This window comes from Eschscholzia californica, unplaced genomic scaffold (genome assembly GCF_041429995.1).
Source record: "Eschscholzia californica isolate CP2 unplaced genomic scaffold, dmEscCali1.0.p SCAF_5, whole genome shotgun sequence".
Lineage (NCBI taxonomy): Eukaryota > Viridiplantae > Streptophyta > Magnoliopsida > Ranunculales > Papaveraceae > Eschscholzia > Eschscholzia californica.
In genome coordinates, this window is record NW_028238472.1 from 34428831 (window position 1) to 34479427 (window position 50597).

Genomic DNA, 50597 nt, shown 5'->3' on the forward strand with positions numbered 1-50597 from the left:
CATGCAGACCATTACGTAGTTTAGCACTGGTATAGAACATCTCACCTTTGTCTAAAGAACAACACTTGTCCTTTATTATAGCATGATATCCCTCTTTGTCTAGCACCGACACAGAGATGATGTTCCTTGAAATAGTGGGTACATAATAGCAATTATGCAGCACTAATATCAATCCAGTCTCTAAACTAAGCTCATAGGTTCCTACAGCCACAGCAGCAACTCTTGCCTTATTTGCGACTCGTAGAACCATCTCGCTCTTTGTCAGATACCTGACCTCCTTGAGCTCATCTAATTCCGAAATTATATGTGTTCCACATCCGGTATGAAATACCCATGAAGGAGAGTCAGCCATATCTGTCAAATTGACCTCTATAACATAGGCACCGACTTCCACTTCCCTTTCTGGTATCTCTATTTCGCTTTCTTTATTCGAAGCATCGAGAACTCTTCTCTGATCTTCCTCCCAATCTAGAAAGTCGTATAGATCTCTATCTAAACGTGAACTAATACTATATGCCATCTCTACTCTACAGAAATAAAATAAGGATTTTGCTAAGTACTACATTCAATGTTTACGCAAAAACACTTTTTGCCATATTATTCAATGAAAACCGTCCCCCATTGAATAATCGATTCCAAGATCCCATTCCTGTGGAGTTAAGCGTACTTTGGCACTGCCCTTAACTCCACCCTCCTGGGTGAGTAACTCCTTACTGATCATACTCCTATTACTCTTGGTTGATGAATAACACTTATGTGTTCAATTCATCCTTTTGCCTCGAAATCCAAAACCCTTTTGCTGACTCGTTGAGAATAACCATTTAGACATGTAGACCTCTTCATAGGTTTACCCGTATTGTCCCGAGGTAAAAGATGGCACCCTGCTTTGGCATGACCCACCATTGATGAACAAGGGCTCAACAGGTGTCTTAATCTGGGTAGGCATTACTCAGAATTCTTTTTGGGGACTTTTACGTTTTTGTTTGCATGCATTACTGTGAACTCTAACATAATCATACACCACATAAAACGTAAATAAGTAAATGCGCGCGAGAAAATAAATCAAGCAGACATGATCCTAGTATGGCCCTTAACCTAAAAGATCTAATCTTCTTAGGTTCTTGCTTGTTTTGCCTCTGTTCGCCTGGATCTCCATCCTCGAACATCCATTGAATTCTCCCACTCGAACCACGTTCTCATCCTTTGGATCTTCAATGGAATCTATTTGACCCTTAACTCTAATTACAAGACTCAACGATTCGCAGATCGTATAAAACTTGAAATTAAATTAATTACATCCGGCATCCATCCGTGCTTAAAAACAAGATAGAACAATTATATGGCCATACTAGAACCCGCATTCACATTCATACATACATAATAATATGACACTCATAAAACACCCAAGTATGTATGAGATTCGCTTCCTTAGGTCGAATCTAGGTTTGCTATGTTCGAGATAGCTATTCGGGAGATACTACCGACATCTCTATATCTAACGTGCCTTAAGTCTAATTTTCTCAAAATTCTGACTAATGGCTTGTTTTGGTTTTATCCTAAAAGATTATTAAATCGTTTTGGAAAACTCCGTTTTAGGCTTTTGATTGGCCCGGGTCGCTTTCAGAAAAAAAAAATATGGTCAAAGTCGGAAGAAGAAAATAGAAACCTCCCACTTAAGTCAAGGCCCAAAAGACCCGAGTCAAACTCCAAAGACTTAAGTCAAACTTGGTCAAGGACCCCTTTGACTAGACCAAGTCAAGTCACGGTCAAGGTCCGAGCCAAGGTCGGACCCGGATTGGCACGTACCAGAACGTGCCAAGTCCCTCGGGTGGACGCGTCCTGGCCCTAGGCCAGACGCTTCCCTAGCCCACAGACGCGTCCTAGACGCTCTGTCCAAGTTTATCCATCTCGGACTCCCAGTCCGAGACGGCTCCTGGTTTCACCAGACGCGTCTGGAATGAAGGGACAGTCCTGGTCGCGTCCGGATTCTCAATCCGAGACACGTCCGGACTTCTCTGGTCGCGTCCAGAAGACGCGACCTCACGTGATAGACGCGGATTTCTCGAGATCTCTGTCCGAGACGGTCTCGGACTCCCAGTTCGAGATAATCTCGGATGCGTCTTCCTGTCTGAGAGAAACTCGGACGCGTCTGTCCGAGACGGTCTCGGATTCCCAGTCCGGGAAGGACTAGGACTCGTCCTGATCAGTCCGGCGCACCTTCTCCCTTCCAATTTTTCGATTCCAACCAACTTTTCCTGCTGTTTTTAATGAAATTCATCCAAAAACCAGCAGATTTTGAAAACTCTTTTAAATAAACCATCTACTTTGAAACTTCCTTTTGAAAACTCTTTTCAAAAACTCGAAATTTTAAAGTTCTCCCATTGAAACACTTTCAATTTCTATCTGATTACGTCTAAATCTAATTTAAACTAATCAATTTCATGTTTAAATCCCTATTTAAACATAAAATCATCTAATCAATCAAGCTCGAATCTAATTCGACTAGTCAGAGATAGTTTCATGCAACCGGCTTGTGATGCCACTGTAGGGTTTTGTGTATCCTATACACTATCTAGTGTTCTAAGCGGAATCTCAAACATCATATGTTAACACTAGATTTCCCAGGATCATATGCATAAACTAATCAATGAACTAGAAGAGGGATAAATACCTTAACGCGTTTTTCCCTCGAACCATTCCAATCGCGTGTGAAGATCGAGAGCTCCAAGTGTACCTCCTCTACTTGAGACACCGAGTGAATAGACTTGATCTCCCTTCCTTTCAGATCTAGGACTTACTAGAAGGTTGAGAAGAACTCTTCTTCTTGACTAGATTGATAGAACGGGAGGTTTTTCTCTATATTCCTCTCTCTCCACTAACTGTATATTGAGAGAGAGAGCGAGCTGTATATTTTTCTACCAAAGAAAAATCCACACCTTTTCTGTTCTCAACTGACCCAATATATAGACAAACCCTAATTAGAATCTCATTCAGATTAGGTCTTTCTATTTTTGGGTCACAGAAAAGATAATTACCAAAATACCCTTTTGAGGTATTCTGACAATCCCTTAAGTGTGGCCGGCCAGAACAGCCCACCATGGGCTTTCTATAGCCGACCCACTTACTCTGGTCGGCCATCAGCCCATCACATGGCCGGCCTAATTAGCCTTCCTTCGGACTCCCCTTTTAAGGCCCAATTCTTTCTATCTTGTTCTGAATCTCCATTCGAACCCTTTCGGCCTTTCCAGTTGGATCCCATCCATCTTTAGCCTGTTCCCGTCTAGTCAAGTATCTCCAATCAAGTTACCACTCTTATGTGTAACCCGTTGTAGGATCCGGTCTATGTTAGCCGCGAATCGACTCCTTGATCCGACGATCGTAGTTGGCTTCTAGCAAAGCATTACGACCCCTAATTGGACCGGACTGGATGATCTTCATCGTGTGGTCATCGTTATCCTAACTGACAAATTGATCGCATTGCCACCTTGGTCGAAGGACACTCCTTCGGAAGGACATCTCCTCCAGACCGAACGGATATATCCTTCAATAGAGTCATACTCCTAAAAGATATTGACACTTCAAAAAGAATAAACTATATCGGATTAAACATGTTATGATCAATGAAAAAGAAACCTACAACTCCTATTTAATTAGATCACATTTAGATCATATTTAAATTAATGAAAAAGAGTCCTTCGACTCATTGCTGGTTGATATGCAATTTTATATCAAAAAATGATTGTTGGACCCAAAATAATATATTGTAGGGTTAATTTAGTATTGGTCCCCAATTTGTGACTAACTCACTGTTTCGGTCCCATAAGTGTGTGGCAGTTCAATTTTGTCTTAAAAGACCAAAAAAATTTTAACTTTTTCCAGAACTACCTTTGGGACCAAAGTAGAATTATTACAAAAAATTTAAAAACATAAAACTCACATCACCTATTTCTTTCTCCTACTCTTCACCTATTTGTAAAGTAAAACGAGGTACAACGAACTTCAATACCAAGTTAGACCAATATTTTTTTTTTTTGAGGTAGTCAGACCAATACTAAGTCAAACGCAATACGTGTGTTATCAACACTCGCAAGGTGAACGGGTTGATCCAATAGCGAGAGTTTGTTAAAGAGAATTTGATGTCGAGCTTTGACCCTTGGTAAATATGTCTACAATTTGCTTCTGCATAGGTATGTTGTTTTGACCATTTAGTTTCAAATTGTTAGAGGGAAACAATTCTTAGTGAAATTTTTTTGCTTTTTTCTTTTGTTCCTCCAACCCCGTCATCATTTTTTCTCCTCTCCGGTAATGGTCACCAGCAAATGACCAATGTCGGCAACCTTTAAATTTTTTTTCAAATCTTTCTCCTTCGTCCACCACTCTCGACAACCACCATTATTTATCTCTCTTTCTTCCTCCTCCTCTCTCTTTCTTCCCCCCTCCTTTTCTCTCTCTAGCTTTGTCGGCGTAAGGGAAGAACCAAAGTGTAGTTTCATGCTTAAAACTATTTTTATTTCAAATCTTAGTTTCATGCCTAAAACTTCTTTTATTCCAAACCCTAGTTTCATGCCTCTAATTTCAGGGGCGGAGCTACAGGTGGGCTTGGCCGGGTTGCAGCCCGCGTCTTCCTACGTGTAACTTCTATTTTACGTTGAGTTCCTTGACTGAGATTAACTGGCACCTCACATGGAAAAACGTTGAGAATCTTGGCATTAGGTCTTGTATTCAATTCCCTCTCCCGCCTTGTATTGTTTTTTTTTTTGCATTAGGTCTTGCTTTCAATTCCCTCTCCCACCAGGTATTGTTGGTTTTTAGTAAATGTTTTGACATCAGCCATAACATAAATATTATTATTTTCACTAATTTAACTTTTAATTTTTGTGTATTTTTATTTTTCTTCTAATACCAAAATATTAAAAAAAAAATTGTTCTAAGATTCTTATTAGTATTAAAGGAAAATAGTTTGCTTTTGTAAACAAGAGAGAGATATGGATCCAATATTACAGTAATTGTGAAGTTTGAGCCAAAAAATATATACTTTAATTAAGATTTGTTTCAACAATTTTTTCCAAATACAAACGTCAGCTAGCACTATGATTGTGATCATTTATATAAATCATTTTTACATGATATTTTTCGAGTAGCTATTAAATTCGATAGGTATTGTATAGAAATTAAAATTTTTTTTGAACCCTTCATATAAATTCAGCCATCCCCTACTTCTATTCCTGGCTCCCATCCCGCTTATATGCTCATGGATTTATGAGGACAAGATGACAAACCCGTTTCATGTTGGTCAATGGTCACCGATCAGCAGTTGCAGGTAGCGATGAAAGGGATTTTAGAGGGTCTCAAAGATGCTTCAAAGAAACCAAGAAATTAAGAGCATCTCTAATGGGACACTCTAACAAACACTCTAAAAGGCCTACTTGCCAAGTGTCAATGGAGATTCTCTTTGCTAAGTGTTAATATAGAGATACTGTTACGATAATTGGAGTTTAATATGACCGAAATCAAGTAATCAATAAAAGCAATAGGAAATAAAGAACAGAACACAGAGATTTACGTGGTTCGGTTGGTGAGACCTACGCCACGGCGACAACATCGCGATAGTTTCCACTATGATAAGGAAACAAGTTACACAAGAGACTCATGAGTACTAGACTACTGATATCTCCTAGGGTTTTAGTTTATATAGCCACTAAAACCCTAATTCCACTGCCTCACCGACTCTCTCTTTCTAAAATCGAAATACATATGGATATGCTAAAACTTATAACCGAGATAAGCCTAGCTGCGCATTCCAGCCATGTCTCGGAGATCAACTTTGCCTCAGAGTCCTGCTTCGCATACCAACATTGTCTCAGCAATCAGCTCCGCTAACGGGCCCAAAATTCGGCGCCGAGACCTTATAAGCGGGTTGGCGGGTCGTAAACCGGATTCAATATCAACACATATTCAAGACACTTTCAACAAATCTCCACCTTAACTTGAACCTCTTGACTTAAATCTGCCACCATCATAGCTCAGTGCCTCTGAGCTGTCATCGCTCCAGCACCCTGCTAAAGCTTACCATCTGCAAATCCCAATCAAGTCTAAGCAATGCTTAAACTTGAAAGTTGTAACTGCCTTGGTCAACATATCTGCTGGATTATCTTCCGTAGACCTTCTTCATTGTGATCTTCCCTACTTCAATCACGTCCTTGACAAAGTGATACCTGACGTCAATGTGTTTAGTTCTCTCGTGATACATTTGATTTTTGGTCAAATGAATCGCACTCTGATTTGTCACAGTAGACTTCCGTCACCTCATGCTTCAGGCCCAAATCACCAACTAAACCACTGAGCCATATTGCCTCCTTCACCGCCTATGTTGCTACCATGTAATCAGCTTCCACTGTAGACAGGCTACTACCAACTGTAGCACCGCTCTCCAACTAATGGAACTCCCACAGAGGTTTGAACGTATAGCCCGTCAACGATCTCTTCCTATCAGATCCTCTGAAAAATCTGAATCTACAAGTTCAACTACCGAACTAGAAGTGTCAGTCCTTCTTTCGTAAACCAGACCAACGTCTGCAGTTCCTCCCAGATACCGCAATATCAATTTCACAGCCCGCCAACGACCTCTCTCAGGTCTGCCTATATATCTGCTTACTACACTAACATTATGTGAAATATCGGCCTTGTGCACACCATAGCATACATATTGCTTACCTACTACACTTGCATAAGGCACCCAAGACATGTACTCTGTCTCTTCATCAGTTGTCGGTGACAGTTCGCCCGAAAGCTTGAAGTGTGCTGCGAATGGAGTACCGACAGGTGTTGCCTCAATCATACCAAAACGTTCCAACACCTTCTCGATGTACGTTTTCTGAGACAAGAACAGTTTCCCAGCAGATTTGTCTCTCCGTATCTCCGTAGCCAATATCTTCCTTGAGGCACCCAAGTCTTTCATTTCAAACTCACCCTTTAATTGATCTTTTAACATGTGGATTTCCGACATATCCTTGCAAGCTATCAGCATGTCATCCACATATAGAAGTAAATATACATAAGAACCATCTGATAGTTTCCTGTCATATACACAACTATCATATTTGCTTCTATCATAACCGTTTTAAACCATAAACGTATCAAAACACTTATACAACTTGCCTAGGAGAGACTGTTTCAATCCATACAAGGATTTCTTCAGCAAACACACCTGGTGTTCTTTCCCCGGAATCTTAAACCCCTCTAGTTGACGCATATAGATTTGTTCCTCCAACTCCCCATGTAAGAACGCAGTCTTAACATCAAGTTGCTCCAATTCCATATCATACAAAGTAACCACATCAAGTTGCGTTGTAAGCGGGTTGGCGGGTCGTAAACCGGGTTCGATATGAACCCATATTCAAGACACTTTCAACATACACTCTAATTTTTGTTTGTTTCTAATGGATATCTCTTAAATAACTTTACTTAATGCACATGTCACTCTTCAATTCAACAGATAAAAAGTAGTTAGAAAGCAAGAATTTCTACTGGTTAGAATTTTAAAGTGCCGCTTAGAGAGTCTCAAGGAGACACTATAAAATTTGAGAGTCTCTATTAATAAATTTTCCACATCATTAGAGAGTGTCTGGTAGAGTGTCCCATTAGAGCATCTCCAATGGGACACTCAAAACACTTCGAGTGCCACTTAGGATTTTTAGAGTTTTTGTTAAAAAACCTTCTCCGATGGAACACTCTATTTGACACCCCATGATGATGTGGGAGCATTTATTATAGAGACACTCAAGAGAGACTCTAAAACTAGAGTGTCTCTTTGAGACTCTCTAAGTGCCACTTTAAAATTTAAACCAATAGAAACCTTTTCTTTTTAACTACTTTTTCCTTATTCAATTTATAAGTGACATGTGTACTTAGTAGAGAGATTTTAGAGATCTCTATTGGAGATCAAAAAAATTTAGAGTGTATCTATATTAAGACTAGGAAAGAGAATCTTTATTTGACACTTGACAACTAGACTTTTAGAGTGTTTATTAGAGTGTCCCATTAGAGATGCTCTTAGAGAAGATTTTTGAACAAAATCTCTATAAATCCTAAGTGGCACTTTAAATTTTAAAAGTTTGAGTGTCCCATTGGAGATGCTCTAATACCCCCCAAGCCCCCCCACCACTCCCCACAACACACTTACTACAATTTTACTTGAGAGTGCAAAAAGATATGGTTGATTTAAACCGATAACTTTAACCGAACCACCATAAACTTTATTTCAACTGCAGTTTAATGAAGTGATGGGATTATAATAAACTGTGAAAAATCAAGTTGTCTTATTCTCCTTGTAGGTTATGTATTTATACAAATAAAACTACCAAAATAAAAGGATCATATCTTGGTCCAGAATAACAAGAAAATATACATGTATAACTATTTTCGTAAAAGCTAAGATATTCCTAAATGCATTCCTAAATACAATAGTTTCTAATATTCTCAATACTACATTCCTAAATGCAGTATTACCAAATATTCGCAATACCCCCCCCCCCCCCCCCCCAAGTTGGAGCATGGAGATCGCGAATGCCCGACTTGCTAAGAAGAAAATTGTACTGATGAGTCCCCATTGTCTAAGTAAAAATGTCAGCGAGCTGCAAGTTGGACGGAACAAAAGATGGAGCAATAGTACCAGCAAGCAGTTCATCGCGAACTGTGTGACAATCAACTTCAATATGTGTTCGTCCTCTCGTGAAAAACCGGACTTTGAGATAAATGTAGAGCCGCTAGACTATCACAGTGAAGAGATATAGGTTGTGGTTGTGACACGCCAACGTCTGTGAAAATGGCTTTTAACCGCTTCAATTCACAAGTGGTCATTGCCATGGACCGATATTCTGCTTCAGCGGAAGAGCAAGACACCATGTGTTGTTTCTTTGTCTTCCACGAAATGGGTGAATCACCAAGAAAAACCACCCAACCAGTAAGAGACCTTCGGGTGAGTGGGAAACCAACCCAATCTGCATCACACGATCCATGTAGCTGCAAATCACACTTGCTCTTCAAATGGATACCTTGACCTGGAGTACCCTTGAGATAAGGAACAACCCGTAATACCACCTCCCAATGATGTACTCGAGGTTGAGATAAGACGTGCACACTATATGATAAATTAGGTCGAGTAAAACACGGATATATCAACCGATCGACCCACCAATCGACGATAGGGTTCTGGATCATCAAGCTCTTAACTAGTAGATATGGCCAATTGATGATTTTGTTCCAAGGGGACACCAGCTGGTCGAGCTCCGAGCAGTCCGGCTTCAGAATTAATGTCAAGCTTATATTTGCGTTGACACAACACAAATCCATCTGGACCAAGAGCAACTTCTACCTCCAAATAATATTTCACAGTACCCAAATCTTTCATGTGAAAGAAATTACTGAGATAATCTTTGAATTTCTGAATATCGTTAGAGTGACTGTCTGAGATTATAAGATCGTAAACATATACTAAAACGTTAAGAAAAACTGAACCACGACGTAGAGTAAATAAGGAACAATCGGAATACGATTGAAAAAATCCGTATTTCTTCAAAGCAGCAGATAATTAAGCAAACCAACATCGTGGTGCTTGTTTCAGCCCGTAAAGAGATTTCTTGAGTTCACAGACTTTCGTCCCACTCTCCACCTGAAACCATTGAGACATCTTCATATATACATCTTTTGTGAGATCACCATGGAGAAACGCATTACGTACACCATTTGATGTACTTCCCAATTCCTTGCAGCTGCAACAACAAGAAATACCCTCACAGTAACCATTTTAGCCACATGAGCGAATGTTTCCCTGTAGTCAATTCCTTCAATTTGATGATTTCCAAAAATCACTAGCATGACTTTCAATCTCTTAATAGTGTCGACGAAGTTATGTTTCATCTTGTAGACCCACGTACACCCTAGAGCTTTCTTTCCCTCAGACAATTTTTTGATTTCTCACGTCTCATTGGAAACCAAAGCATCAACTTCATGACGCATGGCATCCCGCCACCGGCTATCTTTGACCGCCTCAGAATAGTGAGTAGGTTCTCACTCCACTTTCATAGCTGCAAGAAAATCTTTATTTCGTACAAAAAATTTATCGCAGTTCACATAATTAGTTATAGGATAAGGACTACCTAAAGGATGTCATGATACTAGTGAAGTAAAGGCAGATGGACTAAATTTCCTGGTTGCACTAGTTACATAATCACGAAGTCTAACTGAAGGCTCTCTTTTTCGTTTACCCCTGCCCAACTCTTCTTCATCTACTCTTAGATTGAAATCCGTTGGCGCATCTTTTGGGCCAATCGACTCCGTTAAATCTGCCTTTGCTTCGGTGCCCCTCAATATCGAAACTGAAGTCTCTTCTAAATCAACATCGACGGGTTCAACTATCAATATTTCTAGATTAAATGTGTCAGCAAAAGGAAAAGTTCCTTCAGAAAGCACCACATCTCTGGATACAAAGAAATCTTTTTTGTCCAAATCATATAAACACAAACATTTTTTTCCATACGGGTATCCTATAAAAACACACCGTCTACTTCTACTGGCAAATTTATCTCATGTCCTCACATGTGCATAACATAACGAACCAAATATTCTCAAGTGTTCATATGTGAGTTCCTTACTGTACGATATATTATAAGGTGTTTTCCCGTTCAACACTAAAGACGGAGTCCGATTTATCAAATAACCTGTAGTTAATATGCATTCCCCCAAAAATCAATGGGAAGCGATCCTTGAAACTTAAGATCTTTAGTCACATTTAAAATATGTTGACATTTCCTCCCAACTCTCCCATTTTTGTGAGGTGTTTCAGCATAGGATGTTTGAAATACAATTTCTTCATTTAGAAAGTATTGAAGTAGGCATATAAATTCCGTTCCATTATCACTTCGCAATATTTTTACAAGTTTCTCAAATTGTCGTTCAACCATTGAGAAAAACATTCTCTTTCTTATCCACAAGTAAGTAAATCCAAACAGCACGAGAAAAATCATCTACTATTGATAAGAAATATGACGCACCACGAGTTGATGTTTTCTTATAATGACACCACAAATCACAATGAATCAGTTCAAAATACTAGATGTTTTATTCTCACTAATAGGAAATTTATCTCTACTTTGTTTTGTTCTTTGACAAACATCACAATTCTGCTCAAGCTATTAATACTACTAATACTTTGTTCAAAGACAAGTTCAGGAACTAACTTTGTCAATTGAAGTAATGGATGAACCAAACGTTTGTGCCAAACATCAATATGCGTCGTTTTATTTATCTTCAAAGCTCGTGCCTTCTCGTGGTCTGCCTCAAAAAATAAAAGTCCTTTGCATCTTTCACCCGCACCAATCAGCATCCTCGAAGTGAGGTCTTGTATAACACACAATTTTTTAGTGGATCCGACAAAATAATCATAGCCACCGGTTAACTGTGAGACGGACATTAAATTACAATTCAAAATGGCACATATAAGACATTTTCCATAAAAAGTTTCTGTCAAGAATGATAGTTTCTTCTTTCTCGGCCATAGTCACACTTCCGTCCGGCAATTCCACGACACATGAGTTGATCTCTCTCACATCAAGAAGATCACCAAAGGTTACTGTCATGTGGTTAGAAGCACATGTGTCTATAATCCAACAAACATACTTACTTGTCATCTTCTCAGTTGTAGCAAGTTTTGCTTCGTCTAACATCCCAAGAAGTTGTTACCACTGTTCGGGGAAAATTCTGGTGGTATTATTGAGTCCTTTACCTTATTTATTGTGATGTTCGGTAGAGTCAGTCTGAACAACGTTAGCACGATGACCACCTCGATAACTTCGACCCCCTCGAGTACTCGATTTACTCATTCCTCGTTTATTTCCTTTGCCAGAGGTCGATCACCCCACCATTCTGAATATCCATTTAAGGCAAAATAACTCTTCGATTCATGTCCAACCATCTTGCAATATGAACATACCAAGCTGGATTTCTCGTATCCATCTGATCGTGTTTTGATCGAAAGTGCCATGATATCTGCTCGTTCATCCTTTCCTCGAGAGATTGTTTTGACTCGCTCTTATTGAATCAAAGTTGAGTAGATCTTTTTCAGATTAAGAAGTGGATCTTGAGCTAAGATGTTAGATCTGACTGTGTCATACACATTCTCGCCTAACCCCATAAGAAATGAATGCACTTTTTCTTCTTGTTTCTTGTCCAAAATTGACCTGATATCACATGTACACCTTCCACACTTGCACGTTGGCAGTTGTTTATAATTTCCGAGTTCATCCCAAATTTTCTTGAGTCGACCATAGTACTCTACAATAGTCATACCTCTATGCTTGCAACCAGCAAGTTCAGATTTCAATTGTTGAATTCGTAGTCCAGTCGTGATAGAAAACTGATCTCGAATGTCATTCCAACGAACTTATGCTAGTTCCACGTGTGAGATTGTAGATCGCAACATTGGTTCAATAGTATTACGAATCCAAGAAACCAATAATGAATTAATCGTCCACCAATCTTCATAGTCACCCGATTTTTCATCTGGTTTCCATTATCGTTCCGTCAATGAACCCAAACTTCTTTCGAGCTCTCAAGGCCGTTCTGAATGAACGAGTCCATTCATCATAGTTCTCTCCTTTAAGTTGAACTTGAGTGATCAATAAATTTGGAATATCAAGAGAAGTGATATCATATGGGTGATATCGTCCTCCTCATCTCACCAATAGGGTTACTCCTACAGTTGGCCATGTTTGAATTCTCAAACGACTATGGCTCTGATACCATAATAAATTACGAAAAATTAAGTTTTCTTATTCTCCTTTAAGGGTTATGTATATATACAAATAAAACTACCAAAATAAAAGGGTCTTATCTTGATCTAGAATAACAAGAAAGATGTACGTATAACTATTTTCCTAAAATCTAAGATACTCCTAAATACAATATTTTCCTCATATTCTCAATACTACATTCCTAAATACAGTGTTATCAAATATTCTCAATAGATTATATAGAGAGAAGATTGAGGGATAGAGAGAAGATGATAGGGAGGAAGAGAGTAAAGAAGGATAAATAGAGGTGGTAGTAGTGGAACGAGAAGAGAAGAAAATAAGAGGGAAAACATAGTTGTGGTGGTGGCAGGAGTTGGTGGTATAAGATGAGGAATATAAAGAAGATGTTTTGTTCCCTTTAAAAATTTTCACCCCAAAAAATTCACATTTTCTCTTTAAAAAATTTCATCTCGAATAGTTATCTATTTCCTTAAAGGGCCGACCTTAAAAAATAACCATCAATAAAAGTGTTACTTAAACTGAGTGGATTTAAAGGAACATTTTATTAAGTTGTCAAGATTAAACTCGAACTGGCGTAAGCTTAAAAAAATAAAACGAAATGTTTACAATATCTTTAGTTTTTTTTTTGTTGAAAGTACAATATCTTCAGTTTATAAATTAAAATTTTGTAGGATGAGGTGTATTTCTTTGCTTCAGTCACCCTATAATATATATATTATATATATATATATAATGCTTCAGTCACCCTATAATATATATATATATATATATATATATATATATATATATATATATATATATATATATATATATATATTTGTGTGTGTGATGTTAGAATCCACACTTCCACTCTATAAAAATAAATTTGAGTTCTTTGTTTATTATATAAGATAGACATTTAGCCACAATACGTTAGCTATTGGTTATTATTAATGACTGTAGTTTTGGGAAATAAAGAAAAATTATGGAGGATAAATAATTAGTCAATAAACATTGATTTATAGAATATATTATTCTTTCGGGGGATGGGTTTTAAGTCCAAAATCGCATGATCAATGAGTCTAGAGACCAAAGATAATTTGAAATAGAAAATAAATCCACTCAAAGTAAATTACATGTCTATCCTCTCATTCTCTTTTACTACCTAACCTATCCTAAGGTAAAAGAAATAACCTAAAATAAAATATACCACAATATTTAGAGATTCATTAAATGATTTCCTCAAAAACAAACTTTCCTTCTGGAAAAAGAGTTGCCTTTTCCATTTAGCATAATACTTTGTTTAGATTTCTCATTTATATTAGAGAGAGAGCATCGTCACTTTCTAATACACAAATTAGATTCTGATTTCATTCATCATCGACGCCCAAATCAAACCGAGGGAAAAGGTGAAAGCATTGAGTGAGAGAGATAGAGAATCGATTGTTGGTTTCATTCATCATCTACAGTAGTGAAGAGTAAGTAAATTGCATTTAGGTTTTCATCCTTTTGGTTGTTCCTTCAACTTTTCTTATGATTTAGATTGATTTTTACAACACAAAACGAATTAGGTTTTGATTTGTACAACTTTTCTATGATTTAGTTTTTTGAAATTGATCAGCTACTAAGAAATTTCTAGGGTTTAGTTGTTTCAAAGTGGATTAATGAAATTTATTTTTAAAACCCTAAATCAGTTCACAGTGAAGAGTAAGTTTCTCATGCAACAAGAAATTTCTAGGGCTTAACTCTGTTGTAAAATTTCTTTGAAAAAATAACATCTAGAGCTTAATCTCTTAATAAAGTTTAGTTACTACTACATCTTCTCTAAAAATTTTAATTTTAGTCCGACAATTTTAGGTTTCTATCAAATTTAGGTTTTTGTATTGTAGTTATAATGATTCTTTCAAGCATAGTTTTAGATTTAGAATATAGTAACTTTCAAAAAAAGTTAATATTTTGTCTAGCATTATGAAGTTTCTTATAAATTTTTTCAATGGTTACAACTCAAATCTGATTTTTTGACAACCATAGAACTTATATGGTGTAACATGGTTAATAGTTCCATAATATATCGGATTGCATAAACAATTTCCTTTTTTTCGTCTAGCATTTTTGAAGTTTATCATAGAACCTTTTAATGGTTACTACTCAAAACTAGTTTCATAAAAAAAAACTGACTTGTTTGACTAACATTTGTTAGTTTCTTATAGAAACACAAAAATTGTGGCTACCCAAACTTGTTTGTATGTTATTTTGGTTAACACACATTCGTGACTAGTATATATGTTTTTTGTTAGTCATTTTGCAAATTCAGACAAATGGTAAGATTCAAGCTTCAGACCGACAAGAAAGTCGATTGTCGAACTTCGGTGGCTGTAAAGGATGGTGCAACTCAAAAATCCGAGGTCAGATAATTATGGAGAATTAAGTGAAACTACATTGGGCAGTGTTTGAGCTTTTATGCTACTTCAACACTGATAAAAAGAAATTTATATTTGGAAGAGTGGAGTTAGAATTTACTCCTGTGGATGTCAAAAATGCTAGTAGAATGTAAAAAAATGCTAGTAGATTCATTCAACAGATGCTAGTAAAATGTAAAAAATGCTAGTAATATCAATAAGATGCTAGCAAAATAGTATTTGCTTTTTAAATATGCTCCTGTAACAAATTCATTCAAACAGATGCTAATAGAATGTAAAAAATTCTATTATAATCAATAAGATGCTAGCAAAATAGTATTTTTTTTTTTTAACCTACTGTAACAAATTCATTCAACAGATGCTAATAGAATGTAAAAAATGCTATTAGAATACAAAAAATGTAGCAAAAACAATTTCACTCTATATGATTTTTTTAGGAGATAAAGATTGTAGTAATAGGATTTCAACATTCACTTTTTACCAAAAAGTGATAAGAAAATATTACATTTAAGTTTTTGGTTAGGCTAAAATAATTTTTTTAAGAAGATTGTAGTAATAGAAATTCTGTTAATAGAGATTTATAGATTCTAACGATCAACTTAAGTTGGACATACATCACAAACGAATTTGTAGATGTCTAATTTGGTCGAGGTAGAGATAAAAAGCAAATCACAAATTCATACTTTCTTGAAGTTCAAAGAACATAAAGTTACAGAGAGAGAAACTCGTTTTTGGGAGAAAACATCTCGTTTTAGGTAAATATCCATTAATTTGGTAGGTTACATTAGACAAATACAAGTTTTGGAAATAATATATTTTCTTGAATTCAAAGAATATAGAGTTACAGAAAGAGAAAAACGAATTTTGGGAGAGAGAAACTAGTTTTAGGTAAATATATATCGATTTGTTAGGTTACTTTAGAAAACTATAAGTTTTGGAAATAAAGATTGACATTAAATATCCACCATAAATAATCTTTCATAAAATTTATGGAAAGAATAATTTTATTAACTCAACCATTAGAAACCTTTGGTTTACCAATGGTTAAAAAATATTTATGAAAGGGCAAAAATGAGAGAAAATTAAAGGATTAGTGCATGGGGCCCACCAAATAGTTAATTTTTGGACTTATTTTACATTTTCGGTTTATTTTGGTTTTATTTTATTTATTGATTTAGGAGTGGATATATGACTCATTACCCCCCCTATTTATGGACCTTAAACTCAAAAATCCTTATTCTTTCAATCCAAAAATTGACATAATCAAACATTCTCCCATAATCTTCATCTTCTCTTTCCCTCCTCTCTCTCATTCGTTTTCTTACTTATTATCCTTCTCTCTCTCCCACTGTCTCACATTATCTCTTTCTCTCTCTCTCACTATCTCTTTCGCGCTCACTAGCTATCTCGCTGTCGTTCTCACTCTGGATCTCTCTGTCGTTCTCCCTCTAGATATCTCTCTCTTTCATTGTAGATCGCTCTCATCTCTCTCGTTGTAGACATATCTCTTTGTAGATTAGTTTCTCGCATATTTATCTCTCTTTCTCGCATCCCCTATGCTCCCTCATCTCTCTTGCGATCTGTATAAATCTCTCTATGGAGATCACAGAGTTCGTGGCCACGAAAAGTTTTGTGGTCACGAAATGGTCAGGGCTACGAAATGTTTTGTGGCGACAAAATTCTCAGAGGGTTTCGCCTGAAACTTAGTGTCTGTGGGAGAGAGAGAGGGAGAGAAAAAAAGATAAAGAAAACAGAAACAATGAGAGATCGATCAAGAAACAATGAGAGATTGAAAAAGGACCAGTGAGAGGTCAAGAAACATAGATGGTGAGAGCAATAGAAAGAGATAGTGAGAAACAGAGAGGGAGAGAGGGGGAGACACCAAGAGAGAGGGTAATAGTGAGTGAGAAAGGAGAAGAGAGAAGAGGTGGCAATGGTGGTTAGAATGGTGGTAGTGGGAAGTTGTGGTGGTGAAGGTGATAGAGAAGATGAAGATTATGATACAATGTTTAATTAAGTTAATTTTTTAAGTTACAAAATAATATGTCCACGAAAATGTACAAAAAAAACATGGGTTTCCAATAGAATTTATTCCCCAGAGATTATTCTTTATGTCCGAAGCTGCGGCCTTATTAATTTACTGAATTATAGATTCGTAGACAATTTGCTTAATCTAGTAGGGAAAAGACGAGATTATGGAAGTAAACATTCTCGTATTTATTCCTACTGCACTCTTTAATCTAGTTTATACTGGTTTTTTTATTTGTTATTTACGTAAAAACAATCGGTCAAAATATTTAATTTGAATGGAACTTGACTCTTTAGTTCTTAGTTATTATTGAAGAAACGAAAGGCTTTGCATTCTGGGGCTTTAAATGAAATGAGCGGACTAGAATGAGCAGCATATGAGATTTGATAGGATGGTACTTTCAATAGAAATTTATATAACTATTCTTCAAATTAACTCATGAGCTAAACCTAATGTGGCTCTCCATATCTAGATCATCTTGTGAGAATAGTCGCACATGGGAGAAGGGTGATGTAGCAACCAAGAATACAGTGTTGAGGTCCTCTCCGCTATTGTCAATTGATTTTGAGTGGGATGATCACAAACTTAACTAGTATAAGACACACATGATAGGCTTAAAAGCCACATGTACGCCACATCACCTAAAAAGAAAAAAACACGTGTTATGCTAACGTTGCACGTAAGGGGGCGTGTGAGAATCGTCCTACATGGGAGAAGGGAAATTTAGCAACCTAGAATATTATGTCTAGACCCTCTCTAATCATTGTCAATTGGTTTTGAGTTAGATTACCACAAATTTAACGCATCTCAACTACAGTTTTTTTTCTTTTTTCTCGCTTGTTTATTTGAAGTGGTCGGTTGCTAATTTACTTCGGAGTAAAACTCATCCTAACCTAAAGAAAGACAAATTTGATTTCTTATGAAAAATATCTTTACCTACAAATTAAAAAATTAATTAAATTTGAACAAACAAATAAATAAGACAAAGGAAGAAAAGTGATAATGATAATGATGGAAACAACCAAATCTACAAAATCCCCATTTTGAGGGGTTATGGGGTGTTTATACGCTTAAATATGGTCTTTGGTAAAGGAAGAGCGATATCTGGTATAGGCAGTGCGTTATAAAGGTCAATTGATGTATTTGCTATTCTTTTACCAAATTAGTTTAAGGAGAGCGCTATAAGGATCATTTAACAAATAATACCAAAATATAAGGACTTGAATAAAAGTTAATAATAAATCTAATATTTCATTTACTTATCGTTTTGTCTCACATAAACAAACCAACTCTAATATTGATCACTACTATCAACATCACTATTAGTATTAAAAAGCTTGCAAGATACATAAGTTTATTGTCTTCGTTTACAAGCTTTTAATGATGCCTCAAGATCTCACGGATGAGGAACCACCTTTAATGAAAAAGGAGGCAACCTACATCAAGAAAGAAGAGTCATTTGACATAAACGAAGACATCGACTTAAACGAAAACATCGACTTAAACGAAGACGTCGACTTAAACGAAAACATCGACTTAAACGAGGACATCGACTGAAAGGAATATATCGACTTAAACAAAGACATATATAGTGAAGATAATATGTCTCACGTGAAGAAAAATCTTTTTCTTGTCTTCCTCTATGGTTGAACAAATATTTTTAGGATTTTAGGTCATTTTTGTTCTAGTAAAGGATTTTCGGTTGGGTCGAATAAAAAAGACAGCAAATTTCGGTCGGCTCGGCTGAAATTTGTCTGTTTTTCATCCACCCTGGATGAAATTTGTCTGTTTTTTCATCCTCTCTGGACAAAATTTGTTGAAATTTTCAATGGTTCTGGATGAAAATTTTCATTATCTCCTTGTTCGTATCGTTTGTTGCAATATTGATTCTTGAAATCTTCCAAAGTTACTGTAATCAATGTTAAAATCCTAAAAATCAATAGAGAAATCAAGCAATAAAAAAAGATACGAATCCTTCTAGGGAGATGAGTGTTGTGTTAGTTCTCTAGGATTAGGGTTTCCATCTCTATCTCTCTCTCTTTGATCCAAACAAACAGATTCAGGGGTTTCTATCACTTTTGCTCGAACAGGTTTCAAGGGCTTCTCTTTTGAATTTTGATCGGACATAGTTTTAGGAAAGGACTAATGTTTTATTTTAGGATACTTTGAAAAATAGTGGTTATCTCTCCCTAACTTAAAATGTCTGCTCTCCCTATCTAATGCACTGTCTTTACTAAACATTATTCTTCCTATAGTAAAGGCCTTAAATATAGATATCAAAATGAGAAACCATAACAAGAAACCCCACTAACATAAAGGTGTTGATGTGAGTGATAATAAGCCCACATCCAAGTTTCTTTAAGGCAATTAAAAAAAAATATATATATTTCTTTCAGCCTTATCAACAAAGAAAAAAAAAGTTTCTTTAAGGCTTGTAATACCTTTAATCGTATTTACCACAACAACAAATTTACCTAACTATAAAAACGAATAGGTACTATCTCTACTTTAAGAAAAAATCACTTTGTTAAAAATTAAAGTTTGAACAGGTGAAATGAGAATGATATTTCAAAATCTTCTAAACAAATATTTTTATCTTACTTATCTACTATCTATTTGTGAGTTCAGTGCAGATCTTATTCAACGATTGAGAGCACCCTGCTCTCGTATTAGATTTTTCTCTTTATATATACTTACATATGTCATTCTCTCCACAATTCTTTCTCCCCCGCCCAATATGACTAATATTCATTATTATTAAATAATGCATAGAAGAGATCAATGTAGTATTGGATAGACCACGATTAACACATGGAACGCAAAGACGATCATGCAAGGAAGATCATGATTTATCATGACGTTTGTCTCAATCAACACAAAATCCATCCGTCTTGTATAATAGATTATATTAATATAGTTCTATTTATTTACAAGTGTGATAAATTTTATAGGAATAACAAATATAACTACTAAGAAGTTTTTTTGTTGAAAGTACTAACTACTAAGAAGTTGCACTCATAAAGATGAAATCTAGAAGCTTATTTTTATATTTTTATTCTTTTCCTGATTAAATCTAACAATAATGAAGATGAAAATGGATTGCTATTTTTTTTGGTGCAAATTGGAATACAGTTCAACTGTGTCTTACGTTTTGATAATAGTCAACACTCGTAAACACTTTAACATAATTTAACTGTTGTCTTTTAGATGTCATACAGGCCCAAAAACTTAACATATGACTTGGACAATTAATATTGTTTTACAACCTAAAAGATGGAGTGCCTTTGACTCCTTACACATAAAAGAAATAATCATGAATTCTTACATCACTAGTATTAATACCAACTGTTAAGAATCCAAAAAATTGAAAAGTTCAATAGTTCAAACTAATTTTCTCAGCAGATCTCAATCTTAACAAAAACAAAAAATAATAATTTTTTAAACAAAAATAAATAACTTGATAGTTGGATGATGAAGTCATCTCCTGGGTCCCACTCTGAAAGCAAAGTTACAAAATCAACTTTATTTCAATGATTTATAGCCACTGGATTTAAGTACTTTCATTTTAACCATGAGATCCAAATGATATGACTTTATGTTCCAATTTTAACTTATGTGGGTCCACAGAATATTGAGTGCCAAAATATTGGATAGCTTACGTCATATTTACACGTGGCATTATGTCTTTAGCTGGAAAAGAGAATCTAACAGGTGACACCCCACTATTAAATAACCCAAATAGCTGGGTGGAAGTAGTAGAGAATCTTGTAACAGAGGAAGAACCACAATACCCATTACCCACCCTCCTCCAATTTCTCTCTCTAACTTGTGAGCTTTCTTTCTCTCTCTATCTCTGAGTTTTGGGTTTTGGTCTTCCAGTTTCTAGTGTTGCTTCAAATTGGGTGTTATTACAAACACATAAAGTTACCTCAGACAGTGTCAGAGGAACTACTGGAAAAAGAAGTTATGGAGGAATTAGAGAGATAGAGAGCTGAAATTCTTGAGAGAGAGAGCGAGTCAGAGAGGATAATAAGTGGAAGAAGAAGGTACATGCTTTAAATGGAATGAGATCTTTATGATGTTCTTACTTATAGGACAAAAATTGAGGTAAGTTTGAGTCAAATCATGAATTACCCATCTTCTATTGATTGAAGATTCTCTTTTTCTCTCTCTCTCTCTAACTGCTCTGGGTCCTGTCATTTATGAACTTTGTGTATTATGGAAGAGGGTCTTTTTTTTTTAATTTCAGTTAAGTGTAGTTTGGAGTTCTTGTTTTTCTGGTTTGCTATTCAGATCCTGAGGTTCTTTTGGACATGGGTACCCTTAACTCTGACATGGGTAACTAAATTCCTAGTTAATCATGAAGGGAGTTGTTAACTTTTAGGGTTCTTGTTGTTTTTTATGTTTGAAAATTTCCTTCACTTTCCATCTGAATAGTTTCTGATTGTTATTTTTGAATGTATCAGATTGGACTTCTCAAAACCAGAAAGGAAAAAGAACCCAAACTGGAAATCCTCGGTTTGTTCATCTTCTACTATATTTTGGTTTGGATCCAAAATAGTCCTAGTTATGATGGGATTTTTTTAAAGTAAAACCCATAAATAATGGAGGATGGGAGATTTCCATCGAATACCATGTCGGCCGATACCAATTCGAACGTTGATTTCGATCTCATGGATGAACTCTTAGCAGGAGGTTGCTGGTTAGAGACTATTTCAGATCAAGGATCAGATTTTCTGCAACCTCCTAGTTCTTCAAATTCCACCAATTTCTTCAATTCTTCAAATTTCATTTTGCCTACTATTTCAGAGTCTCTAAATCCAAACCCACCTCAAGATAACAAACAACAAGATACAGAAAGGTCAATTATCCCAAGAATTCCTACTTCCATTCAACCTCAGTCAGTTACTTCTATCGGTACTCGATATTCAAATCCAAACACCATTCAAGATGCAGAATTTTCTGGTCAATCCGAACGTAATCAGACAGAAGGAAGCTACGAGTTCTCAAGAAGGTTGTGGATTCCACCGGATTCAAACTCGACTTCTCTTTCTCCTGTGAAAGAAAGGTTGAATCTGGCTCTTGAACACATAAAAAATTCGATTAGAAATGGAGATGTTCTTATTCAGATATGGGTTCCTGTGAATAGAGGAGGCAAACAATTTCTTGTTACTAGTGACCAACCATTCACTTTAGGTCATAGTAGTCGTAGGCTTTCAAGTTATAGAAGTGCCTCTATGGAGTACCAATTCCCAGCCGATGAGGATTCAAGCGAGTCAGTAGGTTTACCTGGGCGTGTTTTCTTGGGGAAGGTACCTGAGTGGACTCCCGACGTTAGATTCTTCAGTAGTGACGAGTACCCACGAATTGATCATGCTCATAGATATGACGTTCGCGGAACTCTCGCCCTACCCATTTTTGAACGAGGTAGTAGATCGTGCTTGGGTGTTGTAGAGATCGTTATGACCACTCAAAAGATCAATTATCGTTCTGACCTCGAAAATGTTTGCAGGGCTCTAGAGGTTTGTGATTTCTCTTACTTCCGTTTTATGGAGACGATACTTAACTACGAAAGTAACTTTACGGATCACTCATAAAAGATCTGTCGACCCTTCGTTCATAAGGACGAAGAAAGAAGTCAATAGAGCCTTTATATTGCTTCACCACTTGGGCAAAGATACAGTCGATAAGGACTACCTACACATTGCTCTAGTATCGTACTTTAATTTCTCTAATGACCAAACACATTGTATTAGAATGTGAAATTCACTTCTCTTTATGTGTTTTCACCGAGACAAACTTGTTTCCTTGTTGCAGTCAGTTAATCTGAGGGGTTCTGAAGGTGCAAATCCTTCCATTATAAAGGTAAACAAAATCCAAACTAAATAAATCAAATTTATCAATTCCGAATTATATTCTTGAAGTCATTCATGGGAAGGATTGCTTCTTATCAGGCACCAAACATATCCTACCAAGCTGTTTTGCCCGAGATTCTAAACGTTATGAGAGCTGTCTGTGAAACACATAGATTGCCCTTAGCTCAGACTTGGGTCCCGTGCATTTTACAAGCCAAGGAGGGATGTCGACATTCAGATGAAAACTATGTTCGTTGTGTCTCAACGGTGGACTCTGCTTGCTGTATAACCGATCCTCAAATTTTGGGTTTCCACGAGGCTTGCTCCGAGCACCACCTTTTTAGAGGACAAGGTGTGACTGGAAGAGCATTCACAACAAATCAACCATGTTTCTCTAGTGATATAACCACCTTTAGTATGAAAGAATATCCTCTCTCTCACTATGCTAGGATGTTTGGTTTGCGAGCTGCAGTTGCTATCCGTCTACGAAGCATGTATACTGGGTCGACTGACTATGTTCTCGAGTTTTTCTTACCTGTAGATTGCCTTGAAACTGAAGATCAGAAAAAGATGCTTAGTTCTTTGTCTGTTATTATACAAAAGGTTTGCCAAAGTTTACGGGTCGTCACGGATAGTGAGCTTCAAGAAGATATTATATTGATTAACAATGAATTAACTAGCCCTTTAAATCATGAACCAAACAGAGAAACAGTGCCAAACTTGGGTCCTTCCGGATCGAAAGAATCTTCTCGTGACGGATCTTCATGGATAACACAATTGATGGAGGTCCAACGAAAAAATAAAACTGTCCTGAAAGAGGAACCAACTGAAGGATTCAAAGTAACAACTCAGTGGGATAGCCCTGACCCGGGCTTACAACAGGGGCAACCATTAGATTCGGGTATCAGAGACCCTGGAGAAAGCGGTGGAAATTCTTCTTTGGGTGAGCATAGATTCTCGAGAACAGGAGAAAAGAGACGGACCAAACTAGAGAAAACTATCAGCTTGCAAGTTCTTCGGCAATACTTCGCTGGGAGTCTAAAAGATGCAGCAAAAAGTATTGGTGGTAAGTCAAATCTCTCATGTACAAGATTTCTAAGTTCTTTATCTAGCTATTTAATTGTTGGAATGCATCTTACGTTGTGCTTAAGTCTGAATTGAGAGTCGATTGTACGAAATAATCTGAAAAGACTATTTTGTTTATTACTAAAACAAGCTAGACTTAGATTTAGACAAGTCAGACTCGACCTAGTCAGATTCAGACAATAAAAAAAGACTACCTTAGCTTGACTTTAGTGTCTTGGTAGTCAAAAGATATAAAAGCTACATCTTTGTTCTCATTCAATATTGTTTAACTTACATGGTTATTTCAATTCCAGTTTGCCCAACTACTCTAAAGAGAATATGCAGACAACACGGGATAACTCGATGGCCATCGCGAAAGATCAAGAAAGTAGGTCATTCTTTGAGGAAACTTCAAGTGGTCATGGACTCAGTTCAAGGTGCGGAAGGCGCTTTCCAAATCGGATCCATTTATGCAAATTTCCCCGAATTAACCTCTCCAAAACTAACTAAACCACAATCAAATGATCAATCAAATCTGTCTAACATACCAACTACGCAGGGTGGGTCAAGTCCTCAGGCTCCTGCATCAAAATCATCTTCCTCGTCCGGCAGTCAAAGTTCTAGTTCAAGTCTTTGTTGTACAAGTTCTAAACAACAAAATCCTCTACTATCCAATAACGAAGATCCTTCAATGGTGGAAAATACTTGTGGCCAAGAAGATTTCGGGCTTCTAGCAACATCCCATAGTCAAAGATACCTCTTCGAGCATCACAGTCTCGATGAGTGCCTCCCTCCTTTACCTAGTAGTAGTCGTGATAAAAGTGCTCTTAGAGTTAAAGTTACCTACGGGGAAGAGAAAGTTCGGTTTAGTATGCAATTTAGTTGGACACTTGGAGATCTGCAACTAGAGATTTCGAGGCGGTTTCTAATAGATGATATGAGCAAAATCGATCTTAAGTATTTGGACGATGACTCGGAGTGGGTTTTATTAACATGTGATGCTGATCTTGAAGAATGTATGGATATATATAAATCATCTCAGACCCAAACACTTAAACTCACTGTCCATCAAACTTCTCACCCAAATCTTGGAAGTTCATTTGGTAGTAATCTTCCATAACTTATTCCTACTGCAATCATAATGCACATGTAGTTCAACTTCAAGCTCGTCGGATTTTGGATTTAGACATCAGGAGTTGAGATTCTGGAGATGAACCCGAAACTCATGGATGTTTATAAACAGACACCAGAAGCAGGTTTGATGTTTATAGTTCCGGACGGAACTTATTATTATAGATAATTTGTGTTGTTGGCTTATAGTATCTTTTTTTCCTTGTTTAGTTTGAGAAGTTAGAGATATGAAGATGAGGAGAGGAATAGAGCATAAGTTTTGAAACGCTCTATTGGGTTTGGTGGATAAATCATCATCATCTTCATTTTCTGTACCTATAAACTATGTTAAGAACTCTGTAACTTTGGTGATTGGAGAGGACACAAATATATATATATATTTTAGTGAATACTTAATATCTTTTGGAAGTGTTACTTAACTTTAATCTCATATTTCACTAATCTTCATTGTCTAGTTTCTACTTCTTCTATTGATGTATCAATTGTTAGTCCTGCATATGGAATCCTGAGATGAAAGTAATAGTAAAAACAGGATGGTTGTATGCTGATTTCTTGTAATACATTTATACTAGTAGGTGTTATGACAATTGGGGTTTAATGTGATCAATAACGAGTAATCCAAGAAAAACAATAAGAAATAAAGAACAATCAAGAACAAAACACAGAGATTTACGTGGTTCGGTTGGTGAGACCTAATCCACAGCGACAACGGCACGATAATTTCCACTATGATAAGCAAACAAGTTACACAAGAGATTCGTGAGAATAAGACACAGATATTGCTGATGTCGAAAATTTGTCTTCCGTTAGATCAACATGAAAAAGGGAGTTGATGCATGACAACCTCTGTTATGTGTGATTACTCCGTTGTGTTGGGTGTTGTTCTGCCTAGTGTTCCTGCTTCCAGCTCTGCTTCCTGCTCTGCTTCCTGCTCTGCTTCCTGCTCTGCTTCTCTTTATTCCAGCTCCTTGTTCCTGCTCCTTGCTCCTGTTCCTTGCTCCTTGCTTCAGCTCCTTGCTCTTGCTCCTGTTCGTCTATTCCCGAGGGGGGGGGGGGGGGGGGGAACCTGCAAAGGGTTCAAAAACTGCTCCGACGCTCAAGCAAGTCAGGGTAATGAATATCGATTGATCATTTTGGGGGGCGAGTTATGAGAACTCTGAGTTTCTTGTGATCTTTTTGGGGTAAAGAGATCGTGTCCTGTGAAGGACGATGTGGGGGGCCTTTTATAGGTGATATTAGGCCGACTGTGATTAGTGGCGGTGGTGAGGCGGTTGCCGTCAAACCGAAGGAGAAGTTTCCTCTCTTGAGTATCTAGGGTTTCTCTTAGAGTCTATCTCGGATCTTTGATAAGTGGAAGTTCCTAAGTTCAAAGATTCTTCGTAGATATCTTGCCGATGTGATAGACTCTAAAGGAGAAGTTCCCTCCTTTAGATACGTGGAGTCCAAACAGGCTTAAACACTTCGAGATGTGTAGCCGACTGAGATCTTTCTAGAAGTTTCGGGATTAAGGCGGTAGGTCGCTTGGGCTGCTGCCTCCCCAGTTTTGGCGTGACACTGGCCGAACCTGTGCCGACTCCTCTTACTCCTTTGAAGACCCCAGGGCTGATATGTCCATGCCATGGGCGTTTTGCAGGGTTGGTTTCTTCTGGCCGACCTCCCAGTTAGGAGAGTATTCGGTGGACCATCAGGGGCTCAACTGTCCTGCTACCTTAAGCCGGGTTGACCCAATAGACTTCAGGTCTGATCTTGACTCTTCAGACGTTAGTCAACGTCTGGACATTTTGTGCGTCATCATGAGTCTCGCCACTCCTTAGTCGAAAGTAATGAGACTGGGGAGTAGAAGTAACTCGTGTGTTTTAAACATTGAAGACCCTGAAGTCAAGGATTTTACCTAGACCAGAGCTGTTTCGCGAAGCTTGGTCTTTCTTTTGGTTTTCCAAAGCGGCATGTTCCTGAGCTCATTTGTACCGAGCTGGTAGAGACTGTTGATGGTAAAACCTCTTTTCTCTAAGGTTGTATTCGCCAGAAATGATTCAAGTTGTGTTTGCCTTGGACGTGTGGTTTGTTCTCCCGAGACACGTTTCGACTTCTGCTCAAGCAATTAATTTCTTTTCCATGCGTGATTCCGTGACGTCACGTATTTGATCTTCTGATCACGAGTTTTCGGCGCTGATCTTTTGGGTTGTTGTACACGGCAGTTATTTCAGCATGCGCGGACACGTGGTGCCTTGTTAGTGGGAGGTCTGACGCGTCTCCTCGAAACCCACTAATATCGCCTCGAATCTGATCAGTCTTGAGCTATGCGAATCTTTTGGTCATTATTCCTTTAAGCGTTCTCGAGATGTGTTTGGTCTTCGCCTTAATGACCCTTCATCTGTTTTCAAGAAGTCTCTTGGTTATTTCTTTCCAGTATAAATAGCCTACTTTGGTTCTTTAACTCCTCATCACCAAAAGTTGATCAATAGTATCCTTTCTTTCACACTATTTTCCAACTCTTTTTCCTTATCTCCTATTTCTACCAAAGATCCGAGATGAGGCCTCTGTTCGATTTCATACTAGTTACCTGCTTGAAGGGTGTTTTTCTGACAATGGAGACAGTTAAGGGTAACTTTTCCGGTAATGGAGATAATTACCCAGGGTGCCACTCCGAGTCTGGCCCCAAAAAAGGTGGTTTGGTTAGGCACCGCTCTCGATTTGGCTTTTGGTTGAAGACTTCTTCTCTTCGGGCAAGGTTTCGGAGATCCCAACTCTTTAGAAAACGCTTCTTGCGCACAACCTTTCTCAGGATCTACAAGATATGGATGATCGCAGTGTAAGTTGAGGGGAGATTCCAAGAAGCGTTGAGCTCTGCCCATTCTCTTATATCGATTACTGCTGATTCCTCGCAAACCATTTTTGCAATGAATCTGAACGTCTTCGGCTACCTTAATTGTTCCAATTGTAATTTCTTCTATAATAGACCTTTATTAATAAGATCTTCTATCTCCGTTTTTGATTGCCGAATTGTTTTCGTATGTGGTCTTTTGGTTTCTGCTCATCCTACAAAATTAATTAGTTATCAACGTTAACACAAAACTTAGCTTACTGATGTATTTTCCCTAAACTTACTAAGCATACTCCGAATGATCGCTCCTTCACAAATTATAATTTAGACTTATTCTAGCATGACCTAGGCTTACTAATTCCCTCTGCGAAATAGAACCCAAATTAGCGTAACTGCATAGCTTAGAATGATTTTCGGGTCTAGACTTTGCCCCTGATCATGGTCGCTGCTCCCAGAGTTGTTTTTTGTTGTCTTGAACTCAACTAGTTTAGCTATGACTTCTCCTTGGACCCCTGGTCGTTGCTTTCGCTATCAGGGTTGGTTTCGTTGGCTTGAGCGCAACTAGTTTAGCTAGGACTTCTCCTTAGGCCCATGGTCGTCGCTTTCGCTACCAGGGCTGGTTTCGTTGGCTTGAGCACAACTAGTTTCACCGAGACTCGTCCCGTATCCCTGGTCGTTGCTTCCGCTATCAGGGCTGTTTTGTCTGCCTAAGCACGACTAGTTTCGCAAGGACTTCTCCTTATACCTTCGGTCACCTTTGCCAGTGCTGTAGGTTAACTAAGACTTCTCCTTGGGATCCTCAGTGGGGATCGCGTTTCACTCGAGTAAAGTCCCTTGTGGCTCAAGCCAACAAAACCAGGGGCCTAAGGAGAAGTCCTAGCTAAACTAGTTGCGTTCAAGCCAACAAAACCAGCCATGGTAGCGAAAGCGACGACCAGGGGTCCAAGGAGAAGTCCTAGCTAAACTGGTTAAGTTCAAGCCAACGAAAAACAACCCTCGGAGCAATGGGCATGATCAGGGACAAAGTCCAGACCTGAAAAACATTCAAAGCTATGCAATTACGCTAATTTGGGTTCTATTTTGCAGAAGGAATTAGTAAGCCTAGGTCATGTTAGAATAAGTCTAAGCCATTCTTTTTGCAGGGGCGATCATTCGGAGCATGCGTATTAAGATTAGGGAAACTGCATTAGTAAGCATAGGATTAATTACATTGACTGCTTGTTTTGGTTTATACATACATATATACTATAAAAAAAAGACAGGGAAACGCCATTCACGAACAACAATGGCACATCGGAAGAAGAGGAAGGAGCAGCAGGAGGACCGCCAACGACCACCGAGGCTTTGATAATCACGGCAAGTAACCGACCACCCCCACGACGGCGAACCAAAAATCCCACGGCCGAAAAAAGAGCCGGTTCAGAAGTGCTCGTAATACCAGTCAAGGAGTAGACCAAAGGGTAGAGGGGCCTAGCCATAAGCAAGGTAGAAAGACGATCCTCATTCAGCAAGTCTCGAGGACGAAGAATATCAACAAAGCCCTCACCGGCCACCTCCATACAGAAATTTTCGATAGAAGAGTCGTTGTCACTCAGAACCATGTAGAAAGCGACCCTCATGTCACCACAAGGAAGAGTCCCGCTAGCCATTAAAAGAGCCATAACAGGTATGAAGGAATCAACATTGCCCTCAAGCCTATTTATAGGATAGGTGGATCATCGTGAACTTGCGGGACCACCGAAGAGTCACAATAAATGGCCGCGAATAAGGAGTCGAGAATAGACAGACCTAAACACAGGGAAATAAAAAAGAAGCATAAAAGCCAAAAGGTAAATTTTCATTAATTCTTAAAAGGGGCCTATTACAGAAGAAATTGCAGAAAAGGACACCGGAGCTACAACAGGCATTCAGGTCTATTACAGAAGAAATTGCAAAAACTAAAATCCTCAAAAAGAAGCCGAGGGCAAGCAAAAAACCAAAGAACGTGAATGGCTAGAAGAGCAGTCAAGCAATTCGGCTGGAGAAAAACTGAGAAGTTAGCAGGTACCCCTTTCCAGAAGAGCTGCCAAGGCAAGAAAACAACCGAGGAAAAAATAACCCTTTTGTCATCATCACCTTGCCCTGAGCACCCCAGCAGAAGGCATCACCGGTAACCCTACTTCCTTGTGGAACCTACCAAAATGGTACATGGGGTCACCACGGCCATTATGGAGGAGTCCACCCTTAACTATCTCCATCGTCAGAAAAAACATCCTTCAAGCAGGTAACTAATATGAAATCGAACAAGAGGCCTCATCTCGGATCTTCGGTGGAAGCAGAAGAAAAGGAAAGAAGAGTTGGAAAATAATGTGAAAGGAAAGATACTTTTAATCAACTTTTGGTGAAGAGGAGTTAACGAACCAAAGTAGGCTATTTATACTGGAAAGAAATAACCAAAAGACTTCTTGAAAACAGATGAAGGGTCATTAAGGCAAAGACCAAACACATCTCGAGAATGCTCAAAGGACTGATGACTAAAAGATACGCATAGACTGATGACCAAAAACTTGATGGGCCTATAAAGTTTCCTAAATAGGTTTACACCCGCAAGTGCATGGGTGTCAAGTTGTAATATTTCCGGAAAGACCGGTTCGTTCCTCGGAGACTAGTTAAACTTATTCTAAAACTAGGAAGTAATAAGATGTTTCAAATGTTTTGATTTTGGTTTTAAAATGAATGAAATATTAAAATAAAATAATGGAAATGAAAATAAATACAAATGATAGAAGGAACTCAAATGGGGGAGAGTCTAGGATTTTCTGAATCCGTCCTCCTAACAATTCAAACGATAATTTATTTAGATTTAATTAGTGAGTTCTTTATATAACTCAGATTCTAGTCCATGAACGGTCTAAAAACCCGGAAGATTTTATTATTAAAAACAGTAAAATTTGTTAATCAATTTATAGAGAAAATATAGTTATGATGAACTTCATCTAAGACCCTGGATAAAAGAGTTAGTCACTCATGGCAAACAAGATAACATTAGCAAGTATGAAAATAAGAGATAAAGAGGGAAGGAAAACATAGATTTACCCCTCCTTCGTTGTTAATCTTTCGTTAGAGGTGTTTCACTGTCCTCCTTTTACTGTACTTCATCTATTCGTCTCTTCTGAAACATCTTTCTACTCTATAGATGTTGCAAGGGATAGAGAAAACTATGTCGAGTAATCTTCATTAGGAATTCAAATTGCTGGCCAACGAGTAATCTTTAAGAGGAATTCAGAGAACTGGAATCAACAAAGCAGATAATAGTAAAAAGCTCATCAAACAATTACTAATCTTTTTTCTGTTTTTTTTCTTTACCTTTTAGTTCCCGTCAAATCTACATATGAAAGATATACGTTTTCTTAATTGTTTGCTCCCTGAATTAAAGCTCATGAGAAACATAAATTTCCCATTAAATAAGAATAAGAGTTTCACTATATGTTTTAAAGGATTAAAACATGTAAACCAGAATTTGTTGTGAAGGTGTTTGATAAAATGCTTCAATTAACTAGAATGTGGGAAAGAAGAAGATGTTTTTGAAGGAAAGAAAATTAATAGTGGTAGTATTAGTCAAGATGATCAAATTGTTTTTGAAGATGATAATAGGAGAACCCAGACATATCCCAATCCTCTTCATAATAAAAGGTAAGTCACTAAGTTTAGATCAAACTAAATAAACATAGATTTTGATTTTTGGTTATGAATTTTTTTTTTACTTTTATTTTCTTTTGAAGTTTATGCTGTAACTGATCAAATTTTCGCTGCATTCTTAAGTGATTATTGTTTTCAGAATTTACAAGTATCTGTTAATCTTGCAATGTAAATCAACTTTTCTTCGAATTCGATATCAAAGTTCACAGATAATAAATCTTCCAAGGCGTTGGAAGGGGAAATCGCGCAACAAGTATGTGCCATATGTTTTGGCAATAACATCAGGAGCAAATGGTAATTGTTGACTTTGACATTTCATTATCTTAAAGGTTCTTCTTTAGTTTTGGGCGATAAATCCAGTAGCTTCTTCTATTTCTTGGAGTATGCATCAGAAACAAAAATCGGTTCCCGACATATCAAGTCTTTCATGTGACGACTTACAGAAAAGTCACCGGTAATCTAAGATTTATTTCATTCCATTCAGTAGTTCTTCTTGATTTCACCTAATATATATGAATTACTAAACTCATGGCTTGATTTAATCATGGAGGCTAATTTGATATTTATTTAAATTAGAACATGAACATGATGCACACCTTGCATTGGTAAGTAACCATTTACTAACTAAGCTCTCACCTTTTAAGCCACCATAGTTTCATGAGTTGTATTTACACGCTATGCATGTGTGAACCTGTCATATTGCCTAATGCAGAGATTCATCACATTAGAAGAACCAAACAGTGCACCTTATGCTTGAAGAATTAGAGCAACATTATGCAGCATCAAACAGTCATAAATGGTTTTGGAAATCAAACTTATTAACATTCCCGTTTTAATAGTAATCCTTATTTTTAATAAAATATAGATAAGAATCATAAGATTTTCTTGACATATTTACCTTCAAAATCTGAGCAAACCTATGCAGCATCAGTTCATCTAAATCTAGCCAAGTTGTTCAAACCGCTTATGATTCAATATCGACGAAGATGAAGAAGATTTACCTTCGACGATGAGTTTAGACTCAAGTGAAGATGACCGCGCTGAACAAAGATTAATCTAAAATTTGTATGAGGTAATTGTCTTTTATTATACCTATTGATATAGTCTATGATTTCTGTTGATCATTTCAAATGAATTTAGGGATCTACGCAATGTAGTTACAAAAAAGTTTCTCGCTGTATAAATTTTGCTGAAATTGGCAGATTTTGGTACTGATTCAAAGCTAAGTAAATTGAGCTCTTTTAATAATTTCTTAACAGTTAACACATAAACCTTGATCAATGTTATATACTCTTTGCCTTGCGGATTTTATATTCTCACCTATCACTTTCAGATATTACGCAGTAGTGTTTTCATTAGCTAATATTTCATTCGGTATGAAATCAAATGGAGCAGCTTGTGGAATGGAGTCATATGGGAGCAACTTTATGGAAATTAAAATCTAATACCTACTTTATGTATCTTCTTCATATATGCTTATGTATATACATACATATATATATCCATCTTATTCAGAAACCATGAAAGTTGTTTTCTTTTTATTCAGAAAGAGGGTGATGAGGCAAAACGAGATATTGTAGTATGAAGGTTGCAGGATATGTTGAAAGTTGTAACTCACGTCATGATGGTTAATGAGGTGCGGTTGGTGAATTGTGTTTTTTTTTTCGCATTGTAGTCAAGTAGTCAACATGAAATCTTCAACTTTATGGGAAAAACAATATGTTTCACCATTTGACATGCTTACTTTTCTTCAGAATTTTTCAGTGAGACGGTCTAACTTGACCACGATAACAATGATTCAGCTCGTACAAGAACTATTTGCAGCCACTGACCCTAAAACCTGCGATTCTTTTCAGGTACATCATTTCTCCCTCATTCTCTTAATTTATCTTCGTGAGGATTGCTTTCTCCTTACACTATTTGATGTCCCAACAAATTTTGAAGCCCTGTAGGAGGATTGCTTTCTCCTTACATGCTCCTTATGAATTAGAGGATTAAACAACATAACATTATAACTCCATTATTTAAGCATTAGGTCGTGTAAACAAAGATTTGTAGTTGAAAACGATCAGGAAATTTGTTTATTATGTTAGTGTATGAGATTAAGCTATGAGCTCACATTCTCACAGATAGAAGAACATGTTTTAACAATAGATTTGCAGAAAAGTCCACCGATCAAGTTCTAAAAGCTTTGTCTCCAAATTGTTGAAAGTAAATGAATAGCTTGAAGGTTGTTGCTCCATGATCTCCATCTTATCATAAGAAAGTGTGGAACAACAAATACCCAACAACTCCATAAATCTCCCTTTTTCCGTCACTATTACAGATAAAAAGAATAACTAATTGATTCATCCGATCGGACCTTCTATGTCTCTCTTATCTATTATATTTATCAGGTAGAACTGCCCAATTTTGGTTTTCATCTATATATTTTGATCTTCTATTCATCTATTGTTAATGTTTGGAACAGATTGACACCGTCGAAAGAAAAAATTACATTACAGAAATTTGTGAGTTTAAGTTTTGAAGTATAATTGAATTGATATTCCAATATCTCACCATCTTCTTGTCTATGGGCAAACTCATTGATTTGTTACTTTTCTTTAGGGCGTGCAAACGTAATTTATAGATTTTTAAAAATTCAAAATGTGCACAATATTCTTGGACTAGAATACCAATTTTCTCATGGGGAAGGGGTAGTGTAACCTTGCTTGAACATTTTATTCATGTTATTCAACCAATTTGGGCCAAGATGAATCTTGGATATTGAGGTATTCTTTACCACGGAATCAAGTACTTCATGCTTCACGTATTAGCATATTGGTGTAGGATAGTTATCAGGTTGACCTCGAGTTTGAGAAAGCTTCATCCAAAAGTATAGAAACTAGAAACTGAGTCTCCAGTTATATTGCATCCTTTTTAAAACAATAATATTTTAATTTTCTTAAAACATGTTTCTGTGTCAACATGTATCATTTCCTGAAATAGTTTGAAATTTCTGATATTATTTTTGTTTTAGCTATAAAAGATAGAAGGTTTTGTGTTGCCATTAGATATGGACTATCAAGAATGTGCAATAAAGGCGAGTGCTTATAAGCGGTATATCCTTTTCGAACTTCAACCACTTCTTAGTCACCTCCATTATTTGTTCTATTTCTTCCTTGACTTTTTTATTTTCATAATCGTTAGTTTGTAGTACAATTTTAGTCTATTCTTTTGAACCAATTTAAATTTCTATTAATAAGTTCAGATTTACTTATGTTCACCGTGTCGGAGGCACGGGCCATACCCTAGTAAATACAAATGATACAAGGAACTCAAATGGGGGAGAGTCTAGGGTTTTCTGAATCCGTCCTCCTAACAATTCTAACGACAATTTATTTAGATTTAATTAGTGAGTTCTTTATATAACTCAGATTCTAGTCCATGAACGGTCTAAAAACCCGGAAGATTTTATTATTAAAAACAGTAAAATTTGTTAATCAATTTATCGAGAAAATATAGTTATGATGAACTTCATCTAAGACCCTGGATAAAAGAGTTAGTCACTCATGGCAAACAAGATAACATTAGCAAGTATGAAAATAAGAGATAAAGAGGGAAGGAAAACATAACTTTCTCACTAGAAATTGTTTTTCCTGCTGATTTTCCACTCGGACAACCAAACGTGCCCTAAGAGAACAGTTTTCTCATCTTCCCAGAAATTATTTCTCTCCGGGAAAATTGTTTTCCACAACAGACTTTCTCACTCTACTGTTTTCTCAAACTTCTTCTCCAACCTTCTTCTCTCTCTGTTCTGTTGTAAATCTCTTTCTTTCTTTTAATCTTCAACCAGAGAATCAAGATAAAGAAGATTGAATTTATAATTGATAATCAAATAGACAATAATAATCTTTCTCTCTCTACAATTATTCTCTCCCTCACTCTCTGTTTCTCTATCTCTCTCTTTCTCTCTCTAACTCTCTGTTTATTTTTTCTCTCACAAAAATAAAGAAAACAATAGAAGAAGAAAAGATGATTATGGTGGTAGGTATTTGATTCTCCAATGAAAGATGATGATGATGAAGTCGTGAGCCCCTGTTTCTCCTCTCTCTCTCTCTCTATAAGATATGTAATGAAGCTCAAGAGAAAAAAAAAAGAGAAGTAGAAGAACTCTGATCCCACTCCTCCAAAACCGAGCCCCCAACCGAGATGTCATCTCTCTGTTTCAGTTATACATATATAAAGAAGAAGAAGAACCAGCCCCTCTCTCCAATCGAAATCTTTCTTTATTTCTTTCCTCTTGTTCTCATTCTCTGTTTATTAAGAGAAAGTAATATCTCTTTCAATAATATCATTCCCTCTCTTCTCTGATTTTGTTGTATATCCAGTTATAAACTCCATTTCAAATCCCCTCTCTCCAACTTTCTCTCTCTGGCAATATCATATGATAATGGAAAGTATGCTTGCTTCAATCAATCCCTACTGAAATATTTTGTTTCTTCAATCAATCTCAACTGATTTCAATTTCCTTCTCTCTCTTTTATTTCTGATTTTATAAACAACTTTCTATTACCCATCTCTCGGTTCTCTCTCTAAAATTGTTTTGAACAGTTTGAGAGAGAGAGAAAACCGAGATTGGCATGAGAACGATAAAGGAAGGAGATAGGAGTATTGACCAATCAACGTGTCCTTGCTGGCAACAGGGGATGATTCGGTGTTGTGTAGAGTATCAAAGAACGGATACAACGTGCTTTGCAGATTGCAACGTGTTTGTGGGGATAAACAATATGTTAGATCCAGAGGGAACGTCGACTTATCTTGCAATGTAGCACACGGGATCAGGGCCTCAGAGGATCCCGATTGTTGTTCCACCTTGGCCTAACACTGTACCGAAAAAGTTCAACTTGCGTCAGATTGCACGCCACGTGTAAGCTTTACGTTAACCCGAACTTCGACTCGCTCTATCTTTCCCGTCCGGACTCCGATTTAACCTCTGCTTTGGCAGGTGGATTCGTCTTGGACTCTACTTTTCAACCGAGTACTAAAATTTCTAAAAAACCATAATCTCCAAATGACCAAAATGCCCTCAAGTGTGTCTTTCTCCCGATTTTATCCGTTTTCCGCGCTCAATTCCGTAGAAGACACCTGGACAAGAGAAACAAGTAATTCATCAGAGTAACGACTCGAATTGGATTAACTACCCCAAGTTAAGAGATTCATATGAGACATTTTCATGGCTCATCAACTGATGACTAAAAGATACGCATATCTCGAGACTGATCAGATTCGAGGGGATATCAGCGGGTTTCGAGGAGACGCGTCAGACCTCCCATTAACAAGGCCGCCACGTATCCACGCATGATGACGAGATTGTCGTGCGCAGTTACCTAAAGGATTATCGCCGAAAACGCGCGATCAGAAGATCAAATCTATGACGTCACCAAATCAGCAGCATGGAAAGGAAATGAATTGCTTGGGCAGAGGTCGAAACGTGTCTCGGAAGAACAAACCACGCGTCCATCTGACCAAGACAAACACAACTTACATTAGTTCTGGCAAATACAGCCTTAGAGAAAAGAGGCTTTACCATCAGCAGGGTCTACCAGCTCGGTACAAATCAGCTCAGAGATATGCAGCTTTGGAGAACCAAAAGAAAGACCGAGATTCACGAGACAACTCTGGTCCAGGTAAAATCCTTGACTTCAGGGTCTTCAATGTTGAAACACATGAGTTACTTCTACTTCTCAGTCGCATTACTTTTGACTAAGGAGTGGCGGAACTCATGATGATGCACAAAATGTTCAGACGTAGACTAACGTCTAAAGAGTCAAGATCAGACCTGAAGTCTACTGGGTCAACCCGGCTTAAGGCGCCAGGACAGCTGAGCCCCTGATGGTCCACCGAATATTCCCCTAACTGGAAGGTCGGCCAGAAGAAACCAGCCCTGAAAAACGCCCTTCGCATGGACAGATATCCCTGGGGTCCTCAAAGGAGTAAGGGGGGTCTGCACAGGTTCGGCCAGTGTCTTACGCCCAGAACTAAGGAGACAGCAGCGCCAAGCGACCTACCGACTTAATCCTGAAACTTCTAGAAAGATCTCATTCGGTTACACATCTCGAAGTGTTTAAGCCAGTCTGAACTCCAAGTATCTAAATGAGGAAACTTCTCCTGTAGAGTCAATCACGCCGGCAAGATATCTACGGAGAATCCTTGAACTTAGGAACTTCCACTTATCAAAGATCCGGGATAGACTCTGAGAGAAACCCCAGATACTCAAGAGAGGAAACTTTCCCTTCGGTTTGACGGCAACCGCCTCACCACAACCACTAATCACAGTCGGCCTAACATCGTCTATAAGGCCCCCCACATCGTCCTTCACAGGACACTATCTCTTTACCCCAAAAGATCACAAGAAACTCAGAGTTCTTATAACTCGCCCCCAAAAGGATCAATCAATATTCATTCTTTTACTACAAAGAGCACCCTTACTGGCTTGAGCGTCGGAGCGGTTTTCAAACCCTTTGCAGGTTCCCCCCCCCCCCCCCTCGAGAACAGATGAAGAAGAGCAAGAGCAAGGAGGTGGAGCAAGGAGCAGGAACAGGAACAAGAAGTAGGAGCTGGAATAAAGAGAGCAGAGCTGGAAGCAGGAACATTATGCTGAATAACACCCAACATAACAGAGGAACCATACATAACGGAGGCTGTCATGCATCAACTCCCTTTTTCATGCTCATCTAACGGAAGGCCAATTTTCGACATCAGCAATACTAGTAATATACGGATGGCGATGAATGCGACTATTTTATGGCATACATGGAAAGCGAGATGCAATTATACCTTCCAGCAGACTACTATTAACCCAACTCAGGTAATCGATCAAATCCGAGCTTTTACCAGGTTAAATAAACTCAAACAAAAAGATCATTCCAACAAGGTTCTAGTCTCTTGGCGACCGACCCCCAACTAATCCGTTTGTCAAACTTAATAAGAATGTATTGTTTATTTATATTAATGAACCGGCATGCATTAGTACCATCTTTTATAATGATAAAGCTACATTCTTGCATGCACATACCAATATTATCCATACTAGATCAGCGGAAGAAGGTGAAATTATAGCAATAGCTGAAGGAATCCAATGGGCGATCACTCACAACTTCGAATTCCTCCACATCGAGAGCGATAATCTAGCTATCATCAATCATCTGAATGACTCTAACAGTCTCATCCACTGGCAAACGAAAGAACATGTCTTAAGGATCAAGTATATGCTCTCATCTGAATGAGTCCAACAGTCTCATCCACTAGAAAACTAAAGCACATGTCCAAAGGATCAAGTATATGCTCTCACTATTCTGTAGCACCATCCTTTCTCATCTACCCCGCAAAAGCAATGTTATGACAATTGGGGTTTAATGTGATCAATAACGAGTAATCCAAGAAAAGCAATAGGAAATAAAGAACAATCAAGAACAGAATACAGAGATTTACGTGGTTCGATTGGTGAGACCTACTCTACGGCGACAACGACGCAGTGATTTCCACTATGATAAGCAAACAAGTTGCACAAGAGATTCTTGAGATTGTGCTACTTGCTGATGTCAAAAAATGGCCTTCTGTTATATCAGCATGAAACATGGAGTTGATGCATGACAGCCTCCGTTATGATAGTATATTCTGTTATGTGAGATGGGATTCTGCCGGGTGTTCCTGCTTCCAGCTCTAGTTCTCTGTTTCCTCGCTCCTACTCTGTGCTCCTTGTTCCCGCTTCTGACTCCTTCGCCTTGCTCCAGCTCCTTGCTTTAGTTCATGTTCGTCAATTCTCGAGGGGGAAAAACCTGCAAAGGATTCGAAAACCGCTCCGACGCTCAAGACAGTTAGGGTGTTCTTTGCAGTAAAAGAATGAATATTGATCGATCTTTTTGGGGGCGAGTTATGAGAACTCAGAGTTAATGGTGATCTTTTAGGGTTAAGAGATCGTGTCCTATGAAGGACGATGTGGGGGACCTTTTATAGGCTTAAGAGGCGGTGGCGATTGTCGTGGAGGGAAGTTTTCCGTTTGTGTTTATCTTATATCTTGGATAGATGGAAGGTCCTAAGTTCAAGGATCTTCCGTCGATATCCTGCTAATGTGATAGATCTTCTGGGAGAAGTTTCCTCCTTAGACGCATGAAGTCCAAACTCACTTAAACACTTCATGATCCCTAACCGGCTGAGATCTCAAAAATATTTCGAGATTAAGTCGACAGGTTGCTAGTGCGCTTCTGCCTCCTCAGTTCTGGGGGTAAGGCATCCTCCGAACCTAAGTAGACCCCCTCATTCTTCTAGAAACCTCAGGGCTGATCTATTCATGCTGAGGGCGTTACAGGACTGGTTTCCTCTAGACGACCTCCCAGTTAGGGGAATGTATTGTGGATCGTCATGGATTCAGCTGTTCTGCTGCCTTAAGCCGGGTTGACCCAGGGGACTTCAGGTCTGATCTTGACTCTTCAGACAATAGTCAACTTTTGGACATTTTGTGCATCATCATGAGTCTCGTCACTCCTTGGTCGAAAGTAATGAGACTGAGGAGTAAAAGTAACTCGTATTTTTTAAATAGGGAAGACCCTGAAGACGAAGGGTTTACCTGGACTAGAGTTGTTTCATGAAGCTTAGTCATCCTTTTGGTTTTCCGGAGCTCCGCATTCCAGAGCTGATCTGAACCGAGCTGTTGGATGTGCTTTCTTCCCCAACTGTGCTGATGGAGCTTTTCCATCACAATTCTTTTTGCAAGAATTGATCCAAGCGATGTTTGCTTGAGTTGATGGACACGTGGTTTATTCTTTCGTGACACGTCTTGATTTTTGCCCGAGCAATTGATTTCCTTTCCATGCGTGATTCTGTGACGTCACAGATTTGATCCTCTGAACACACGCTTCCGGCGTTGATCTTATGGGAACTAGCGCGTTTCCTCGAGTTCTGCTAATATATCTTCTGACTTGGTCAGTCTTGAGCTGCGAGTATTCCTTTAGTCATTATGACTTCGAGTATTCCCGAGGCGCTCCTACTTTTTTACTTTAATGACTTCCGTCTGTTGAGAAAGTTTTTTGGATTTCTTCTTCCACTATAAATAGCTTGATCTGGTTTTTAATTTTTCAACACTTAAAGACCTTTTCTTCACTAATATTTTCGATATTCTTCCTTAGCTTCTATTTTCATTGGAAACTCCGAGATGAGGCCCCTGTTTGATTTCATACTTGATACCTGTTTGGTGAGTGTTTTTCCGGTGATGGTGACAACTGAAGGCAACTTTCCCGGCGATGGGGATAATTGCTCGGGATGCCAATTTGGGTCTTGCTCCCAGAATGGCAATGGGCTAGGTGCCATGATGGGTTTGGCCTTTCGTCTAACATTTCTTCTTTCCAGCTGAGGTCTCTCCTTTTTTCCTTGAGGAAAGATATTTCTAGAGGTCGACCTGCGGCCATCCATCTGTGGGGTGATGTTCCGAATAGGGGGATTCTTCTCTCGATCGCGTTGTTGGTGTTGTTCTTTTGCTCTTTTTTCGTGCCCACAACTGCTTTTTCTTTTATTCTCGCAATTTCTTCTGTAATAGATATTTTCCTGAGTATTTAATAAGTGATGATGCATAAAATGTCTGGACGTTGACTAACGTCTGAAGAGTCAAGATCAGACCTGAGTCATTAAAGTCAGGCCGGCTTAAAGCAGCAAGACCGCTGAACCCCCTGATCATCCACCGAATATTCCCCTAACTGGGATGTCGGCCAGAAGGAACTAGCCCTGCAAAACGCCCTTGGCATGAACAGATCAGCCCTGGGGTCTTCAAAGGAATAAGGGGGGTCCACACAGGTTCCGCCAGAGTCTTACGTCCAGATTTGGGGAGGAGCAACGCTAAGCGATCTAGCGACTTAATCCCGAAACTTCTAGAAAGATCTTAGTCGGCTACACATCTCGAAGTTTTAAACCAGTTTGGACTCTAAGTATCTAAAGGAGGAAACTTCTCTTCTAGGGTTTATCACACCGGCAAGATATCTATGGAAGATCCTTGAACTTAGGAACTTCCACATATCAAAGATCCGGGCTAGACTCTAGGAGAAACCCTAGATACTCAAAAGAGGAAACTTCCCCTTCGGTTTGACGGCAACCGCCTCACCACCGCCACTAATCACAGTTAGCCTAAAATCGCCTATAAAAGGCCCCCAACATCGTCCTTCACAGGACACGATCTCTTTACCCAAAAAAGATCACAAGAAACTTAGAGTTCTCATAACTCGCCCCCACCCCCCAAAAGGATCGATCAATATTCATTCTTTTACTGTAAAGAGCACCCTGACTGGCTTGAGCATCGGAGGGGTTTTCGAACCCTTTGCAAGTTTTCCCCCCTCGGGAACAGACGGACAAGAGCAAAGTGCTGGAGCAAGGAACAGGGAGCAGTAGCAAGGAGCAAGGAGTGAGGAACAAGATCCAGGAGCGGGAACAAAGAGAAGCAGAGCCGAAAGGAGGAACACAGAGCTAATCAATCCCCACCATAAGGGAGAATTCGAACATAACGGAGGTTGTCATGCATCAACTCCCTATTTCATGTTGATCTAACGGAAAGTCATTTTTTGACATCAGCATTTGGCGCTAGAATGAGGGGCTCTCTCCGGCAAAATCATCAACGGTAACCTGAATCTTATTTAGCAAACTTTTCAGACTAACTATATCCCTGAGTCCCTCAGGCAAACATATCTTCAGGGGAACACACCCCACGCGGGTCACCACATAGATTCCGCAGCACAGTCGAGCTCATGGCTGAGCTTGAGCAAGTCAAGGTTGACTTCCTCCGAAGGGATGAGGAGGCAAAACAAGATAAGGAAAGCCTCCGCAAGGCAGAGGTGGCCAGGAAAACAACGACGCCAGAAGAGAGAGAATAACTAATCAGAAGATACGCACAGAGACTTTTCTCACCCGGTAATGCATTCTCTTTTAGAACCCTGATTTTACAACCTGGCGACCAGATGCGCTTGGAAACAGCCTAGAAGATTACGGAGCATTAGATCTCCACCGACCGTACATCTCTAAAAAGAAGGGGGTCGGCGAAAGCTGTACGGACGACCCAACCGTCTGCGATGTGCTCATACATAAAGTAGCAGAGTTAACTCGAGAAAGAGAGAAGAAAAGTTGTGGGGATAAGCAGTAATCCACCAACCCCCTCTCTGCCAAAGAGATTTTAGAATTTGAGAATCCAAAGAACTTCAAGTTTCCAGCACTAGATCATTACAATGGCTTGGAGGACCCGGCGGTGTTCATCAACAACTACACCGCAATAATGAACTTATACATGACCAATCAGAAGGTATGGTGCATAGTCTTCACTACAATCCTAAAAGGACCAGCCCAGGCGTCGTATCAAGCGATGGCCCCGGGATCAGTCAAATCTTTTGGATAACTCGCCCAGGTCTTCTGCGACGCTTTCCGAGGAAGCACCGCGATCAAAAGAAAGACCGATTAGTTGTTCAACGTGGTTCAAGGAAAAAGCGAGACCTTGGCAATTTATTGGCAGAGGTTCCGAAACCTCATGGTGCAGGTCCCCGACCTGGAACCAATGGTTGCTTTCGCCGCCCTATTGAGAGGCCTCAGGCAGGATGATGTCATCAGGGACATCTCTGACAAGGAACCACACCCTGGGAGAGCTAATAGAGAGGGTGCAATAATTCATCAGGAAAGAAGAAAACTACCAACAGATGAAGGAGGTGGCAAACATCCCGTATGAAAGCGAACCGATCCGAAAGAAAGAACAAGAGGAAGTCAGGCCTCACAGGGAACGAGAACGAAACAGAAGACCCAGGTCTGACTTTGCCACCTATACCCCGTTGGTTAAAGGCAGGGAGGAAACTTTGCAGATACTCGTAGAGAAAGGAAAAGAGGAACTTCCCAGACCCAACGATGATAAGGAGGAGTTCGGGTTCAGAGACATGACCGCGTGGTGCGTCGTTCACCGAGGCTACGGTCACAAAACTGACAATTATCGACATCTCAAAAACCTCATCGAAGAAATGGTGAAGAAAGGTGAGCTGGATAGATACATCCGGAAGGAGCAACACAACCTTACGAATACAAGAATAAAAGGTCGTCAAACAGAGCAGGAATCGGGTATGGGCTAGATTCCGACGAACAGAGCCCGACCATCAAGAAAGAAACCAAAGGCTTAGAGGCACCAACCGGGGTCATGAGAAACATCAATACTATCTCAGGAGGACTGACTCTCAGCGGAACTACCAAAGGAGAACAACGCAGATATGCCAACGAGGCGAAACACCTACCAGTTCTGTTTATCAAACCCAGTGTGGAGACGCCACCCATCGTCTTCACTTACGACGACCTAGTGGGGGTAATAACCCCCCACGCGGACCCACTGGTGATAACGGTAGTAGTAGCCAATTAGAGGGTAGGGTCCTAGTCGACACGGGAAGCTCGACTGAAGTTATGAGCCGAACATGCTTCCAGAAACTCGGGGTAAGTCTTCACCATCTCAAATCATATAAGTCTTGCTTGACAGGGTTTGGCGACCTGTTTGAGTTCATACTTGTTACCTGTTTGGTAAGTGTTTTTCCGGTGATGGTGACAATTGAAGGAAACTTTCCCGGTGATGGGACAATTACCTGGGATGCCAATTTAGGTCTACCTCCCAAAATGGCAGTGGGTTGGGTGCCATGCAAGGCTTGGCTTTTCGTCGAAGATTTCTTCTTTCTGGCTGAGGTCTCTCCTTTTTTCCTTAAAGGAAAGATATTTCTAGAGGTCAACTGGTGGCCATCCATCCATGGGGTGATGTTCCGAATAGGGGGATTCTTCTCTGAATCGCGTTGTTGGTATTGTTCCTTTGCTCTTTTAATGTTTTCGTGCCCTCAACAGCTTTTTCTCTTATTCTCACAATTTCTTCTGTAATAGATCTTTTCAGAGTATTTAATAAGTGATGATGCATAAAATGTCCAGACGTTGATTAACGTCTGAAGAGTCAAGATCAGACCTGAAGTCAATAAAGTAAGGCCGGCTTAAGGCAGCAGGACCGTTGAAGCCCTTGATGGTCCACCGAATGTTCCCCTAATTGGGAGGTCGGCCAGAAGGAACCAGCACTGCAAAACGCCCTTGGCATGAACAGATCAGCCCTGTGGTCTTCAAAGGAATAAGGGGGTCCACACAGGTTCGGCCAGTGTCTTACGCCCCGAACTGGGGAGGCAGCAGCGCCTAGCGATCTGGCGACTTAATCCTGAAACATCTAGAAAGATCTCAGTCGATTACACATCTCGAAGTGTTTAAGCCAGTTTGGACTCTAAGTATCTGAAGGAGAAAACTTCTCTTCTAGGGTTTATCACACCGGCAAGATATCTACGGAAGATCCTTGCACTTAGGAACTTCAACTTTTCAAAGATCCGGGATAGACTCTAAAAGAAACCCAAGATACTCAAAAGAGGAAACTTCTCCTTCGATTTGACGGCAACTGCCTCACCACCGCCACTAATCACACTCGGCCTAACGTCGCCTATAAAAGTCCCTGCACATCGTCCTTCATAGGACACGATCTCTTTACCCTAAAAAGATCACAAGAAACTCAGAGTTCTCATAGCTCGCCCCCCCAAAAGGATCAATTAATATTCATTCTTTTACTGCAAAGAACACCCTCACTGGCTTAAGCGTCGGAGCGATTTTCGAATCCTTTGCAGGTTTTCCCCCTTCGGCAATAGACGAACAAGAGCAAAAAGCTGGAGCAAGGAGCAGGGAGCAGGAGCAAAAAGCTGGAGCAAGGAGCAGGGAGCAAGAGCGAGAAGCGAGGAATAGGAGCCAGGAGCTGGAACAAAGAGAAGCAGAGCTCAAAGCAGGACTTCTCCTTAGTCTTCTGGTCGTTGCCCTCGTTACCAAGGTTGTTTCATCGGCTTGAGTACGACTAGTTTAACTAGACTTCTCCTTAGGCCCCTGGTCGTTGCTTTCGCTACCAGGGTTGTTTCGTCGGCTTGAGAAAAAATAGTTTAACTAGGTTTTCTCCTTATACCCCTGGTCGTTGCCCTCGCTACCAGGGTTGTCTCGTCAGCTTGAGCACGACTAGTTTAACTAGGACTTCTCCTTAGGCCCCTGGTCATTGATCTCCCTACCAGGGATGTAATCCTAGGCTTGAGCACGACTTGTTTAATAAGGACTTCTCCTTGCCCCCTGGTCGTTGCTCTTGATAAAGTTTCTACTTCTTATAGTGTCGTACAAACGAGTTTATACTTCATCTCTGCGATCTAGCGGGTTCTAGGAGACCTCGGGAGTGTTAGTATCTTTCTTCCTAAAGGCAAGCTTGAGGTGTTCTGCATTCCAGGGGTGAGTGAGGATCTTCCCTGACGTGTTTTCTAGTCAGTATGCTCCGGGTGCTACTATCTTGACTATCTTATAGGGTCCTTCCCATGTAGGAAAAGCTTGGCTGGCGAGGTTTGGAATTTCTCCACAGCATGTCTCCTGCATCGAACTTCCTTATCCTCATGTGAGATTTGTGCTGCTTTGTCATTGTGTCCTTAAAGGCCAGGTTCCTTAGTTCGGACCTCGTCGATCAAGTCCAACTGCTCTAGCATTCGCTGCCCATTAGTTTTGGGGTCAAAATGTTTAACTCTTAGACTCGGCTTTCCTATCTCGACCGGTAGCACAACGTCCATACCATACACCATTCGAAAGGGTGTTTCTCCCGTGGCTCTCTGTGGCGTGATGAGATAAGTCCACAACACATTAGAGAACTCATCCACTAAGTTCTTGTTTTCGTGACACTTGGTTTTAATGTATTTTACCATATTTTGTTAGTTACCTCGACTTAACTGTTTCCGGTTGGGTGCGCTGGGCTGACGTAGGCTGGTTTGATTCCGTGTTCTGCGAGGAAATCATTGATTGCCTCGTTGTTGAATTGAGGCCCGTTATCCATGACTAGAATCCTGAGAATCCCGAATCGAGTTATCACGTTGTTCCACAGTACGCTGACAATATCCTCCATTCAAGTTCTGGTCAGTGTCGCCGCTTCCACCCACTTAGTGAAGTAGTCCACGATGACCAATAACATCTTCTTTCCTCTGGTTCCTACTGGGAAAGGACCTACCAGGTCGATTCCCCACTGCGCGAAGGGGCATGGACTTACGATTGGTGTTAGCTCATTAGGATGTAGTCGATAATCATTGGCATGCTTCTGACAAGGCTCACAATACTTGGTGTGCTTCATGCAGTCCTTCAGCATCCCTGGCCAATAGTATCCAGCCAAGGTTAATTGTCTGTGCAACGTTTTAGGGCCCGCGTGGTTCTCGGCGGCTCCTTTGTGTGCTTCCGGCATCACATATTCTTGTTCGTCCTTCGCCAAACAACGCCGGAGGGGGTGGATTAGGGATTTTCGGTACATGAGTCCTCCAAGTAAGGTGTATCCCGAAGCGTTCTTGCGGACCCTCTTAACTTCGTTGGTGTCCTCAAGTAACTTTTGCGTTTGTAGATATTCGACGTATGGTCACATCCACGTATCCCCATGTGCTACCCTGATGGCCATCACCTCTACTGCTCTGTCAATAATCCTTTCTCCCAGTGTTTGGAAGATCACACCAGGTTTGGTGTCTTGGCCTTTAATCATTTTGGATAACGCGCCCGCCAGTGCGTTTTCCTCTTGAGGGATTCTAGTGATGGTAAACTTTGTGAAGTGCCGGATTAGGTCTCTAACTTTTTCTATATATTTCACCAAGTCGGTTCCTTTTACTGCGTAGTCCCCGTTGATGTGATTGACGACGAGTTGGGAGTCGATATATACTTGGACAGGCAGCTCTGGCTTTTAAGGCGAGTCTTAATCCCGCCAGCAAGGCCTCGTACTCGGCCTCGTTGTTCGTTACGACGAACCTAAACTTGGTCATTTGGAAAGTTTTCTCCTCCTCGGGGATGATCAACACAGCTCCGGCTCCTTTCATAGCTTTGCTTGATGCCCCGTCTAGGAAGAGTGTCCAGACCTGCTCTGGTCCTACATCTGTCGCCACGACGGAGCACTTAATTATAAAGTTCGCTAACGCCTGTCTTTTTATTGCAGTTCGAGGTACGTACCTGATATCGAATTCACTCATCTCTACATTCCTGAGTGGTTGGTCGGTCTGTATGACCATTGTGTGAGCCTGGAAGTAGGGACGTAGCTTCTCGCTGTTAAGATGAGTGTGTAAGCCAGTTTCTCTACGGTCGAGTGATTCAGCTCCGCTCCACTTAACACCTTGCTGAAGAAATACACGGGGTGCATCACCCCTTCTACCGTCTTGATTACTGCCGCTGACACTACTTCCCCTGAGGTTGCGAGGTAGACAATGAGCTCGTCTCCGGGGTTGGGGCTGACCAGTAGGGGTAATCCCATCAGGTGCGTTTTTAGGCTCTGGAACGCTTGTCCTGCTTCAGACGTCTATGCAAAGTCTGCTACGTTTCGGAGGACCTTGAAGAAAAGGAGAGCCTTGTCTCCCATTTTACTTAGGAATATAGCGAGGGAAGCCAGTCTTCCTGTTAGTCTTTGGACATCCTTTCTATTTCTCGGGTTGGGCATGTCTTTTAATGTTGTGATCTTGGTTGGGTTGGCTTCTATTCCTCTATTATTCACCATGAACGCGCACTTTTCGGGATTCAGCTTCATGTTGTAAGCTTGAAGCCTGTCAAAAGTGATTTTGAGGTTCGATATCAGATCATTGCGGACCCTGCTCTTCACGATCATGTCGTTTACGTAGCATTCGACTATATTCCCGAATTGATCTCCGAATATCCCGTTGACCAGGCGCTGGTACATAGCTCCGGCATTCTTGAGGCCGAAGGACCTCTGTTGGTAGCAATATAACCCTCGATCTATCAGGAAGGCGGTATGCTCTTGATCGGCCCACTGCATGGCTATTTGATGGTATCCTGCAAAAGCTTCCATGAAGCAGAGTAATTCGTGGCAAGTTGTGGAATCTACCAGCTGATCGATAGACGACAGTGGAAGGCTATGTTTCAGGCAGGCTTTATTCAGACAGGTGAAATCCATTCACATCCTCAACTTACTGTTCTTCTTTTTCACCAGTACTACGTTGGACAACCATTCTGGGTGTCGTGCCTCCGGTATTACTCCTGAGGCAAAGAGCTTCTCCACCTGTCTCTCAATTTCAGCCTGCTTGTCTGGCGCAAAATTCCTCTTTTTCTGCTTCACGGTTTTGCTCCCTTCCATATTGTTGAGCTTGTGGATGATGATGTCGGGGTTTTTCCGGGGACCTCGTCTGTTCCGAAGGCGAAGATGTGACGATGCGCCTTCAGGAAGCAGCTCAGTTACTTCACTGGTTTTTTCCCCGATCTGCATCAGTACGGCGAGGTCTGATGTTTTCTCCGCTTCTTCCTCCTGGACCTTCTCTTCCTCGGGTCTCTCGACCTTGGACCAAGGTTCCTCTAGGGAGGGCTGCTCCACTACTGGTTATTTGGTGGCGTCACTTTTTGGGGACATTGTTGTCTGGAAGAAAACAGTTAGTTTTGAAAAGGTAATAGAGAGGATTCGGGTTACCGAATTGATGACTTTACGGGAGAGACCTCCTCCTTCTACCGCCAAATGTTGATGTCAAAAAATGGTCTTCCGTTATATCAGCATGAAACAGAGATTTGATGCATGACAGCCTTCGTTATGATAGTATATTATGTTATGTGAGATGGGATTCCGCCGGGTGTTCCTGCTTCTAGCTCTGGTTCTCTATTTCCTCGCTCTTGATCCTTGCTCTAGATCCTGACACCTTCGTCTTGCTCCAACTCCTTTCTTTAGTTCCTGTTCGTCGATTCCCGGGGGGACCTGCAAAGGGTTCGACAACCGCTCCGACGCTCAAGACAGTCAGGGTGCTCTTTGCAATAAAAGACTGAATATTGATCGATCCTTTTGGGGGGAAGTTATGAGAACTCAGAGTTAATGGTGATTTTTTAGGGTTAAGAGACCGTGTCCTGTGAAGGACGATGTGGGGGACCTTTTATAGGCTTAAGAGGTGGCGGCAATTGCCGTGGAGGGAAGTTTCCCCTTTGTGTTTATCTTGTATCTTGGGTAGATGGAAGTTCCTAAGTTCAAGGATCTTCCATAGATATCCTGCTGATGTGATAGATCCTCTAGGAGAAGTTTCCTCCCCAGTTCTGGGCGTAAGCGACTCAGATCTAAAAAAATATTTCGGGATTAAGTCGGCAGGTTGCTAGTGCGCTTCTGCCTCCCCAGTTCTGGGCGTAAGGCATCGACCGAACCTACGTAGACCCCCCTCATTCCTCTAGAACCCCAAGGCATGATTTATTCATGTTGAGGGCCTTACAGGGCTGGTTTCCTCTAGCCGACCTCCCAGTTAGGGGAGTGTATTGTGGATCGTCAAGGATTCAGCCGTCCTGCTACCTTAAGTCGGGTTGACCCAATGGACTTCAAGTCTGATCTTGACTCTTCAGCCGTTAGTCAACGTCTGGACATTTTGTGCATCATCACTACTAATATCTCCTAGGGTTTTACTTTATATAGACACTAAAACCCTAATCCCACCGCCTCACTGACTCTCTCTTTCTAAATCTGAAATACACATGGATACGCTAACACTAATAACCGACATAAGCACTGTTACGCATTCCAGCTCTGTCTCGGAGTCCAACTCTGCCTCACAGCCCTACTTCTCGTACAACCCTGTCACAGTAATCAACTCCGCTAACGGGTCCAAAATCTGCGGGTCATAAATCGGGTTCGATATCAACCCATATTCAAGACACTTTCAACAATTCTTCACCTTAACTTGAATATGCTCATCTTGACTTAAATCTGCCACCATCATAGCTTAGCGCTTCTGA

The 50597-nt window shown here is 39.6% G+C and overlaps 2 protein-coding genes across 3 annotated transcripts; one reads left to right on the forward strand and one right to left on the reverse strand.

The window, feature by feature from the left end:
• Positions 1-20973: 20973 nt before the first annotated feature.
• Positions 20974-25677, forward strand: LOC147538791 (protein NLP4-like). 2 transcript variants are annotated; one of them, XM_086641918.1, is made up of 5 exons: positions 20974-21344; positions 21704-22759; positions 23055-23102; positions 23192-24158; positions 24472-25677. In XM_086641918.1, the coding sequence occupies exons 2-5, from the start codon at positions 21842-21844 to the stop codon at positions 25275-25277; spliced, it is 2739 nt and encodes a 912-aa protein (XP_086498044.1). In that variant the 5' UTR covers positions 20974-21344; positions 21704-21841; the 3' UTR covers positions 25278-25677. The 2 variants fall into 2 exon arrangements, with proteins under 2 accessions (XP_086498044.1, XP_086498045.1); XM_086641919.1 differs by lacking the exon at positions 20974-21344 and adding an exon at positions 21353-21575.
• Positions 25678-46300: 20623 nt separating this feature from the next.
• LOC147538792 (uncharacterized) lies at positions 46301-49104 on the reverse strand. Its single transcript, XM_086643007.1, has 5 exons — positions 48813-49104; positions 48392-48674; positions 47560-48173; positions 46909-47006; positions 46301-46477 (listed from the first exon to the last, which is right to left on the reverse strand). The coding sequence occupies exons 1-5, from the start codon at positions 49102-49104 to the stop codon at positions 46301-46303; spliced, it is 1464 nt and encodes a 487-aa protein (XP_086499133.1).
• Positions 49105-50597: the final 1493 nt, after the last annotated feature.

Coding starts and splice junctions, on each gene's coding strand:
- LOC147538792 (XM_086643007.1), bottom strand. CDS start 49,104: ATGCAGATCGGGGAAAAAACCAGTGAAGTAACTGAGCTGCTTCCTGAA. Junction 48,174..48,391: donor ATGAAGCTGAATCCCGAAAA/GTGCGCGTTCAT, acceptor CGTCTGAAGCAG/GACAAGCGTTCCAGAGCCTA. Junction 46,478..46,908: donor CTAATGAGCTAACACCAATC/GTAAGTCCATGC, acceptor ATCACGCCACAG/AGAGCCACGGGAGAAACACC.
- LOC147538791 (XM_086641918.1), top strand. CDS start 21,842: ATGGAGGATGGGAGATTTCCATCGAATACCATGTCGGCCGATACCAAT. Junction 22,760..23,054: donor ATGTTTGCAGGGCTCTAGAG/GTTTGTGATTTC, acceptor TCCTTGTTGCAG/TCAGTTAATCTGAGGGGTTC. Junction 24,159..24,471: donor TGCAGCAAAAAGTATTGGTG/GTAAGTCAAATC, acceptor TTTCAATTCCAG/TTTGCCCAACTACTCTAAAG.